This window comes from Cornus florida, unplaced genomic scaffold, assembly GCF_030987335.1.
Source record: "Cornus florida cultivar Cherokee Brave unplaced genomic scaffold, ASM3098733v1 CherokeeBrave_3.0.0_Hap2_Chr01, whole genome shotgun sequence".
NCBI classification, from domain to species: Eukaryota; Viridiplantae; Streptophyta; class Magnoliopsida; order Cornales; family Cornaceae; genus Cornus; species Cornus florida.
The window spans coordinates 109,802,196-109,874,284 of record NW_026775571.1 but is presented as its reverse complement, the minus strand read 5'-3'; the positions used below and the strand labels follow the sequence as shown (position 1 = coordinate 109,874,284).

Below are 72,089 nucleotides of genomic sequence, written 5' to 3'. Positions count from 1 at the left end.
GAGGACTGAGTCAGTTCCGCACTTTTCGTTTTTCAACACTATTCATTATTTCGTCTTTTTTCCTATTTCGTCTTTTCCTCGTTTGTCACTCTGTTTGCGTAACCACACTTCTTGTGTTCAGAGTTGGTTTTTAACTTCGTGTATCTTCATTCTCAATGATTTCTATGAGATACGTATCTTTACTTTCGTGAGAAAGTACTTTGGTTACTCCCGGTGTCCATAGGGGCATAAATGCAAAGTTCTTTGGAAGCTGTTTCTTTTCTTGGGGTGTTTTTCATAAATATCTTTTGAAGATATTTTATTTCAGGGGTATCTAAGAAAATATCTTTTGGAAGATATTTTCATTCTGGGGCAGTTTCGCAGTTTTCACTTTTTGGAGGGGTCATTGTGCAATTAATGAAAGTTATTGCTCAATGCCTTGTTTTGAGCCTAGATTCTCATACGGGACTCATTTTCACATTTCGTCAAGTCATGGACTCTTAGAATTTCCTCCTGGACGATGTTTTCCAGTTTCAGGGTTTTTGGCCCTAGTTTGCGCCAAACTTGTTTTGGGCATAACTCTCTGCTCGGGACTCGATTTTTGACGCCGTTTCTTCCGTTGTTCATATTTTATCATTTGGAATATTTTTTATTCATGAAGTTTTGCCATTTGAGTGCGTCTGCGTGAATTCCACTTTTCCGGACCCGGCAAGGCCCGTTCGGGGCACTTTTTGAGTTTTTCTATAAATAGGAGGTCTTAGAAAGAAAAATCAGATTTTTCTCTCTCTCTCCTCTCTCATTGCCGATCCAAGCTCCATCCATGGCTGCCATCTTCTCTCTCCTCTTTTGGACTTCTTCCCTTCATTAAAAAGTGGTAATGCCTTTGTGTTTATTGTTCCCCTCGGCGAGACCTTCGATTCCAACCGATTGGAATCTCGTTTTGGCCATTTCTTGAGTTCGGGTTTGAAGTCAAGTTGTGTTTTTGATGGGTCTTCCTTGGGATTCATGTTCGTGGTGTTGTCCCCGACAAAACCTAGGAGTTTCGTCGGATTCGGAGCCAATTTATTTTGGTGGGGATTTGAGATTTCATCTCAAATGGAGGTAGGGAATGTTTTAGGACTTTATATGTGTTGTATTGTGTGTTTTCCATGTTTATACAACCTATATGCATGCCTTGTATCAAATCTAGGAAATTTGAAACATTTAATTCTTTATATAAATTTAATTTTCGTGATGATGAGAAACTTGGTTTTGAATTGTGGCATGGTAGAAACTCTTGTTTTAATATGTTGGTTAACATATATTAATTTGGGATTAATTAAATAAGAATTGCTCTTTTTAATTAATATTTATCTTTTGTGAAAGATTTAAGTTCATGGCCATACCTTGCATGGAATTGAGTTGTGTTATGCTTCTAAATTAAGTTTTGGCATGTTTGTTAACATACTTTAATTTGAGAGCATTTGGTTGAGTTTGGAAATCTAGAGACTTTAATTAAGGGAATTAATTAAAATCTATTTTGGTGGTTTCATGGGCCTAATTAAGCTTGTGTGTGAATATATGTAATGACCATGATATGTCTATTAACATATATTAAATTGGGGCCAATTGGAAATGATTTGAAATATAGAGAGTTTAGTTATTTTGATGTAATTAAATTCTATCTTGTGTATCCATGGATCTAATCATGTTTTAGAAGTTGTTTCTATTTTAAGAGCATGGATTTAGACTTGTGATGTATTCACTAGATTGTGTTATATGCATTGAAGAGCATTGTTGTTAAATTTATATTCATGAGAGTATATTTCTATATGAATATATTGTTGGCTTGTAATTTCGTAGCATTATGGATATGAAATGCTTATTATGCACAATTGAGAGTTATATTGTTAATTTGTTACTATGTAGTAGTAATGTGTATAAGTTGTTAACTTATTTATTTTGGAGTTGCTTGGGACATTGTTAAGCTGTAATGGCTAGGGTTTGGCTCTAGTACGGGGACAAGAGTCCTCTAAGTCAAAAGTTCGCGCATTGGGTAGGCTGCCTGGGGGTTAGTAGCTCCAAATTAGCCTTATAAAGTTCGCACGTTGGGTAGGCTGCCTGGGGGTTAGTAGTTCCAAATTTGCCTTGTCTCGGCGGAAATCTGAGCTGTGATGTCCAAGTCTCCCATTATTTGTTTTTGCATTCAATTCCAAGTTGACAATCATATTTACCTTGTTAACTTGTGGTTTTGGCTATTGGCGATTTTGATGTTGTTAAGTACATCCATACTAAATTGCTATATTTAGTTGATTTCACACTTTTAGATTTCTAGTTGATAACTTAGAGAATCTATGTCCTGATGTGTGGTATTAGATATTCTAATTATGCTAAATTGTTATATTTAGTTTGTGTTGCATTTTAGACTTCAAGTTGATAACCTTGAGAATCTATATGTTGTTGCTTGTGTAAGCATGCTCCTATGTTTTTGTTTTGTTTAAGCATGAACCAGTGTTGCTAAAATTGCATGAATGAGGTGATTGATGCTAGAAATGATCTTAGGTAGCTAGGGTGCTCCTTGAGTCTCACCTTTGACATAGACGTTAGGTGGAATGAACCACAATGATTAAATCATGCAAACTTGTAAAATGTAGGTCGATGCATGCTCATTTCCTACGAGTAGCTTTATGTTACTCACCCCTACGATACTGGGGCATATTTCAGGTACAAGAATCAAAGTTGAGGTCTTCATTATGCTTGGATGGTTTGTGGACTTGGAGACTTCCATTTTTGTGAAGGTTGGCTTGGAATGCCAATTATAGTCTTATATGTCAACATGTGTACATTTGAATCCTTATATGTAATGTGTACATGAGTACACTCTTTACGATGTATTTGACATGTATGAGATGAGGCCGGAGGCCAATGATATGTAAATTGTATCCTATGTAAATTTTGACTTCATGGAATATTATGAAAGTATTGAAAAATATTAAGTTTTTCCTTTACCATGTTTGCATTGGGTGTGGGAATTCCATTTTTGATTCTTCCATTAGCATTCATTAATCATGTATGAAGTGTGGCCAAGGGCTAAACGGCATTTTGAAACCATCTCATGATTTTAAATTCTAAGTTTTCATTTCAAACTTCGTTTTTGGCATTTTGGCCGTTAGGGAGTTATATTTTGTATCGGCCATATTTTTGGGCCATGGATCATTGTAGCATGTCTTACTAGGTAAGTTACGTTTGCGTGCATGGTTGTTTTCGGACAAGGATTCTTCTTTGGTGAAATGAGCCTCCTACGGACTCAATTTTCACTTTTGTTGCATATTCTGACTTAAGGGTATTTTAGGAATTTTCTTTAGGAAATAAATTCCGTTCTTCACATGGTTGATTAGAAAATATGATTTTAGGAGGGGTTTATTTTTTGTGTTTTTCCAGAAAATGCCATCTTGGTATCGGAAATCGCATCCGAAGTTTAGCCCTCAGTTTTTAAATTTAGCAGCTTTTTGGACCCTCCGGACCAGTTTTCTTGGGAGGGCATTTTGGGAATTTCACATTGTGTATTTTTTAATTTTTCTATCAGATCACATAGAAAACTCGATTTTGAGGGGGGTTTCTTCTTTGAGTTTTCCCAGAAAATGTCATCTTGGCCCTCAAATTTCTATTTTTCCGGGAAAAACCCCTACTGCCAGGTTTTTGGGCTGCCCATTCTGCCTCCTTCACATGTAAATGGTTATGAGGGGTTTCGTAACCGGTTACATGTGTATGGGCAGTATTTTTGGCAAGATTTTTGGCTTCCTAACTGGTTAGATGTTCTTGGTTGCCACCTTTTTGACTGTTTTGCCCCTTCTTCTTCCGTAAGCCATATCTTCTTCATCCGGACTCCGAATCAAGTGATTCTTGAGTCTAAATTCATTAATTTTTCATTTTCATTCCAATGGTGTGCTCGGTGGCACCCACTTTTAAGCTGGAAATGACAATTTTTCCCCTAGGTTCAATCTTGTTCATTTTTGAAACGTTGCTTCCCTATTTGATTCTTTTGGGTCCCGTGACCTCGTTGAGGGTCACAATGGTGTCTTAGAGTCATGTTGTATCTCTAGAGACCATTGTTTTTCTTTTGGTTCCACATTTCGGATCCGTTATCGGATCATCTTTCGGTTCATCACTGACGCACCGGGTTGAAAAACTTGGGCCGTCACATATAACCTGTACTTCCTTACGAGTTTTGGGTTCCTGATTTGTATGAGGGCCTGAGCCTGAGCTGGGCTTACTTTTATTCCTGTCTTATTGATAATATGGCCGAGGAATTGCCCTGAAGAGACCACAAAGGAACACTTAGAAGGATTCAGCTTCATGTTATACTTTTTAAAAGTGTAAAAGACTTCCTGGAGGTGCTTTGGGATAATCCTCCTTTTTCACACTTTTAACCACCATGTCATCGATGTAGGCTTCGACCGTCCTTCCCAGTATCTCATCGAAGATCTTGTTAACGAGATGTTGGTAAGTTGCCCCCAGCATTCTTGAGTCCAAAGGGCATGACTTTGTAATAATAGGTGCATTTCTCTGTTATGAAGGCAGTTTTCTTTTCAACCTTTGGATTCATAGGGACCTGGTTATACCCAGAATACGCATCGAGGAAGGTGAGTCTCTCATAGCCAGTGGTAGCATCAACAATCTGATCTATCTTGGGTAGTGGAAAGCTATCTTTAGGGCAAGCCTTGTTGAGATTGGTAAAATCTATGCATACTCTCCATTTTCCATTCTTCTTCTGAACTACCACCACATTCGAGAGCCATTGTGGATAGTGCACTTCTTGGATGAAGCCACTTGAAGCAGTTTGCTTACTCCTTCAGCAATGATTCGATTACGCTCAGGAGCAAACCTTCTATGTCATTGCTTAACCGGTTTGAACGCCGGATCCACCTTCAGGCTATGGCATGAGATTGAAGGGCTGATTCCTATCATGTCCGAATGATCCCAGGAAAACACATATGTATTCCGTCAAATGACATCAACTAATGCTTCTTTTTCTTCGGCTGCAATGACCCGGTCATTTCCTTCCTTTCCTATTTCCTCAGAATTTTACGAATGAATTTTTTTCGTTGAAAATTCTTTTCTGAGTCTAGTTTCTTATCGCTTAGTGTCATCTCGAGTGCTCGAAAATGGTTTCTGAGACTCTTTCCTTTGGATTGACAACTTGCTTTAAGGACCGAGTCATTTCCACATTTTTTATTTTTCGACACTATTCACTTTTCGTCCTTTTCCTTGTTTTGTCCTCTTCCCTATTTTGTCTTTTTCCCGTTTGTCACTTTGTTGGCATAACCTCACTACTTGTGTTCGGAGTTGGTTTTTGACTTCACGTATCTTCATTCTAAGTGGTTTCCACGAAACAAGTATCCTTACTTTTGCTAAAAAGTACTTTGGTTGCTCCCGTTGTCCATAGAGGCTTGGATGCATAGTTTTTTAGAATCTTTTTCTTTTCTTAGGGTGTTTTTCATAAATATATTTTGAAGATATTTTATTTCAGGGGTATCTAAGAAAATATCTTTTGGAAGATATTTTCATTCTGGAGCAGTTTTGCAATTAACCCTTTTTTGTAGGGGTTATTGTGCAATTAACGAAAGTTATTGCAAAATACCTTATTTTGAGCCTGGATCCTTGTACGGGATTCATTTTCACATTTCGTTGAGTCGTGTACTCTTAGAATTCCGTTTTGGTCATTGTTCTCCAGTTTCAGGGTTTTTGGACCTAGTTGGCGCCAAACTTGTTTGGGGCATATCTCTATGCTCAGGGCTTGGTTTTTGATGCCGTTTCTTTCATTGTTCATATTTTCTAATTTTGAATCTTTTTTGTTCATGGAGTTTCACTGTTTGAGCGCGTTTGCTCAAAATCCACTTTTCCAGACCTGGCGGAACCTTTTCGGGGCACTTTTTCAGATTTTCTATAAATAGGGGACTTAAAGAGAAAATATCAGATTAAAGAGAAAATATCAGATTTTCTTCTCTCTCTCCTTTCTCTTGGCTAGCAGCCATGGCTGCCAAGGGGCTGCCACCCTTCTTCTTCTTTTTCTAGCCACTTCTCTCAAGTGAAATGTTATCGTACCTTAGTGTTTTATGTTCGCCTTGGCGAGGCCTTCGATTCCGCCGATTGGAATCACATTTTGGCCATTTCTTGAGTTCGGGTTTGAAGTCAAGCTGTGATTTTGATAGGGCTTCTTGGGGGTTCATGTAGAAAGTGTTGTCCCCGACAAAACCTAGGAGTTTCGTCGGATTCGGAGCGGTTTCATTTCGGTGGCTTTTCAGATTTTCATCTCAAATTAAGGTAGGAGATGTATTAGGACTATATATGTGTTGTATTGATTGTTTTATGAACTTATACAACTTGTATGCATGCTTTGTATAAATCCTAGAATTTTAATTTAATTATTTTCTTGTACAGGATTTAATTCTAATGGATGTATGTGGCTTAGAATTGAATTGTGACATGCTAGAAAATTAAGCCTTGATATATTGAGTAGCATATATTAAATTTGGAGTATTTGAATAAGAATTACAAAACTTATTTAATATTTATCTTTTATGAAAGTTTAATTCATATAGTTGAAATTTGGAGTATTTGAATAAGAATTGCAAAACTTAATTCATTTATGAAAGTTTAATTCATATGTGATGGCTAGGGTCTGGCCCTAGTACGGATTTGTGAGTTTCCTAAGTCATATGAAGTGTGCAGTAGGTAGTACGTTGTGGGTCATAATTACTCGGAATAACTTATACACATGCGCACTAGGTAATACCTTGCGGACCCGGAATAACTCGATTGGTCTGCAGCCAAGGATCCTAGTCTTTCCACTATTTGATTTCGCATTTAATTTCAAATTGTTAATCATGGATTACTTGTAGCATGAGAATCGATACTTCCTTTGGGTATTTGAATTCTATTTAGTACACTTGAACCTATATACTTGTTCCATGTTTCATTTTAGTATACTTGTGCCATGTATACTTGTCTTGAGCGTATTTGTTTAGCTTAGTATACTTGTACCATGTATACTTGTCTTAGGTGTATTTTGTTTAGCTTAATATACTTGTGTTTGTATACTTGATTTATGAGCATTCTATACATATATCTTATACTTGTGTATGTATGTTAGATATTGCTTATCCCGTTTAACATGATTTAGTATACTTATGAGCATGTGTACTTGAATGTTGTGTATCTTGTTTTAATACGGTTTAGTGTACTTGAGCATGTATACTTGTATGCCGAAGTTCATTTCAATTACATGAGTAGCTTAGGATGATCCCTGAGTCTCACTTTAACATAGAAGTTAGGTGGCAATAGCCCCGTTAACATGTTTCACCTTAAGGTGATAATTTTGTAAAATGCTAGGTCAATGCATGCTCATCTCCTACGAGTAGCTTTATGTTACTCATCCATGTAGTGGGGATATTTTTCAGGTACAGGGACTTTGATTTGGGATGCACACTATGCCATGAAAGTTTCATAGACTAGAAGTATCATTCTCATGAAAATGTTAGCATGAAGTCCTATTTGTAGCTTTGTATGTCAAAACTTGTATCTTTGATTCCATATATGTAATGTGTACACTTTATGTAATGTATTTGACATGTATAACATGAGGCTAAGAGCCAAACATGTTTATATTTGCACTTGTACTCATTTGGCGCTACATTTTGTTTAAAAATATAATTTTTTCCAACTTTGGAGGTTTGGCATGTAAAATCTTGTAAATGAAATGTAATGAGGCCATAGGCCATTATAACATGTTTAAAATGTCATATTACACTTGCGTGTATGTTCACATCATCATACACTTGCATAGAACAAAATTTGATCACACCATGGGGGATTCAAATGAGACTTAAAGTCTCTTTTTCAGTGTTGGTGCATAGCAGGTTCATTTTCACATTTTTAGCCTGTTTCGGTCGACCGGTGGCTTATTTCGGTCGACTGATGCTCTTTGGTTTTCAATTGAACAGTATAAGTCCAATTCCAGTAGCCTTTTTTAGTTTCGAGCCACATAGTGGTTGATTGGTTTGTCATTTCGGTCGACTAAAATGAAGTCTCTTTTCCTTTTTTTTTTCTTGGCTCATTTCGGCAGACTGAAGCTCCATTTTGGTCGACCGAAATGGAGCTGCCTTGTAGGTTTTGTTTGGTTGATTGTTTCTTCAGGCCTTTATCGCTTCGTTCCTTCCTACTAGATTTTGTTAATCTTGTGTAAGCCATTTAATGGTGTTCTTGGTTTAGTTTTAACTATATTTTGTCCCTTTGGTTATCATTGGTGCCATAGGGTACCATTTGACCCTTTTCATGTTAGTTTTTGCTTCCGGTTATTTCCTTGAGCTCCATGACTTCATGGAAGGTCACATTAGTGTCTTGGGGATGGTTTGCATCTCTATACACTTTGGATTTATCTTTTACTTCCGTATTTCGGATCCGTTATCGGGTCAACTTTCGGTTCATCACAGTACACACTGGGTTGAAAAATCCAGAGTCGTTACAAGTGGTATCAGAGCTCCTAGGTTCGAAAACCTTAGGACGACGGGTTTTGGGTACATATCATGCTTGTGTTGTCATGCTCTATGTTTTTATTTGCTTCTTGGTATCATGCTGAATGTGATCACATGTTTACATGCTTATGTGGACGTATGTTTAGAAGTTACTGTAATTGTCTCAGCATGATATTTGTGCTTGTTTACTTTAGTGCATTGTATATGCCTGTTTGCATCAACATTAGTACACTGTATATGTTTGACTGTCTTAGCATGTTGATTTACGCTTCTATGATTAACATGATGGTAATGCCTATTTGCTTTAGCATTTTACATGTGCTTGTTATTCTTAGCATAACTGTATGATGCATACATTGACATGCCTTATGTGAATCTTTACTATCTTGTGTAAGTATGTGGCCGTTACTATGTTACTTGGTAGTAATTTATTCCTATGTCTTGTTTAGGCATTGTAGGTTGTCCCAGCTTGGTTGGTTGAGATTAATGCTAGGGCATTGTCTCTTGGAGGTTGTTGTATCCTTTAGATACATTCTTGTTTTACGGAGTTTCTTCCTTGGGTAGGAGAAATTCATTCTGTAAAGACCCCATGTTGGGGAACCTTCTTGTCTGTTCTGATGGTTTGGGTGTTTTGAGACTTTAGTCTAGCGGTTGATGCGAGTAAGGCTCATGTGAGCGTAGAATCGCAGTCCTTGTCTGGTGGAATGAAACGTGGGCCAGGAAGGCACCATTTCATTTTCCTTTTCCCTTCATAGCTTCACGACATGGTCGAGGAGTGTCTGGGGTGTTGGTATCATCTCTTGGGGTTTCATGGTAACCTTGATGTGATGACGTCATTGGGGTCTTATTTCTAGCGTCATGTGACGATGAGTCGGATTGACTCAAGTCCTTCCTTGGGGATTGGAAGTTTTGTCTTCATGGGCCTTAACGGCAAGGTTCTTATGCCTTTTCTTCTGAGAATGGTGGTTTTGTCTTGTGTGGCGTTAGGACTCCACCTTGGGGTTGAGTCAGTCTTGGGAAAGACTTGTAGGCTCTTTGTTTCAGGAACCTTAGTGTTCATTCTAAGAGATGATTCACTTCCTTGCTGTGAGGGATTGGACTCATCCGGGTGTTTGGGATTCACTTTAGTGAGTTTGTCCTTCTGAGAGACATTTCATTCCTTCTTGCTTGTGTATTTTGCGGGATTGTTATTTGCATAGTCATTCCTACATGTTTATATGCCTTGTTGTTTTGCACATGCCTTAGGAACCTATTTAGGGGATGTGACTATTTAGTAGTTATTTGCTAATATAGATGATGTGTTTTCCACTTACTATATATGTTTGTCATACTAGCGTCATAGGTGATGTGTAGCTTATCTCTGATGCTTTACCCCTATGTGATAAGTAGTGTATTTGATTGCCCTTGTACACTATGTGTTTAGTTGTTTGGTACGTAGATTTTTAGTTATGTTTAGTATACTTGTACCTAGTATGCTTGCACATTGTTTATTTCATTCCGTTTTGGTTTAGTATACTTGAGCCTGTATACTTGTCTAGCATGGATTTAGTACTGCTTAGTATACTTGCGAATGTATACTTGTACACATACATATATTGCGTTTCTGTTTTGATATTTCTTAAGTATACTTATGAATGTATACTTGCATAGATATATATATGTTTCATGACTAATTGCTTTATTAGTTCATTTCTTTTATCATTCATGTACTATGCCTGGGGTTGTGTGTGTGAGCTTGATCCGATGTCTTGATTGCTAGGCGTAGCCTTGTAGTAGGTCAGTTTTAGGATGACGTGGAGGTTCTTGGGTGCATTGTCTTGTTGGAAGTCATTGTGACTAGGGTGATGATGATGTTGTTTGATTTGTAAAGTCCGATCCATTGGCTTGAGGGCATAGACTTGTCAGGCTTTGGATTCGTGACTGATGTGGTTGACAACAGTGTTTTGAGACTTGGGGTTGTCAGTTTTCTAGTATTGAGGATTTGAGGCCTTAAGCGTAGCGGTACCTATGGTATTATTGTCAGAGTTTTGGGATTGGCCATGATGGTACGGCCGGACATCTTTGGACCATATCTCAACTCTCACAAAATGCATGGTTTCCATGGTGCTTTTGGTAATGATCATTTTGACATTGATGTCATTCGTATCGATAGGTTTCACGGGTAAGCTTGTTAAGGGCAGATGACAAAATTAGGGCTTTGTACTGTCATGCTACCGTACAGGTTATGTGTGGGCGAGTGCTAGTTGCCGTCGATGCTACCTTGTATTACTTAGCTAGTAATGTGAATGTGGGTGGGTTCTAGCTGCTATTCGTGCTGCCATGTTGCTTCTGATTGTGTTCTTGTTTCGATGTGCAGTCACCTTAGTCTCTTTTGGGTGGTTGACATTGGGTTAGTATGTCAATTCGTTGGAGAGGTGCCTCACTATTCGTGGTTTCGTATCTCTTCGTTGATCTCGAGACCTTTGGAGTTGTCCTTGGGTACTTTATGATCTGTCCCTTGGTGTGACCTTGTGTACGGTCCTTGTTCGGCTCTTTTGGGAATGTTCCTGATTTCAGGGACGAAATCTCTTTAAGGAGGGTAGGTTGTAATGACCCGGTCATTTTCTTCCTTTCTTTTTTCCTCAAAATTTTACGAATGAATTTTTTTCGTTGAAAATTCTTTTCTGAGTTCAGTTTCTTATCGCTTAGTGTCGTCTCGAGTGCTCAAAAATGGTTTCTGAGACTCTTTCCTTTGGATTGACAACTTCTTTTGAGGACCGAGTCATTTCCACATTTTTCGTTTTTCGACACTATTCACTTTTCGTCATTTTCCCTTTGTCTTTTTCCCGTCTGTCACTTTGTTGGCATAACCTCACTCCTTGTGTTCGGAGTTGGTTTTTGACTTCACGTATCTTCATTCTAAGTGGTTTCCACGAAATACGTATCCTTACTTTTGCTGAAAAGTACTTTGGTTGCTCCCGGTGTCCATAGGGGCATGGATGCATAATTTTTCAGAATCTTTTTCTTTTCTTGGGGTGTTTTTCATAAATATCTTTTGAAGATATTTTATTTTAGGGGTATTTATGAAAATATCTTTTGGAAAATATTTTCATTCTGGGGCAGTTTTGCAGTTAACCCTTTTTGTAGGGGTTATTGTGCAATTAACGAAAGTTATTGCAAAATACCTTGTTTTGAGATTGAATCCTTGTACGGGATTCATTTTTTACATTTCGTCAAGTCATGTACTCTTAGAATTCCGTTCTGGTCATTTTTCTCCAGTTTCAGGGTTTCTGGACCCAGTTGCTACCAAACTTGTTTAGGGCATATTTCTCTGCTCGGGACTTAATTTTTTACGCTGCTTCTTCCATTGTTCATATTTTCTTATTTTGAATCTTTTTTGTTCATGGAGTTTCACCGTTTGAGTGCGTTTGCTCAAAATCCACATTTCCGGACCTGGCGAGACCCTTTCGGGGCACTTTTTGAGATTTTCTATAAATAGGGGACTTAAAGAGAAAATATCAGATTTTCTTCTCTCTCTCCTCTCTCTTGGCCGGTAGCTGATCGGTTGAGAATTCGATTTATAATAAATCAACCTTCGCAATAGCACAAATCATTGTAAAATAGGGCTATTGGTCGGGTAAGTCGAACCACTGGGACTGCGCTAATCTATGGCAACCTAAGTGTCTAGAGTCTTTTTAGAATGATAGGGGTGTTCATAAAGGATTTGTTGGTTGTCACTTAAGCTATGAAATTAAGATGCATAAAATAAAAGTTTGCAAGAGTTTAAAGGAGATGAAATACAAGTAAAGAGGACTAGGGAAGTGAATCCACCTCCATCCCTATACACATGCTAGATTAAAGCTAAATTGGGGGAAAACAATATACATATGGTCATGATACATAGCACACTTGGTTGCTATAATATCCTCAAGAAGTTCATTAAATCTCAAGCAAGTATGATCCATCAAAGGTGAACATGTTTAGATTACCTAACTAAGGTATAGCTTAACCACATTTACTTGAATGAAAGATTATCAAGCCCTAGATAAAATGATGAAGCACATAAAGGTAAGAATCAAGCATAGACTATCAAAGGGGAACCTTAGGCAATGATCTATCAAAGTACTTATCAACATGCCATTGAACCATTTCATAACCTTGTCTCCACTCTCACCATGAAAACTTAAGCAATATGATTAATATAAGATATCATCTAAAATAAGATAATCAACTTAAAGAAATCATCCATACAAATATCAACATTCATTACAAGAAATGAAGTGCTCTTGGTTATGAAAAAACCATAAAATATACATTGTAATCCCCAAAATATAGCCTAAATTAGAACATGCTTACAAGGGAGGGGCCTCATCACCTCCGTAAATGGAGGTTTAGTTACCCATGGGAGTCTTAGAAGAAGGAAGAAGATTGGAAGATCCCTCCATTTTCGAGCTCCTTTGTTGTAGCTTTAAGAACACTCTCTTTTCCTCCTCTTTCTCTCTCTAGAAATCTTGCAAGATGAGATATGATCTTTGATATGCGGTTCCCCTCACCTTCTTGTAGACATTATCCTACCAAACCCTCACCAAACAAGGCTTAACTCCCTCCAAAAGACATCTCCAACCAACCCATAAAGATGGAAATCAGAAATGAGGAAATCAAGGTGCAAGTAGGCTGAAGTAATGGTTCCCGGAGAGCATTCTGCCTAAAGTTCGAGTGCTCGAAATAAGCCCTTCAAGCGCTCGAAGTTAACTTGCTCAGCTTTGAGATACTTTGGTAAAATAGCCATAACTTTCTGCTCCGAACTCCAAATGACGAACCGTTTGAAGATTTAGAAAGATAATTAAAAGCTCTAAGTATTCCATGTTTTAATAGATGTCTAGTTCTCAAGTTTGGTGGGTCTAAAATGAAGAGAAAATTCAAATTTCACTGCTACCAGGCTGTTCTACGTACCTTTGGTAAAAATGACATAACTCTTTGTTCTGAACTCCAAATGAGGCAAACTTTATATCTATGGAAATCTGACCCATAGCTCTTCATATTTTATGTTTTACTAAAGACCAAATTAGTACATACAAAGGGTCAGAATTGGAGGCCAAAGTTTGATGGAAAATGAACCAGCGCCTGCGCTGTTACAGCCTTGCACCAATTTGCTACTTGCAACCTGAAATGATTTGGCTCAGCCTGAAGATGTGGCAATTCTTCCTAGAACTTTTTTCATAGAGCGTCATGAGTCCCATGGATCATTAATCTTGGCCAAAATGAAGGTCCCTGGCAACGACGTCCTTTAATTCTTTAAGAACTCGTCAAAGCATCTCTTTTAACTCTCTTGGGGAACCAACCTGAAAATAAACAAAAGCATGCAAATGAAGCTAGAATATGCAATATGGTAAAATAATGGACTTAACTAATGCAAATAAGGGCACTTGAATATGCAATATTCGGCGCTTATCAGCAGCCATGGCTGCCAAGGGGCTGTCACCCTTCTTCTTCTTTTTCTGGTCACTTCCCTCAAGTGAAATGTTGTCGTGCCTTAGTGTTTTATGTTCGCCTTGGCGAGGCATTCCATTCCACCAATTGGAATCTTGTTTTGGCCATTTCATGAGTTCGGGTTTGAAGTCAAGTTGTGATTTTGATGGGGCTTCTTGGGGGTTCATGTAGAAAGTGTTGTCCCCGACAAAACCTAGGAGTTTCATCGCATTCGGAGCGGTTTCATTTTGGTGGCTTTTGAGATTTTCATCTCAAATTAAGGTAGGAGATGTATTAGGACTATATATATGTTGTATTGATTGTTTTATGAACTTATACAACTTGTATGCATGCTTTGTATAAATCCTAGAATTTAATTTAATTATTTTCTTCTATATAATTTAATTCTAATGGATGTATGTGGCTTAGAATTGAATTGTGGCATGCTAGAAAATTAAGCCTTGATATATTGAGTAACATATATTAAATTTGGAGTATTTGAATAAGAATTGCAAAACTTATTTAATATTTATCTTTTATGAAAGTTTTATTCATATAGTTGAAACAAACATGAAATCAACTTGTAATGTGAGATTAAAAAAGACCTTGGCATGTTCTCTAACATATGTTAAATTGAGAGCATTTTGATAAGTTTAGAAATCTAGAGATTTTGAATTAAATGAATTAATTAAAAATCTAGTTAATGGTTCCACTAGTTTGATTGAGTTTTAACTTGATAATGGTAGTAACTTGAGCTTATTCACTTGTATATATCCATTTGGGACCATTTAGGATTGTTTTAGAAAATCTAGAGATTTAATTACCATGTTTCAATTAAACTCTATTTTGTTGTCTCAATGATCCAATCTAGCTTTTGAGTTGGTTTGTGTAGTGACCATATCATGTTATTTAACATATTTGAATTAGGGATCGTTCGGATGAGATTGCATTTTAATTTTGAAATGAAATTGTCATAGCGTGTAACGAATCGCACACTGAAGATTCGATATTGTGAATGTCATTGTAGACTTGAACTCTAAAACATGGTTTGTGTGGATTCAACCTTACTTGTGCATGTAAATTGATTCCTAGACATTATTTGAGATGTATAAGTTTGGTTTAACTTATTGATTTTGCATAAGTTTTGAACTTATTGTTTTTGGAGGCTTGTAAGGATCATGTTCGTGTGATGGCTAGGGTTTGGCCCTAGTTCGGATTTGTGAGTTTTCTAAGTCATATGAAGTGCGCAGTAGATAGTACCTTGTGGGTCGTAATTACCCGGAATAACTTATACACATGCGCACTAGGTAGTACCTTGCGGGTTAATAACCGAGAATAACTCGATTGGTCTGTAGCCAAAGATCCTAGTCTTTCCACTATTTGATTTTGCATTTAATTTTAAGTTGTCATGGATTACTTATAGCTTGAGAATTGATGCTTACTTTGGGTATTTGAATCCTATTTAGTATACTTGAACCTGTATACTTGCTCCATGTTTCATTTTAGTATACTTATGCCATGTATACTTGTCTTGTGCGTATTTGTTTAGCTCAGTATACTTGTACCATGTATACTTGTCTTATGCGTATTTTGTTTAGCTTAGTATACTTGTGTTTGTATACTTGATTTATGAGTGCTCTATACATACATCTTATACTTGTGTATGTATGCTAGATATTGCTTATCCCGTTTAACATGATTTAGTATACTTGTGAGCATGTGTACTTGAATGTCGTGTATCTTGTTTTAATACGGTTTAGTGTACTTGAGCATGTATACTTGTATGCCGAAGTTCATTTCAATTGCATGAGTAGCTTAGGATGATCCCTGAGTCTTACTTTGATATAGACATTAGGTGGCATGAGCCCCGTTAATATGTTTCACCTTAAGGTGATAATTTTGTAAAATGCTAGGTCGATGCATGCTCATCTCCTATGAGTAGCTTTATGTTACTCACCCACGTAGTGGGGACATTTTCAGGTACAGGGACTTTGACTTGGGATGCACACTATGCCATGGAAGTTTCGTAGACTGGAAGTATCATTCCCATGAAAATGTTAGCATGAAGTCCTATTTGTATCTTTGTATGTTAAAACTTGTATCTTTGATTTCATATATATAATGTGTACATAAGTACACTTTTTGTAATGTATTTGACATGTATAACATGAGGCCAAGGGCCAAACAAGTTTATATTTGCACTTGTACTCATTTGGCGCTATATTTTGTTTAACAATGTAATTTTTTCCAACTTTGGAGGTTTGGCATGTAAAATCTTGTAAATGAAATATAATGAGGCCGTAGGCCATTGTAACATGTTTAAAATGTCATATTACACTTGCGTATATGTTCACATCATCACACACTTGCATAGAATGAAATTTGATCATACTATGGGGGATTCAAATGAGACTTAAAGTCTCTTTTTCAATGTTGGTGCATAGCAGGTTCATTTTCACATTTTTAGCCTGTTTCGGTCGAGCGGTGGCTTGTTTCGGTCGACCGATGCTCTTTGGTTTTCAATTGAACAGTAAAAGTCCAATTCCAGTAGCCTTTTTCAGTTTCGAGCCACAAACCGGTCGACCGGTTTGTTATTTCGGTCAATTCCAGTAGCCTTTTTCAGTTTCGAGCCACAAACCGGTCGACCGGTTTGTTATTTCGGTCGACCGAAATGAAGGCTCTTTTCCTTTTTTTTTTCCTGGCTCATTTCGGCAAACCGAAGCTCCATTTCGATCGACCGAAATGGAGCTGCCTTGTAGGTTTTGTTTGTTTGATTGTTTCTTCAGGCCTTTATCGCTTCGTTCCTTCCTACTAGATTTTGTTAATCTTGCGTAAGCCATTTAGTGGTGTTCTTGGTTTAGTTTGAACTAGATTTGTCTGTTTGGTTGTCATTGGTGCCATAGGGTACCATTTGACCCTTTCATGTTAGTTTTCGCTTCCGGTTATTTCCTTGTGCTCCGTGACTTCATGGAAGGTCACATTGGTGTCTTGGGGATGGTTTGCATCTCTATAGACTTTGGATTTATCTTTTGCTTCCGTATTTCAGAATCGTTATAGGGTCAACTTTCGGTTCATCACAGTACACACTGGGTTGAAAAATCCAGGGTCATTAGATCGGCTATAGGGGAAAAGCCCATATAAGTGATTTTTTGTGGATCCCCGAGGATAACTTCGACGATTTCGAGAGATTCCTCGGTAGGCTTTGTAGCTTTGACTTCCTCTTCTGCTTTCAGATACTTGGGCAGAGGGCTCTGTAATTGCTATTTGGAAGTACCTCCGGGGATTGCATATGGCTGGGACTGTTTGATCATCTTCTTTGCTTCATTCAGTGTCATCATGTACCATTTTTTGGCAGCGACCTAATCTCCCTAAAGATTAATAACCTCCTTACCATCCGGAGACTAGCATCGCATTACCTGATGAAGGGTAAATGGGACCCCATTCATTCGGTAGATCCAACCTCTTCCCATAATGAGATTATAAGAAGGATGAATTTCTATTAAAATAAAGTTTTCCTTCAATACCCTTTTTACCGCAGTGACGGATAAATCAATCACCCAAGGGGGTCCACCTTTATGCCATCAAACCCCATCAATGGACTAGAGGTAGGTCGAATTGATGATGACAGGATCTTCAGTTGCTCAAAGACCACCTTTGTGATAATATTGGCGCTGCTGCCTGGGTCTACTAAAACTCTTTTGATCATGTAATTTGCCACTAGAAGATTGATGACTAGCGGATCCTCGTAGGGAAGCTAAACTCTGCATAAATTTCCATCGCCGAACCCAATACTGATACTACCTGAAGCGATAGTGTTTACCGAGGACAGCTTCCTTAGCTTGTAGGTTGTCCTCAGTCTGGATCGGTATACCTCTTCTAACTTTTGGTTGTCTTCTGATCTCCCATGTATCGCATGGATAACCTTCACTTGATTTCCTTCTACTTTCCGAGGATTGATCTCCCGAGGCTTTACTTGCTCTTTTGGTGTGAGGTAGTCTACTAACTCCCCTCTGGTAATCATGTTTTCCACTTGCCGCCTAAAGGATCTACAGTCATTGGTTGTATGTCCGCAATCCCTATTGTAAGCACAGTGTTTGCTTTTGTCCATTTGCTCCAAGGGTTGCCTTATTGGCTGGGAGGCCATGAACCTTATCTTGTTTTCTTGGAATAGCCAAGCCAGGGTTGTACGGAGGGGAGTGAACCTCTCCTCTGTCCTTTGCCTTTTTTCGGGTACCTGAGCGACTGGTGTTGAGGTATGCTGGGTTTTTTGACTTTTTGAACTCGAAGCTTTCTCCAGAGGCTTATTTTCTACCGTGACAAAGGTGGCATGTTGCACTCGGTAGGCTACATTTTCCTCAAGTCGAATGTAGATTTGTGCCCTAGCATTGAGAATTTGCATGTCCGCAGGGGAATATTTGACTAGGGAGGTATGGAACTTGGTTTCCTGAATCATGCTGATCTTGAATGTTTCTATAGCAGTTTCAGGATGACAATCTACTATCTCTGAGGCTTCCATGTTAAATCTGGCAGGTAATCTTGTAGCGTTTCTCCTCTCTTTTGCCTTACGGTAAAGAGACTAGAGATGGTCTTCTTCTGCTTATTGTTTCACAGTATTGTGCTAGGAACATAACGCACAAAGTTCGTAGTTTGGGATGGATTGGTGTGGCTTATTCTTGAACCACTCCAATGCGGCTCCCGGTAAACTAGTCAGGAAAACCTTACACGTGAATGCATCATTATGATTGTCCAGAGTCATCTTCTGTGAATAATGGTCGAGGTGACGAGAATGATCCCCTGTACTATCAAACTGAGTAAAAAAAGGCTTGGTGAATTTCTTAGGTCTGTCAACAAGGTATATATCGTCGTTGAATGGAGTCCTTATTAGAGAGTTTTTATGCTCTCTGGCATCTTGGTGGGTGTCTGTATCCTCAGGAGCCTCTTCTCATCAAAGGCCTCATATACGCCAGCACCATCCAGAATACCATTAGACCATACCATAAGCTTATGGCTGGACTCGGCCTGTTCATCCTGCATGCGATAAGGATGATAGTCCGAAGTGACCACCTCAGTTCCTATCCTCTGCTCTTGCTAAACTTCGTTAGGCCGGACCTGATTAGGCCGTACCGCGTTGGCCCGAGGTTCGTTAATCGGAGGAATGTTTTAGTTGGGGGGAGGTCCTGCCGCATCACTAGGTGGTGGTTGCAGTGCTATCTGAGCCATCACCATTTAAAGGGAATCGTTTCTTTGCTAAAGCAACGCAATCTGAGCCGTGCTAGCCTTGTTCACTTGACGAAGCATTTCAAAGTGGTGCAAGAACTCTTCTCGCATCTTTTACATCAACCCCATTTGCTGATCAGCTGTTGCTGCGGATCCTCCGATTGACATTCCAGATCATAGTAGCATAAAAGATTTGAATCAATTGTGGGAGTATATTTCTATACTATTCCCACAGATGGTGCCAAAATGTAGGTGTAAGATTTCTTTTAGTCAACAAAGATTAAAGAAATAATACAACTCACTCAAGAAAAATAAACATTAACAAGAACTACTGAGAGAAAAGCGTATATTGCTCGATCATCTTTATTGGAGGACTAAGCCTCTATTTATATACAAAAAAGTGGTAGAATTATGGTAGGACTCGCCCTGCTTATCCTCCAATTAATTTCATATACAATTCCTTACTAATTAAATTATTGCCTTTACAGTTATCTCCATGTCAGATTCTTCCTTTTGTAGAACTTTCCTTTCGTGCAGGATCATTCGCTTAGTAGAAGTTATTCATTCTCAAATAGTTTGCACCGGATACATCTTGGGCCAACTGAGCTTGATTAATGGGCTGGAAGGCTAGTGCTAGCGATCTTGGTCTAAAGGAAGACTCAATTTGGGCTCGACCATGATTGAGCTCTCACAATATAGTAAGGGATTGAAAGTATAAATTTGTATTGTGATGACGTGGATGGCTATTATTGGAGGGGGATTTTTCCCTCCACACAAACGTAATTGGTGCACCTAAGTAAGAAAAAATATTTCTTGACAGCCGAGTAGATTCAGAAATTTGTTTATGCATGTGTTATGAGTTATGATATATGTAGAACCATTTCAACTGCACTATTGTATTGTATGTGTCAATTTATATTTAGCTAAGAAAGCTCTAAAAAGTAAAACTTCCTGATAGTGTGTTTATTGTATTTGTTTAAGGGATTTTTACTAATACATGGGCTTAAGGCCTAAATACTACCATAAGATAAGGTCAACTTCTTAATTTATCAAGAAAATGAGGGGACCACACAACTTTTTTCTTACAAATGAAAAGACTATTCAATTATTTCTCTAAAATGGATTGTTTTCTACTTTAGACCACACAACAATTTATAATGTTACTTTGACCCAACAAAATATGTTATTATATCATAAAAGCTTTAAAACATAAAATAAGCTGACGGAAAGATCCTTGAACAAACTATTTAATATTTTTAACAAACTATTTAATATTTTTTGTTACTTTTTAATTAAGATGGATTAATATGGACTTATAGATTTCTTTAGACAAAAGATCTTATATATAAATTAAATTTAATCTGATACCAAAATTAAGTTGGATCTAACCGGATAGAAGCATACAATTAATCATATAGAGAAAATTAACAATTAAATCACAGAAATGACTGCCGAACCTAATAGCGCTTTGATAACGCCCTGTAAAAACACCTGAACACCGGCAAGAACGGGCCAACAAGCCAACAGTTCGAGTCAACTCACAAAAGAAATTGTTAATCTTAAAACTAAGGTTGCTTGTACTGGTTGGATGCAAGAAAATTCTAGGATCTACACTGTCTGGCTAAATAAAATCTATATTTTAGATCATTTTGTCGACGGAAGTCTTTTGCCCGAAGGTACTGAAAATACTAAATAAAGAAACGAAATTTTTTGGAATAAGGCAAACTGGATTATTTTATTTCATGTACAAAATATACATGGATATACTCTATTTGTACATAAAAACACTCTTACACAATATTTTACAAAAGAAACACACTGAAAGAAGTCACAAAAGATAACACACTGGAAACTGAAGGCTGAAATGCTTAATGGTTCTAGACTTGATTGTTCTAAAACCCGATACCCCCTGCTTGATCAGAGAGGCTCTTCTTATAGGAAATGAGGGAAATAAATCTTCGGCTGAGATTGAAGATGCTGCATAGACGGTAGAGATTCAAGATGCTTTAGAGATAAGATGACTTGAATTATTGCTGAACTATTGATGTCTGCTTCTGGAGAGTCTTATCAACTTTTACTGTAGAAAATCTGCTTTCGGATTTGTTTTATCTATACACTATTGAGAATCTGCTTTTCTTAGATGCTGAGGCTGCCTTTATCTATATACTATGGAGAATCTGTTTTTCTTTATATACGTTTAGAACTCTTGCATATTGGACAAATTTCTGTCGGTTGTGCTATCTTGTGAGATGTCATCTCTGTGCATGCGGGCCACATATGCATCAGTGTTGTCTGGTGAGTTGGTTTCTTCATTTTTATAGGCAAGTTCGAACTATTCCAACAACATTTTTTCCTCATTTATAATTTCTTCAACTTCTGGAGATATTTCAATTTCTAGAGGAGATTTGATAACATGGGGAATTCTGTCTTTGATGAAAATTTTCATATTTATGTTATGATTATAGAGTTTGAAACCAAGATTATAGCTTGGGTTAACCTGACAATAACCTTTATAATACACCAAATGGTTTAAAGTAGCTGTATCTATATCATTACGAAAGTTATTTACGAAGTCGACATGTCGTGTCAGAACCTTGACTTCAGTTGGATCAGAATAAATGTAAATTCGGTGCTGTCCCAGAATTATAGCTCCATATTTTACCCATTTTAGGGGAATACTGTGGATTTGAAGGAGAATTGGACTTTCTGGAATGAAATTTTGGGTTAGTTTTTGTTCGAAGGCAATGGCTTGGTTTAAATGGTTGGGAAAATTACCTAAAGAATTTAGATATTCTAATGGCATATCTTTTGGTATGGTGATGCTATAGATCATTCCTAATTCTAATAACTTGCTTAGGTAACATGTGGTAGTTCTTGAAGCAAAAAGAGTTTTTCTAGTTATTTTAAAAGGGATAGAAGAAAACGATATCTATGTCTAACAGGATAATGGCCATAGGTATGAGGGTGCCGGATTGTATAAATCTTAGGAAAAAATAATTGTATCGAGTTCCTTTAGGTGAACTGTTGTTTCTGAGGTAATTCTGGATATCAATCCATTCTTTGAGACCATTGGACTTAACTTCTTCAAGGATAAATTCTTTGATGTCTTCAGGAAAGATGAGCTCAATTTGTTGTCTTAAGATTTCTCGGTAAGTTGGAGAAAAAAGGGTTAATAACCTGGCATACTTAGTTTGTACCTGTAGAAATTGAACTTTCTGAAGATTTTCGTCTTCATTATTCCTTTGTTCAGTAATGGTCAGTTCTGTGGGATTTGCTGTCATTTTTTGATAAGCTAAATTTAATATTTTTAAATGAGATATAAGCGTCTCATATTCTTGCTATAGAGTTTGATAAGCCTTATTAGATGCTACAAAATATTCACTTAAGATATTTAGATTTCTAACGAGGGTTCTATTGGGGTTATTTCTAGAAAACCAAATATTATCTAAAATAAGTTTTTGGTCACGAAAAAGATTATGTCTAGCGCGGAACTGTTGAGCTGGGTTTTGGATAATCAAAAGATGATTAGAAGTGCCTAGTATAAAGCTATAGCTATTGTTGCTCTTGGTTTCCATTCCTGCAAAATTTAACAATTAATTAGTAAACGGGATAAAATATCTGCTAAATAATTTTCTTTTCCTTTGACATGCTCAAATATAGGTTTAAAACCTCTTCCAGTAATACAATCAATAAAGGAAATCCATCTTTTTGCAGACATCCGCTATTGCTTTGCTTTGTTTGCAAATTTAACTATGTTATCACAATCTGTTCTTTTAAGAAATTCTTTATCAAGAAGTATTTGAAATTTTTCTATAGAGTTGATTACTCCTAGAATTTCTAGATCTGTTAAGGGTAAAGCAGATTGTGCTTTATCAAAAGTTCTGCTAGCATGACGACAAATTTGTTCTTCGTCTCAAGAAGATTCTTTTGTAGGTCTTTAAAGAAGTAAACCTGCCCAGCCTTGAGCTGACGCATCTATCTGAATTATTTTATAACTATTTTCAAGTAGGAGTTGTAAGAGTTCTAACTGAGTAACTAAAGATTTAATTTTCTTAACTAACTCTATGTCTTAAGTATTAAAATATTTTTGACCATGTTTTCCTAATTTTGAATATAATGGTCCTACTAATTGTTCTAATTTGGGAATAAAATATCGACCATAATTTAATAATCCTAAAAATGCTTGTAGCAATATGAGATTGTAATTCTACTTTTCCGTCTTTAATGTACAAGTCTAAAAATTATATATCTTATTTTTCTAATATCATCTTTTACTACTTATAATGAGTCCTTGTGTTATAAATTCATTGAATATAAGTTCAAGATGTTTTTTACGCTCATCTTTAGTTTGATTGAAAACTAAAATATCGTCTATGTAAACACAACAGAATTTTGAATGTTTATTGAATATGGTATCCATTTTTCATTGGAATTCTTGTGGTGCATTTTTTAATCCAAAAGGCATAACAAACCATTCATAATGTACTTTATGACATGTAAAGGCAGTCCATTCGATGGATTCGTCAACCATACGGATTTGCCAAAATCCTAATTTACAATCAAATTTAGAAAATCATTTTCTATCTTGTATTCGATTTATTAAAACATCTTTATTAGGAATTTTGTAACTGTCATCGTATATGTTATCATTTAATCTTTTATAATTTATAACTATACGAGCTTTTCCTCTTTTTATTTCGGCATGATTTCTAACCATAAAAGCTGGACTCTTATGTCTACTATTACTTTTTCTTATTACTTTTAATAATAAAAGTTCTTTAATTTACTTTTGGAATTCTTCTTGATCATCTAGAGTATGAGGATTATCTTGTATTTTTATAGTTATAAAAGGATTTATTATGTTTAATTTTGCTTCAATTTTTATTTTTATATATACCAATGTTTCTGGGGATCTTCTCCTAGAATTTCAGTAGTTTCAACTAATCTTATAAGATTATCAATGTTTAATTTGGGGTTTTTTAATATAGTTTTATTATTAAGTAAAATCTTTGGTTCATCAAAATGACTAAGAAACATTAATGCTTCAGAAACATCTTTTATAAATCTAGTTACATTAAATAAATTTTATGTCGTTTCTTCTGTCATAGGTAATTCAGTGATAGGTAAAGTATTAACATGAGTAATGATTCCTTTTTCCTTTTGAGGGATAGTAGGATCTTTGGATGGAATAAAGGTTCCTTTCTTAAAAAATTGTAAATTGTTAGGGGTATACATGAATCCTCCAGTAAGCGAGTTTATAAAATTTAGTCCTAGAATAAAATCATAAGTACTGGGAGTATTATTTACTACATAGGTTTGAGGTAAAACAAAATTTTCATTATTAATTACTATAGGAATATTCTGAATACAATGTGTTATTGGTAGTTTTTCATTATTATATTGACCCATGTTAACATTATAATTTAATTTTACTAGTGCTTCTTTTGGTACTAAATGCTTTTGAATTATGCTTTTAGATGCTCCAGTAACTAACATAGCTGAAGTTTGGAATAATTTTTCTTTAAATTCTAAAGTTACTGGAAATTGGATTAAACTAGATGGTTTATATATTGAATTTCTAGATTCAACTAACGTATATTCTAGCTCATTTTCGTATTTATTATAACAGTCATGTCATAATAGAGTTTTACAATGGTCTTTGCAATAATGTCCTTCCGTAATAGAAGAGTTACATTGTTTACAGTTATAAGCTATAAAAAAAAATTTTCAAAATAATATTGACATAAAGGATTACGTATAGTACAAATGAAATCTTCCATAAAATGAAGTCCTTGTTCAAGATCTTCATTAAATTCACTGTCAAGGCTTTCTATACTATATATGCTTTCATTATCCTCGTCGGAACTATAAACACTTTCTAATTCATATAATTCTTCTATTTTGTTCCTCAATATCTTCAAGTATGTTGATTTTCTCTTGTATTTGCTTGATAGGGTTTTGCTTATATCTATAAGGGCAATTTGGTATTATATGATCTGGATCTCCACAAATGAAACATTTGCAATTTCGTTCTCTTGTGGGTAGTGTATTAACTTTACTATCTTTATTATCTTTTTTATCTTTAATTATTTTTCGTTTTTTATACCAAGGACATTTTCTAAATGGTTTGGGGTTGCTTTTAAAATTTTTAACATATGGTTTTTTGTTATTATAATTTTTATATGTTCTACTCTTTCTTAATTTATATTTTCTTGGTTTATTTCTTTTGAAGGTTTTCTGAGGTATACAACCATATTGTAGCGAAAAATCTAATTATTTACAAACATCAGAAATTGTTTCTTAATTTGCTTAGATTCTTTACGTTGATGACACTCTCTTTTTAACATGTCATAGACATGGTTAACTCTATCTCCTATAGTTAATCATTCCCTTCTAGGATTTTCTAACAATTTTTCCCAAATCTTAGTTCCTACACTGCCTGGTAATTTCTGAAGATATCTATCAAATAAAGTTATGTCTATGATTTTACTTGTAGCTGCGAAATATTCAAAAAACTTATTAATATAATCTCTTATGTATCGAAAATCGCAAATTTGTAATAACTTTAGATTATGTAAAGCTTCATTTTGCTTTATTTGTGTTTCTTCTAATAATCTATCTTCACCGAGTAATACCCTTTTGATTAAGCTGGTAAACTGTTAAATTGTAAAATTATCTTTTAAGAGGTTCTAATCATTTGCATAAGTAACTTTATAAGATTGCCACCAATTTTGAATTGTGCCTCTTAATAGCGTTTCACAATAGGTTAATGCTTGTGTTCTGTTATCAAACCAAGTTAAAATAGCTGTTATAATACAGTCTTGTTCCCAATCGTCGATTACACGTGACCAGTCTTGGGGATCGTGTCATGATATATCTAATATGGTTCCTGCATCATGTGCCAGGATATTATCGTAGCGTCTACGATGTGGTGTCCAAGTGTACATCTCTGGTATGTTTTTATTTTCTACATATGTTTCCTATGTAGGTTAAAGTCTTTGTCCCGTGAGATACTCATCATTTGTTTTATTGGTACTATTAGATGCATTATGCATTTCTTGGTTTACAGATCTATCAGTAGGGATGTAGATCCTTCTGGTTCTTTTCCTTCTTTATGCTCTATTTGTTCTATGACTACGACATTTAATTCTTCTTTTAGCCTATTTAGTTCATGTTTTGCTTAGAAGGATTCAAACCCGACTTTTAATATATTTCGCTTAATATCATTATTATTTCATTCGCCTAGATAAATGCTTTCTATAAGTTGGTAATTTAGCTCAGGATATTTCACTTTCAAATCCTCAAATTCAAGATTGTCAAAGTCGTGCATTATTTTATCTAAAATTTCATCTTCTAATCTATTATAGAGGACATTTATTTCTTCAGGAGATTCTATTTCTATTAGTGTAGTTAACAAGTCTTCTTGAGTATCATCGACTAAATTATCCTGCCTTTTATAATTACTAAACCTTATACTAGCTTCTCCACTATTTTTTGTATATATCATATTACTTTCGGGGATTTTTTATTTATAGTAGTGAGATTAGGTAATTTCTATTATGTTCCTTCATAGGTAATACTGCTTACTTTTCTGGCTTCTATCATCTGAACATACTTACTGCTAAATGGTTTAACTATTTCACTGAATTATGTTTTAAATTGTAAGTTACATTTATTAACTGTTTTTCCCATAAATAAAGTATTAACTAGTAGGTTTTCAAATTATCCAGTCATATTATATCCTTTTGTGGATATAACTATCTTAATATGTTTACTAAATTCTCTAGTAGTCATCGTATAATTGGGGATACATCCTACTATCGCTGTATTGTCGGCTAAATCTATTTCAGCGCTAGCTATTTGTGCTTGTTGATGGTTATTCCATCAATCATCATAAATATAAGCAAGTGCTCTAGTTCCTATTTCTGCTCTGGTTAATCCTACTAATCATATCATTATGACACTTAAATGCATAAGTTCTAAATTATTATCATGTAATTCTTGACATGCTTCTGGTGTTATAAGGTCTAAAATAACTTAATTTTTGCTGCACTCATTCTTCTTTGGCTAAAATGATTATATATCTTGCTTTGGAAGTCTAGTAAATTATTGGAATAAAGATTGACTTTATTTTTTATCTTCTTCATTCTTTTTTCTATATATTTTTTAGCATCATGCTCATTGTCATATAAATCTTCTACTCTCATTATTTCTTTGGCTTTTCTAAGGATAATGGCCATTGTGATATTTGTTTAGGAGGTTATAATAAGTTTACACGCTTGGTGGTTATAGGCGAGAACGAATTAGTAGTTGATAATTTTATATCCTTTATTTTATCCGATAATTCAACTAATTCTTTAAAAGATTCTCTAGGAATATTTTCTTGTATTACTTCTAATTTTTTCTCAAGTTTATTAACTTTTTCAGACAACTGGAGTAATAACTGAATTAAAAAGTTATTTTGTCTAATATGTATATTAATTGATTGTACGTCTATTTTAAAACTTGTAAATCCTATTGGGTCTTTATCAATTTTATAAAGTTCGGCTAAAGCTGTTAGATAATCAGAATTACTAGTACTCATAAAACTACTGTAATAACCTTTGAATATCAGTTTAAGATATTTTAAATAGTCGATAATAATTTTTTGATTTTCAGAAATATTTTTAATATCACTATTTATTTCTTTAATGGCGACTAAAACTATTTTATTATCTAAATTATTTAGACTAGAATTCTGTACTACTTGTTCTTTAATATAATCAAGATTTTCTCCTAACCATTTTATGGAATTATCAAGGTTATTAAAGTCTATTCTATTCATAAACTTAAAATAGTTGCCTTCTAGCCTCTAAAATATTTTGTAGTAAAATAATTTTCGATCTAAGTTTGTTTATCGTCTTTGTAGACTACGCGTTGTGTCTCCTAATTCTTGGGCAAAGTAACAGTTCCTAAGTGCTGTTTAACAAAATTCTAAAACTTCTACAAGTGTTTTTTTTGGGTAAGTTGTGCATAAACTAAACTTTAAGGGTGAAAAATATAATTTTAACTTTCTAAAGGGGTTAAATAAAATGCATTGGCTTTTAGTTCATGTTCTCGTAAATATGCAAACTACATTCATGGATTGGTAATATTTCTTTGTTGCTACCACTTTTCTGTAAAATTCCCTTTGTTTAAATCTCCATTGGAATATCCAACAAATTAAATCTTTTCAAGTATTCTATATTGGTTTTAACTTGTTACTATATTGTTTTGCTGTCTTAAATATGCAATTTTTAGTTACACCAGGGTTCTCCATGTCTTTGAATAATAATTTGTTGTATTATCTTTGATATTCAGGCATCGATATGATATTGAATTCAGCCTAGATGGGATCGAAATGAAACTGCTACTGCTTATTTTATGGTTGTGTGACAACTATATAAACTCATTCGCATGTTGATGTGTGTTATTCTATTTAAGAGATCTGGTACATTTTTTCTAGAATTCAGGTATTGTTCTGGAAGCGGTGTTACACAACCCGATTACTATTCACCCAATACTCACTGACTGTCGTACGTGGCTTCCAATGTGTCAATTTTTTTTTTTTTGAACCGATGCCCCTTCTTTCTCCCTACTCTTTTTCTCTCTCTCTCTCTAATTATCGGCAACGAACCCATCTTTCCGACGAACATCCGCGACCACCATCTTCTCCGTCAAACATGCTGCCGCCACCTCCCCTACCACCATGAACACTACTCATCCACCACTCAGTTCTATCACCCACCACCCACCGCCCAGCTCCACCCTAGTTCGTAAACCCCACACTACCAAAGTCAGCATCACTTAAATCTAACCAAACCACCACAAAACCTACTCCGAAACCACTCATAGAACCAAAATCATAGCCACAGACCACCATCCAAATTACTCCTAACTGCTGCCACTCATCACCACTGCCTATACAAATTACAACCAAGTTCACCATATTTATTGAACAACCCCACAATCAATTTTTAATTAAAAGCACAAAAGACCAGCCCCAATTTCAATTCTAAAACACCAACCTAAACCATCAATTTAATGTTTCATCGCAAATAATTCAAGCAAATAAAGGATGTTTTTCTCAAGTCAGAAATTCATGGATGAAAGTTGATGAGCTGAATGGGAATCTTGGTTAGCCAGACTTACCAACAAATCTTTAAAAGTGCATGAAGATAATGTTGGGTTTTATTTTAATATTTTATGTAGAAATCAGTATACTGTAATTAATTAAAGAGTAATTTAGACTCGTACCTTATTGATGATTAACGCACATATATCTTTAGAATATCCATGTAATCTTCTGTGAGTTCTTGCAAAATATTAGAGCGTTTTACCCCCTTCTGAGAGTTGTTGATACGATATGTCTAAATAAGGGTTTTAAAACCCATATATATAACAACAACAGGGGGGGGGGGGGACGGCTTCTCTACAAACGAGCATACCTAAGTCTCTCTTCCTATCATGGAAACTTAGATATTAATGGTTAGAATTAAATCATACCAAATAAGTTAGAAAACCACAATCCAATCGTATAAAACCATACTCCCAATTAGACCACTAAATTGGAAAGTACAACCCAATCCATCAAGTATCAATAATTACATTGCAATCCTACTTTAAAAAACGTAGTGCATAGGACCATAAAATAATTTTTATTATATATATATATAAATTTCCAACAATCTCCCACTTGGTCCATGCACTTTAAGTTTTATAAAATGACATAATGAATTGCAACAACACTTTATAAAAGTCGAGTGGCCACTCATTTTTATTTAGAAAACACAATTATCGAAATTGATGGATTGAAACTTTAGAACACTGTCCTCCATAAATTTCCTCAATAGTGAATCATGAATGCGTAGACAAGTAATATATTAGTCTAAACAATTCTATGATTTCAAAACCGATTCCATCTAGGATTCAAGCAAATATAGTGGTTTTACTGTATTTCATGAGATGTGCAAACTGCATATGGTCTAAACGCATACCTCACTACCCATCCTGCTTCATACCATTGCGTAATGTCACCTGAACATATTACAGCAAACCATAAACCTTCTGTTTAGTGTGAGGGTTGACCGATATGGAGCCAATCCCATAGAGTGTGAAATACTCCCACAGACAAACTTTAATATTTATGTTTAGATTTACCAATGTGGTGTCAATCTCACATATAGTCCAAACAACCTCATGAGTGAAATATTACTCCCAGACAAATCTTATATTTGGATTTACCGATATGGTGTCAATCTCATATCTAGCCCAAACAACTGTATGAGTGAAATATCACTCCTGGATAACCTTTAATAATTATTTTGGATTTACTGATGTGGTGCTAATATCACATCTAGCCCAAATAACCTCATGAGTAAAATATTACTCTCAGGCAAACACAATAGCATGTGCATAAACCATATATATCAAGATAATAATAATGATACATCATAACTTTATTTTAAATGCAAATAACTATCACTATAAGGTGTAAACTGGAGGAAAAATAACTGTTACAATAAGACATAAAGAAACTAACTGCAATGTAGCATATATAAAAGAAATACTAGACATCATAACATAATGACTCTCGAACACCTATCCGAATCACGTGCTTTATAAATATTTTATTATCTTTGGCTGAAGACCTTTAGTGAGAGAATATGTAACAATCTTTCTGTAACCATATGGGGAAATCTTAATGGCACTTAAACCTTAACTTTCTCATGCTCGAAATGAACTTTATGTCAATGGGCTTACTATGCTTGGTCACCGTTAAATTTTTTCCATATACTTAATTAATATAAGCATTTTGAGAAAGTCCAAGTATTCCAGTAGCGTGATCTCTATGGATCTTAATGCCAAGGACATACTTTGCATACCCATGTCCTTCATGTCAAAAACTTTACATAAAATTCTCAATATTATGTATCACAGGAATGTCATTGCTACCTTACAAAATATCATCAACATATAGGACAAGAAAAACAAAAATGACTCCCACTGAACTTAAGGTATATGCATTTATCCATAACATTTTCTTTGAATTGACAATTAGTAACCACTATATCAGAATTTTGGATACTACTACTATAAAACTTACTTAAGCCATAAATGAGTGATCATAAAAGAATGACTCTTAAATAGTCCTTTAATGAAGCAAGAGAAAAATCTCAAAGAAATCAACACTTAACGTTTGCTTAAGCACTTGGCCATCAATGTTGTCTTTATATCCATCAGACACCTCAAAAACACCAACTACAGCATACTTCCAAGCTTTAGAAGATCTCTTAATAGGCTTAGGAACTAAATTAGAAACTAAAAGAAAGGTCTGCAAAGGAGAAATAACTAAAAAAGTTGGAATATTAGTTTTAACTGAAACCACTAAAGAAAGTGGAATGAAGCCTGGAATAAATAGAATATATGCTGAAAATAGTTTTCTGCAAAAAGAAACTACAATATCTTAAACTCCCACTGGATTTACCACTCTCATTAAATATGCATGACATATTCCAATAATCTCCATAGGTTTACAGGATAGTAAAATCTCGAATCCTTTAATCTTTCAAGATGCCCAATAAAATAATCATTGATAGTGTGAGTATCAAACTTCTTGATATCTGCATTATATAACTCTGTCTCTATAAGACCTCCCCACACTTTTTCTCTCCTGTAACTTTATTTTGCCCAAGAGAACTAGGAATGGTGTACTATGGCACAATGCCTTACTTTTTAAGTATGTACTGAAAATATTACGATTTACACCCTCCTTACCATTCTCCCAATAAAACTCATGCATCACCTTAGTCCGATCTTAAAACCATAATTACTATACCCAACTACTTTCAATTTTAGTCTGGTATATTTTACACACATCAAGTGCTTCGGACTTCTGGTGGATTAAGTACACAATTATACCTTGAGAACCCATCAATGAAGACAATTAAATACATTTACCGCAAACGAGCTACAATAAGAAATGGACCACAAATTTCGATATAAATATAGTCTAAAAAACCAAATGACCGACTAGCCTCAAAATTGTATTTCTCTGCATCTGTCCTTTGATACAACCAATGCATAAAATTTGTGGCCCAATAATCTCATCCTTAACCAAGCGTTCAAGTCCCTTTGAAAGACATTCCCCAATAACCTATGTAAAACATAAACGAATCCTCTCTAACCAAAACACGATTTTATTCGGAAAGTATCGAGTCAATAGAAAAACAAGAAACATGTAGGATCATACCCGAATCCATCTACTATGTCTATACCTATACTTTTACCAAGGTAGGTTCAAATGTTAACATAGCAATTTTTCTTTCATGCTTTGTTTTTCTTTTCACCACAATAGCCTTTTCTTTTATATTCTTTTATTTCTAAAGAACCAATATTTATTATTCCATGATCAATATCTTTTATTGTATTGTTCTTTCTTTATTCTGTTTAGCCTTATATACTTTCTTGCCACCTAGTTTATTCTTAAAACAATTCTTGCTGTCACGGCAAGATGAGCTGACTAAGTTTTGACACCCTTGAGTTGCTCCCCTTCAATCACACAAAGTGCTAACAGCTGGTTATGCCACATTTAACTTCTTGTGAATTATAATTCACCTTAAAAAGCTGAAAAAACCTAAGTAGAGAATAGATTACCAAGTGGACAAATAACTTATCATCAAATATGATTCCCTACTACCTCAGTTCATTAACCAACTTGCACATCTTATAGATGTACTCCCTCACTGAACTATTGCCATCATATCTGACTAACATAAACCATGTCAAATAATAGTATTGCAGTTGCTTCTTAATACTCGTTAACTCTTTCTTGATCAAATTAAGAAGCTTATTGGCAGTATCAAAACCAGAATACCACCCTGAATAGTATCACCAATAGAAGCATAAATTAACCTAATGGCATGATAGTACCTTTAGTCCACTTAAAAAAATAACAATTTTTTTTACCTAAGAAGACTCTGCACTGGGCATATGGGTTTCTTCTTCAAAAAACAACACAGACTCGTAGTCCAAGAAACCCAATATAATATCAAAACTTGTCTTCTAAGTAAAATAATTTTAACCATTCAATGGTTCAATTCCTATGAACTATCTTTAAATTGCAGAAGCGTCTGTAACCTGAATAAATGTTATATTAAATAATACCATATAAACAACATATAAAATAATATGTCATAACTTTAGGGATTATTACTTCAATTCGTGTTTGGGGTTTTAAGCTGAATTTATCAGGATATTTTACTATGTACAAAAACCGTCCACCCTGCGAAAACAGATAAAATGCCATCAAAAAATCACGTTTTGGTATAAATTTAGATTTTACTTTACCCCCCAAACCTGTGATAAAAATCACACATAGACCTATTTGATTATACTTGAATTATTATTAAACACTTCCACTACCTTTTGGCAAGAGGGTTATTTAGATATAATTCAAGCACTCTCAAATATTCTACTCACTTATCTCACACTAAGACATTGATCACCTTTTGGCAGAACTAATACCCTCATGTAGGTAAGTGCACTGTAAGACCTCAATAAGACCAATGTTTTAAAATTTCAAAAAAAAAAATAATAATAATCTTCGTGAGAGTGTCACCTTTTGGCAGGCATCATTCACTTTGTCTACCACCTTTGAAACGATCACTTTACCGGTCTTCCTAAACTCCAAGGAAAGACTTAAACTATAGATGTTCCATTTTATTTATGTTCATATTTATTTATTTATTTAGTGTACATAAACCAAACCCAAAATTATGGAACATTTAAATTCACTGTAACACTAATGGCTCTAACACAAATAAAGCCTCCTCATAAATATTAAGAAATTACAGTGAACAATATAATAATAACATGTACATCAATCAAGATTTAAAAAAAAAAAAAAAAAATCTCAATTCTTTATATACTTTAATTAAAAGAAACCTTAAAATCATGATACATGCATATTCTATTTTCAATAAATAATTTAAATTACTTGAATCTTTAAATCAATTAGGTTAATATTGCTTGCTTATGAAACACAAGCCCTATAAGTAATTCAATTCAAAATTGAACAAGTATGGCTAAACCACCACGCAACTTCAAATTAAACTAAAATCATTTGAGCATGTAATTCAAGATAAATACCTCATAGTAGAGATTTCAAATATTCATTGTTTCTTTCTTTACCAATAAATTCTTGGTATAATATAACATTCAAGAAATCACTTTTAAGTTATTTCTTGAACAATCTGGAGATAAATTGAATATGCATGTAGTATTTGAATTTTGTATAGAAAATAGACAAAACATCGTAAGCTTAATATTTTCAACAAAACATATATTTAGTGTCTATAATGCAATATTTCAATCTACTTCATAATAAACAATTCAAAAGGAATCTCATTCTTTTGAATCAAATCAACTAAATAAATATTATAGTCTCAAATTTCTAAATTTTCATATATATGCAACACGCATATCTATTCAGTAAGTTAGTAACCTTAATCATTACACATATCTGGATTAATCCAAAGATGAATCTAACACAAGATCAATACAATTATGCAGAGGAATTACGCACAAAATATATTTTTTGATTGACAGAAAAAACAATTTGAATATTCTTCCTAACCAGAAAAAAACTTTATATTAAGTTAAAGATATTTGAGAGTCAAAGTGCAAGTTTTGCACTAGCAATAGTTGCTTTTTCAGGTGCAATTCTGGTAAGTTCTTCCTTAAGTGATTATTCGGGCTTCTGGATAACATAATGAATTTCCTTTTTACAAAACTAATATTAGGAAAAATTACTTTAACATGGTTGTACATGCCACTGGGGTCAAATAAAACTACATGGAAAAGAAAAAACAGCCTAATTTAATGTTGTGATGATATTACAGCACATGGAAGACTGATTGCCTTTCATCACACACATTCGTACATGTAGTTATCGTACCAATTCTTTATCAAATTGTCTACCCCATCAGTTTTGTCAACTCGGCCTGTAGGTCTTTGAAAGAGAGTTCTTTTCACCGTACTGTCACGAAGTGATTCCTAAGACGCTCGGAGGATGGAAGACACGCATGCTGGTTGGCAAAGAGTAGAGTTTGACTGGGAATGGTTCCAGGGAAGGGGCGTGCAGGAGCACAAGATGGTACTTCTTTAGAGTTCAGGCAGGTCGACTCGGTTCAGTTCGAGGTGCTTGTCGCTGGTCGTGGACTTAACTATGAAGAAGGGAGTTGGCCATCCCTGCACAAACTGGTTGGGAGCTGGAGCCGTTCCCCTGACGAGGCCATGGCAGGCCAAAACCAGTCAGCATGTATCCTTGGGAGGGCAGGCCGTGGTGGCTGACCAGGGCGCTTGCGCGAGCTAAAGCAACGCTTTGGTGCCGCACGGGCCGTGCCGCTGCGCCAAATCTCTAGGCCCGTGACAAATGGTATCAGAGCAGGACTTGGTATCAGTGCCCCCTTGTCGATCTGGGAGAGGTCAGAGAATGAAGACGGTGCATTGAAGTTGCATCGATGAGGAGGAATCAATGCAGTTGGGGGGGAGAGCCTCCATCTCCCCAGGAAGAGGCATCCGTTGAAGTTGCGCATTGAAGGGCCGGAGGGCCGCGCGCACCAAAGTTCGTGCTTAGTCCTTGGGTGATGCAAACCATAGTGAAGGGCGAGCATCAAGTCGGTAGGAGGCCATTGCTTGTTCGGGATGTCGCGGAGGCAGCATGACGGAGAAGAGTCACGTCCTTGAGGACTGGACATCCCCTTGGTCCGAGGCCTATCATTGGGTGAGTGCAGTGCAGGGAGCTGCACAAGGAAGCGATGGTGGGAAGGCGAGCATACCGCATGGAGGCGGACTTTGGAAGGGAGTGGACGCAGTAGTGAAGTGCCGCACTGCGACGAGGACGTCGCAGGATTTGGGTGGGGGAAAATGTCACGAAGTGATTCCTAAGACGCTCGGAGGATGGAAGACACGCATGCTGGTTGGCAAAGAGCAGAGTTTGACTGGGAATGGTTCCAGGGAAGGGGCGTGCAGGAGCACAAGATGGTACCTCTTCAGAGTTCAGGCAGGTCGACTCGGTTCAGTTCGAGGTGCTTGTCGCTGGTCGTGGACTTGACTATGAAGAAGGGAGTTGGCCATCCTTGCACAAACTGGTCGGGAGCTGGAGCTGTTCCCCTGACGAGGCCATGGCAGGCCGAAACCAGTCAGCATGTATCCTTGGGAGGGCAGGTCGTGGTGGCTGACCAGGGCACTTGCGCGAGCTAAAGCAACGCCTTGGTGCCGCACGGGCCGTGCCGCTGCGCCAAATCTCTAGGCCCGTGACAGTACGCTACTAATGCTATTTGTTCCAGTTTCATCATAGATTTGATCAAACATCTATAATACATATACACACAGGTAGACACAGTAATACAGCGTAAACCTGATTAATTATCACCACGGACATCAATATAATTTGTGTAATATTTGTTTATGATTTCTACACTAAAAACTTTAAACCCTAATATAGCTCTGATATCAATTGTTGGGTTTTATTTCAATAATTCATGTAGAAATCAGTATACTGTAATTAATTAAAGAGTAATTTAGACTCGTACCTGATTGATGATTAACACACATATATCTTTAGAATATCCATGTAATCCTCTGTGAGTTCCTGCAAAATATTAGAGCGCTTTACCCCCTTTTGAGAGTTGTCGATATGATAGGTCTGAATAAGGGTTCTAAAACCCTTATATATAACAACAACAGTGGGGACGGTTTCTCTACAAATGAGCATACCTGAGTCTCCCTTCCTATCATGGAAACTTAGATATTAATGGTTAAAATTAAATCATACCAAATAAGTTGGAAAACCACAATCTAATCGTATAAAACCATATTCCCAATTAGACCATCAAATCATCAAGTATCAATAATTACATTACAATCATACTTTAAAAAACGTAGTGTATAGGACCATAAAATAATTTTTATTATATATATATAAAAATTTCCAACAGATAAAGCTTATTGTTCTGTTGATGATAAAGCTGGGTGGTGTTGTCCCATAATTTTTTCTCACTGTTAATCTGGATTTACTTATGTAATTACTTAACCATGTGCATTAGGCAAGCCAACTGGGCTTACTTAGATCACCGGTCGCAGATCATCCACACTGGCACAACGAGGAGGGACTCTCGGCTTTGATCATGTTCACTGTGATGATGAGGACGGTGTCGTGGCCTACTCCTCTCCAGCGCATGGTTCTTCGGCCAGATAAGGATGGCGATGACCAAAGCTTGACAGCCACCTACCATCGGCCATCAACGGACTGGGGTGGAGCTGGGCGGTGGGAGATGAGAGGATTGAAAGAGATAGATAGATGAGAGAGTGGAGCTGGGCGGTGGGAGATGAGAGGATTGAAAGAGATAGATAGATGAGAGAGTAAAGCTGAGACGAAGAAAGGGGAACAACCTGTGCGGCGGTTGGACCAATCCAGTATTGACACGTACGGTTGATTTTTATCGGGTGAATAATAATCGGGTCATTTAGCATTTCTCATTGTTCTGGTTTCCATGCAGTGAAAACTTAAAATACTAGCCTTTTTTTAGTTGAAAAGAGGGTACAAATAGTCACAAATTACATGATTCTTTGACTTTTCGGCGCCACTTGTTCTCGTGGTTATCATTAACGAACTATTTAATGAAAGTAAAGTACCCACTTTACCATAAAACGCAACAAATTTATTGATTCCAAAGTGGTTGGGTCCATGAGGCTATGACCGTGAAATGTAATGTTTCCTAATGCATTGGGTTTCCCCTTCCGATATAAAGCATTCAAAGAATTAATACACTTATCTGAAAACAAATTTTTTATAATTGAATTTTTAGAAAATTAAATCATGTAGAATATTTTTTTGTACGGTTTTTCAAAAAATAGACAAATATTTCATAATTATAAACCAAGCAGGTAAAATTTTGATAGAATTGATGATGTATGCCTCTTCATTCGCATTTCTTTTCATGTAGAACTTTTATTTGTTAAATCATATGGTCATTGAAAACTTCAACCGAAATGGAGAGCTGAACTCATCAATTGGGTGGGGAGCATTCACCTCCTCATTTCGATTATTTTTTTGTTTAAAAATTTATTATTCATCACAATTAGTCCTTGAGGATTTTAAGGGTCTCAATTTGCAATTAATTCTTGAGATTTCTAAGACTCAATTAATGCAAAATTTGATATAAACTTGTAACACAAATGAGTGTGTTTAGATTGATCTGGAGTTCATATTTACCAATTAATATGTCAATTTCAAGTTTAAGATTCAACCCAATAGGGTGGTAATGGGGTTAGCATGGAAGGGCTTACCTAATTGAGAGATGAGTGAATTGGTGCTCACCTCATTTATGCATATATATATTTTTCCAATTGTGAACTAAGCCTATTAGTTGGATAAAATAAATAAATAATAAAAAAATTAAAAGCTCCAATGAAGAACAAATTGAGCAACAAAATAAAAAGAAAAAATAGTTTAAAAAATAGTAAAAACTCCCTCTTAGGTTATGCTATGTTACTTTAGTAGCAACTTATCAATCAAACTCTCCCTACTAATAAAAATGGAATAGACATGGAAAATGTCGATGACAAAATACAACTCTTTCTTAGATAAGAGTAGTGATTTTTAATTGGCTATTGGCTATTGGCTATTTATACAAAATACAATTAAGTGGAGGTCTTTACTTTCCTATTTGTTGTATAACTGACTAATTAAAAGAGTGGGTTTAGCAATTTACTGCAACTATTCGGTACAAGAATCATTTCCGGCTAGAAATAAAGTTTGGAATCTTGAATATAGAAAGTATAGATTTTCAATACCATTTATCTACAAAATAGATCTAATGTCATATTATGAATTATCAAATCATATAGTTAAAACATTCCAAAAATAAAAACAAAAATAAAGAATCATATATTTACACTGGATAGAGAGCGTAAATATTTGCATATATGCATAGCCAACAAGTCTTTTCTTTTGCAAGTACAACCCCCAATTTATTATAAGAAACACCAGAGATGACATACAATATCATTTTATCACTAAATTGACATAGTTTCACAAAAATAAATAACTAACTCAAACTTTCAGGTTTAGCACACAGACAAACATGAAAATTGCTTGAAATCATGGAGAGATCCTTATCCTAAAATCACATATATTAATATATATATAGACAGACACAAACTTGTATTTCCATAACCACTTTAACTAATCTTTAAGGACAACACCTAGTATCCATTATTATAACTGCATTGATATATACGCAGTTATTTGTTAATTATTAAAAGACTACTACAAAAAAGTGGCATCTTCACTTGAATAGGAAGGTTCCAACTGCTGTCACCAGGACCTTAAAGTGGACCAGCAGGTATTGTAGCCTCAATAGGTATTGCAGCCTCAGTAGCCTCAGATATTGTAACTTCAGTAGCCTCGAGTATTGTAGCTGGAGATAACTCAAAAGTGTTTTGTAGCTTGAGATGCCTCAGCAAATTAAAGTAAGATACTGGTCAGACCTTCCTTGGAATTCGATGATCTTGCCGTCAGTGGATGGGAATTCAAATTTCTCTCCTTCCTCTATGCCAAATGGTCCATGTTTGCTTTTGTTGGTTTGAAATCTAAGCGACCTGATAATAACCCTGTCACCTACTGTGCTATAGTACCCCCAAACTGAAATAAAAAATTCATCGAGGTACTCTAATTTGACCTACATAAGTTATATTAGTTTAAAAAGGGTAAGTATGAAACATTCGTACTTGCATAAATGAAAGCTTGATTACTAAAATCTTCAACATACATATATATATATATATATATATATATATATATATATATATATATATATAATATTACCATGTTTGGTTGTCCACCGTCATTATCATGCTTTTTTCCCCACACTGGCTTTCCTTCTTTATCATTATAAACAACTTGGATTGAATCAATTACCCATCCGGAGTGTATAATTAATTCCCTTACCGTGGTGTAGGTTCCGTCATCCCACTGCTCTCCACCTGTAATTCCAAATGGACCAACAATACGTGTGTTAGATGGATTGGCTTAACGTTTACTCCAATCGCAAACATTTGAAAACCTGACCTTCCAACGAATCCAACAATCTTCCCAATAGTTGACGGAGTTATAAAATAAGATCCTTCGTCCTTACCATATGATCCATATTGCTTTATATTACTGTGTAATGTAAGAGAGTTCAGAATAACATATTTTCCCTTAAGCCCATAGCGCCCTGATATTGACAGGTGGGTCTTGCAGTCAAGCTCCCTTCTGCCTTTGCACTCGAGAGCCAATCTCCGTCTAGCCAGAGGAAACCTTTGCATGCCTCTGTTACCTTTTGGGAGGCCTACGCCCCATAGAAACTGTCTACCTAAGACTGTCCCTTGGCCCGTAGGTCCTGACACAAGGTTAGAATTCTAGCTCTTCCAAAGTGGTATCTCACTGATGGCTCGGGCCCCCTGGAAGGAGGCCTTCTTCGCCCTCCAGCTAAGCTGCGCAGGAAAGGCCCAAAGCCAATCCCAAGGAACAGTAAAGCTTCATAATGTCTTTCTATTCAGATGCAGGTAGTCCGCATCTTCACAGATATGTCTATTTCACTGAGCCTCTCTCCAAGACATTGCCCAGATCGTTACACCTTTCGTGCTTTTTTCCCCACGCTAGCTTTCCTTCTTTATCATTAGAAACAACTTGGATTGAATCAATTACCCATCCGGAGTGTATAATTAATTCCCTTACTGTGGTGTAGGTTCTGTCATCCCACTGCTCTCCACCCGTAGTTCCAAATGGACCAACAATATGTGTGTTAGATTGGATTGGCTTAACGTCTACTCCAATCGCAAACATTTGAAAACCTGACCTTCTAACGAATCCAACAATCTTGCCAACAATTGACGGAGTCATAAAATAAGATCCTCCGTCCTTACCATATGATCCATATTGCTTTATATTGCTGTGTAATGTAAGAAAGTTCAGAATAACATATATTCCCTTGAGCCCATAACGCCCTGATATTAAAACGAGGTACTCGGTAGGATAGTCTAATTTCACCTATAAGATTTCAATTAACAAGGACAAACTTAGGTATTATTACAAACACAGCTAAACCACAATCACAATAAAAAAGACAGAAAAATGTAACGATCACGGTCAAGATCAGCATAAAGATTTCACTATGCAAGAAAAAAAAAAAATCCCCGAATATTACAAGTTTTTAATCCCACAATATTTTCTCTCTGTCTTTTAGTGTTTTCTCGTACCATACTACAAAACTTGGTTAAAACTTAATACCTAGAATAGAGATTAAAATCCAGGTCCCCGTTTTCCCAAAAAAAAAGAAGGATCAAAATTCTTTTTTCCGAAGGCAAAGCCCAATAATTAGTTCAAAATCAAGTTACGGGCCGAAGCATATTTTGGATCACAAATTTACTTGTTTCTATATTAAGATATGTATATATGGTGTATGCTTCATCATGTGCATTGTGAAGTTCTAAGATATGATATATCATTCATATACATTGAGGACCCGGGATTTTGGATTTTGGATTTTATTTCAGATGCTGCAGTACAATTGATAAAATAAAAATAAAAATAAAAATAAAATAAAAGAACTTGACATGTATCCAATTGTTCAAATCAAAAGACAAACAAATATAAATAAAATAAAATAAAAATTATTACAAAATAATATGTTAATCAATGATTAGTTGAAGAAAAATAATATAACAACCAACTGTAGTACTAATAAGTGGGAAAAAAAAAAAAAACATGTAATAGCAATAGTTAATAAATTGAAATAATTATGATGTTTAAGTATATTATTTTAGTGTGAAGGGGTCCTGGAACATTTGATTAGGTTTCGAATTCCCTAAGTTTTATGCCACAAAAAATGATTGAAAGAGGATATGATTAGTTCATATAACTTTCGTCACTTTCATCACTACTGTGTGATGTGATTGTAGTTTAAATCGTTTTTTTCACCAACTTTTTTATTTTTATTTTTGGACAAATTACACAAACCACTCACGAAGTTTTGATATTGTGCATGCATATAAAAATTATAACAATATTACACAAAGGTTCATATTGACTGTTTGATAATAAAAAAAAAAAAAAAAAAACATTACAAATTTACACTTTTAACCTTAAAATTAAAGTATTTATTTTTAATAAAAAAATAAAAAATATTGTATTTTGATAAGTTCCATTTTTGCCCAGGTACACCCCATCTTTCCTACCACATCTTTCCTCTTTTCTCTCTCTAACCATCAATCGAATCATGCGTCTCCAAGGAGAGGAAGAAGTTGGGACGACGCCGAGCCAAGTCACCGGAAAATCATCCATCAGCACCGAGCCCCCTCTTGCTCAAGAAGGAGAGAACTAAAAAAATATCGGGATTCCCAGGACAATAAGATTCAAGAAGGAGACAAAAATTACGAGCATAAAAAAGGTTCGCTGCCATTACATAATTACTAAGCATAACCCAATAAGATTTGAACTAAGTTGGGTTGGGAATCAATCAAAGATTGGGTAAAGATTGAAAAAAAAAAAAAAGCATCTGAGTGCGCAGTACATATTTTAGATCCTATATTAGATGAAATTTCTATATAATTTTCTAAATTGGAGTATTAGTTCAAGAAATCTATAACCAAGATAGGTCTAAACTATGAAGTCAGGATATTTATAATCCAGAGAAACATTACAAAACATTGTAAGGACGTGAAAGAATGTGTGACAATTACAATCATATTGGTACATTACCCAAAAGTGGTTTCACTTTATTGCTCTGCAAATGCCCAACAAAGTGCCACTCAATGTCCTCAGAAGCTGCCACATATTCAACAATTTCAAAATCAAGTCTTCTTCTGCACACCATATTGCAATAACCAGGGGTTTCAATCAAAGCAATATAAAATCAAAAAATTCAAGGAAGAGAGAACCTGAGGTGCTTTATCTATGATTTCTTGGACGTAGTATTCGCCGAAACAGCGATGACCAGCGTCGTAGACTTGACGGATGAGAGAGTTAGGCTTGGTCTTGCTCACTGCCACCACCCTCACCTCGTCGGGCCGGCGACCGGGCCTCTCCGCCGCCTGCCGAACACGGTGGAGCACCTCCCGAAAAGCCGAGACGGCGACACTCTTCACCGCAGGAGCAGACATCACCAATCTCTGTGGCTCTGAGGTTGGATTTGGGTTTGTCACTCTATGGTTGGATTTGGGTACGTGATTGGTTCTGTTGCAGATAATTTTGTGGTTTTTGTCATTTGGTGATAAAGTTTTAGGGGCAAAATTATTACTTTAACAATATACAAATTTTTTTAGATTTTTTTTATTAAACAAATAATTTAACTTTAAGGAAAAAAATGTAAAGTCATATCAATCCACTAACCACGAACAGTTAATTTGGACCTTTATATTGTGACCATCTTCTATTTACATGTGCAAATTGTAAACATGAGGAGTCATTTGTGTAATTTGCTCTTTATTTTTTTCAAAATACATGTACGCATATATTGTGGTATAGCCCGTAACAAGTTTTTCTTTTTAAATAAAAAGTTATGTTGTCTAGCTAGCTAGGTTTTACAAAATATGAGTTTTCCTAAAATATTTAGGAAGAAAAAAATATTAAAATTTAACAAAAATAATTTCTTCATTAATTTTCAACATGTTATTTTACATGTCCCGCTCGATAGACTCAACCTCAAACTTAATGATAGATGTGATATTCTTGAATTTTAAAAAAAAAATAAAATAGTGGGGTATTATTTGTTTAAAAAAAAAAAAAAAATGTACAATGTTATAAGTGACACTTGTGGAAGTGTATAAGTGGCAACAGTAACACTTGTCCTTATTCATAGGATGAAATTGCCAGTGTATTCCCACTTACATATTTCTGGAAAAAGCTTAGTTGACTCAAAGTCTTCAAGGCTTAGTGGAAAGTATATATATATATATATATATTTATATAAGAGTGAACAAAACCCCACACACACACACACACACATCACTTGGTCTCGGCTAAAGAGAGAGAGGGAGAGAGAGACTAGAGGAAGGAGAAAGGAGGAAGGAGGAACCAGTAGCCATAAAAGCAGGTAGGTTTTCAAATCTTAAATTAATTTTTTTTTTTGCGCCAGCGGCTGTCCTTTTGTGATTGTAAATTTAACTTTTAGTTGTACATAAAGATTATGGACTAAATGATCACAGGTATGTTAGTTGTTTTTTTAAGGGTTAGTCTATGAATGGACTTTTTGGCTATGAGTTTGGATTTGGCTAGTTTTGTTCTTTATCAAGTAGGTTGTGCTTTTATTTTAGTATTGGTGTTTGAGTCAAGTTTCAAAGCGTGATAGTAGATTTTTGTTAAACACTAAAAAAATTAAAAATAAAAGAATATTTTATCTAAAGAAAAAAATATTTTTCAAAAAAAATATTTTACGTGGAAACAAACCGAGCCTAACATAGAATTACTTACTCATCTATGCCTATTAAATTGCTGCTGGTATTTAAGTAACTTTTTGAGGATCAATGGAGAAAAATAAAACAAAAATAGAAAAACGTGGCTGATGTAATAGCCCAAAAATGGAAAATACTTGCATACCAAAACAGAAGATATGCTGATATGTATATTATAACTTTTTGAGGATCAAAAGACAAAAAATAAAAGAAAAAGGTTGCTGATGTAATAGCCGGAAAATACTTGCGTACCAAAACAGAAGAGATGCTGGTTAAAAAAAAATGCCGATATGTAACTTTCTGTAAAAAAAAAAAAAAAAAAAAAAAAAAAAAAAAAGAAAAAGAAAAAGAAAGAAAAAAGAAAGAAGAAAGAAGAAGAAGAAGTTTGCTGATGTAACAGCCAAAAAAATGGAAAATATTTGCACACACCAAAACAGAAGAGATGGGAAAGGCTGTCAGCTAGATGGCACGGGGTAATATATAGCCAATGGAATCATAAGTAATCTTCACCCCTTCTCCTAGTTTTACCATATGTCTTCTTTTTGCCCCCAAAGATTGTTATTTTGTAAATTAAGGTAACTTGTGACCCCTAAAACTTATACTATGAAATTTTAATTGGTCCACTCAAACTTATAAAAAAACTTCTTAACTGCTCAAATTTTGTGAAATTTTTTTTTTTTTTTTTCAATTGTTAATGTAAGCCTATTATTTGGATAAAATAAATAAATAATAAAAAAATTAAAAGCTCAATGAAGAAAAAATTAAGCAAATATATATATATATATAAACTCCCTCTTAGGTTATGCTACTTATCAAACTCTCCCTACCAATAAAGACGGAATAGACACGGTAGACAAGGAAAATGTCCATCACAAAATACAACTCTTACTTAGATAATTATCACCCAATAAATTTGTGATCTTTTTCATTTTTGGATATATTTTGGTTTTGGTAACGTATTTACTGTGATCTGAGGGGTATTTATGATTTAGGGTTTGGAATAGGCAGTGCAGAATAATTTAACTCGCTGTGTAGGAGAAGAGATAGAAATGGCTAATTGGAGGAGTTTTGGCGATCGGATGCTGCATTGCCGCCGGTCTATTCTAAAAGCATGGTGCAATTGTTCCAATCCGGCCAGATTTCACCACTCCACATGTGGTGGTGGTTTGCTCTCTCCCGTCCGATCGTCGGACTATTTTCTTCGTCGATCAGTTGGAGTCTCCAAAAAAGGTGCGAACTTTTCGTCGATTCAATGTTATTCTTCTTCTGCTGAAGCAACAGCAGCAGATGCAGTAGTAGTTGATGAAGAGGATTCACTAGGAGGACCCCTCCGTCTTCAATCAGCACCGTTCCTGATGCTCCCTGCTGGATCTAGGTTGGTTGCTGGAAGCGACGGCGAAAGGTTTAAGCTTGTGGCGAAGAAGGACGAAGACGACGCCGACTGCTACCATTTCTTTAGTGTTAGAGAGAAGAAAGTGATGAAGATGAGAATGAATGTTATGCTTCCATGGCAAAGGGAATTACTTCCCCCAAACGAAGCCATCTGCTTCGGTTCGTCTCTTGGCTGGCTCGCCTTTATCCACCCTCGCAATTGTTCTCTCTACCTTTTCAACCCTTTCATCCACTCTTATCTCCCTTACCTCCCCCTCCCTCCCATTCAAACCCTACCTTGTATCATCTCCAGCGTTCGCTACAATTCCAATATTCACACCTCATCTTCTTCTTCACCACCCATTGTCACTGAGTTCAGCATTTGGGATCAATTCTCGCCCATATCATCCCAACGCTTAAGTCAGAAGTCTTTCTTTAAGAAGATTGCGTTGTCCTCAACCCCGTCCTCGTTCCCTTCCAATCATCATCATCACAAAAACATCAATAATAATGAAATGAAAAAGTGTTCTTCTGACTCTACTGTGATGGTCATCCAAGGCTACGAGAACTATAAACTCGCATTCTGCAGAATTGGGGGCACCGCATGGACTGTGTTAGATGGTGCGGGGGTATCATACTTTGATGTCATCTATTTCAGCAAGGACCAAAAATTTTATGCCTTGTCCACCTCTTATAAACTTATAGAAGCTTGGGATCTCCGCGATGCTGCCTCTCCAAAGAATAATACCATCATTTCTCGTTTGCCTCCTTTGGTACACCCCACAATGGACCAACACCAACACCGGCTCAGACATCTTTGCCATCACGATTATTATCTAGTGGAGTCTTCCGGGGAGTTGTTGATGGTTGTTAGGTACTATTCTCACCATTTTAAGGATAATGGCAAGCAGGACTATTCCACTCCGAGGAAGACCATTCTGTTTGATGTGTATAAGCTGGACTTTGTTAACAAGGAGTGGCTACTCTTGCCAAGCTTAGGCGATAGGGCATTGTTTATTGGTATTAATGAGTCTCTCTCTGTCTCTGCCCCTGATTTCCCCGGGTTGGAGAAGAATTGTATTTACTTCACTAGTCCCGATGCCGAAAACTTGGAAGATTCTCATGATTTGGGTGTCTTCAACTTGGAAGATAACAGTATAACTCCAATTTATCATTACGACTTGAAGATTCAACTGCCTTCTACCTGGATCATCCCACCTCAGCATTGAATGAAGCAATCCCTCGTTTTGGTTATACTAGCAAATATATGCTAAGGTAGTCTGTTTTATTTATTTTTGTGTTTTTATTTTTAATACTTAGATTGTATATCTTGTTTTGTTTATCTATCTTTTCTGTTATAGCCATACAAAATTGTTTCTTTATAATGCAATAATTACATTCTTTTCTTTTAAGTATACCAAGTTCCTTGTATATACCACTGCTTGGTGCAATGATTAAAAAATTTAGACGGGGAGAAGAGAGAAGTTTGGCACAGATTTGAAAATTAACACCACCACATTATAAAGAATTAAAATAATGTACATCAATATCAAACCATAAATCTGTATGCATACCCTTGCAGCTAGTAAACTCCACATAGACATGATTCAGTAATGTTTTATTCCTATTTGTTGCTTGAGAATCCCATTGTATAATCACCTCACACAAGATTTATCTTGTAGAATGTTGGTTTGATAAACTAGTCCATGGCATGAGCCAACATATATGTTTATTCTTTTTAATATATAGATATATGTGTGCAATAGTGCTTTATTTTTTATTTTATGTATTTTTCTCTAATTCTTGACATCATAATTCATTATCTTCAATTTTAATTTTTCAGCATAGTTCATTTTTGCCATTGCTGACCTCTGTGTCTAGATTGTTATCCCATAGTTATATACTAATTGCTCTTTGCATCCTATATATAATCTTATATTAGTTCTTTCGTGTCTCGTATGAGCCAATCGATGACTGAAGGTGATTAACTTATATCTCTCTCTCTAGTATTCTTGTTATCAACAGTAATTGGAGCACCTAAGTAAGAAAAAACATTTCTTGACAGCCGAATAGATTCAGAAATTTGTTTATGCATCGGTTATGAGTTATGACATATGTAGAACCATTTCAAATGCACTATTGTTTTGTATGTGTCAATTTACATTTAGCTAAGAAAGCTCCAAAAAGTAAAACTTCCTGATAGTGTGTTGAAGGTATTTGCTTAAATCTCAATTGGAAAATGCAACAAATTCAATCCTTTCAAGTATTTTATGTTGGTTTTAACTTGTTACTCAGCTGTTTTGCTGTATTAAATATGCAATTTTTAGTTACACCAGGGTTCTCCATGCCTCTGAACATTGATTTGTGGTATTATTTTTGATATTCAGGCATCGATTTGGTATTGAATTCGGCTTAGATGGGATCGAAATGAAAATGCTTCTGCTCATTTTATGGTTGCGTGACAACTATATAAACTCATTATTTTGGATTCACGTTGTGATGTATGGTCATTCGCATGTTGATGTGTGTTATTCTATTTAGGAGATCTAGTGCATTTTTTCTAGAATTCTGGTGGTGTTCTGGTTTCCTTGTAGTTAATATACTAGCCTTGTTCAGTTGAAAAGAGGGTACAAATAGTCACACATCACATGATTCTTTGACTTTTCTGCGCCACTTGTTCTTGTGGTTGTTAATGAAAGTACCCACTTTACCATAAAACCCAACAAATTTATTGATTCCAAAGTGGTTGGGTCCATGAGGCTTTGACCAGGAAATGTAATGTTTACCGACGCATATTAATACAATTATTTAAAAATAAATTTTTTTATAATTGAATTTTTATAACATTAAATTATGCCGAGTGTTTTTTTTTTTTTTTTTCAAGTTATTTTTTGAATATAGACAAATATTTAAGAGTTACAAACTAAGATTTTGGACCTATGGGACGCATAATGTTGATACCCACTTTAAACTAGCGAGGGATTTAACTGTAAACTAACATCTAAGTTGAATATATAATTATGGATCAGTTTTTTCTATTATTAATATTATTTTTTTCAGGACTACTCTTTTCTCAAGTTTGATACTTCATGATTCATCTCTATTATATATATATATATATATATATATATATATATAGAGAGAGAGAGAGAGAGAATTGAAGCAGTGTGCCTCTTCGTTCGCATTTCTTTTCATGTAAAACTTTTATTTGTTAAATCATACAGTAGTTGAAAACTTCAGTTGAAATGGAGAGATGAACTCATCAATTGGGTGGGGAGCTTCATCACAAAAGAAAAGACACAAATTTTTTAAAATTTGTCAGGAGTTTGGTTAATGTGAAAGAGAAAATTTTTAAGAAGTAAATTTCTCATAACTGTTTAATTTTTCTCAAAATGTTTTTCGCAAAAAATACAGAGAAATTTTACTTTCCCGTCAAAGTGGTGCCTTTATATCTTAATTTTCTATTATTCCCATGCCACTTTCTCCACAAACTTCTTTAATATGTCAGTTCCCTTCTATTATAAATTGCTTATATAATAATGTAATACTATTTTAATTGTATATAGTTTTATATGTGTATACAAAATTAAAATTTTATTATATTTTTTTCTTTCTATAATTAATAATGAGGATAAAGTGCATAAAACCCCCTTGAACTTTCTTTTCTTTCTCAAAAAATCCCCTTGAACTATTATTTGAACAATTAACCCCCTAAACTATTTCAATTGTTGCAAAATACACACTCCATCAAACTTTCCGTTGATTCAGCACAGAGATTTCACCTCCGCCACCTCTGCAGGTCACGTGACCAACTCAATTTTTTTTAAAGACACTATTACCCTTATAACCCATATTTACTGGGTTAACTCGTTTTAAATCCCAATCCATGTTCTCACCTTCCTTTGTCAAACAATTCAAACCCTAATAAATCTCTCACACTTCTGCCTCTCTCTCCCTTGGAAGTTGAAGATCCATGTCAAAGGAAATTAGAACACAACAACAACAATACTAGTCCCATAGAAAGATATATGTGTATATATATATATGTATGTATATGAGCTAGAGATAACCATATATATACAGAGAGCACTACATATGGAAATCCATAGTGAATAAACTCAAATTTTGTTCACACTTAATTCTCAACCATTCTCTATCGTTCGATCCACATTTAGTTGATTAATTCTTTAACTCACTATTTCTACGGTTTAAATTGGAAAAACCCAATTCAGATTCTGTATTGTAGAGAGAAAAAAAAAAAGCCCAATTTTGATTATCTCTTGAATGGTTCACCCCCGCATTCTTTTGTGGAATTGAAGATGATGATTGATAACTATTTTTTAATGTGATGAAACTGTTGCCTATCTTTTAGAGTTGTTTTGCTGACTAATTCAAGAAAGGAAGGAAGAAAGCGAACAGAGCTTCAATGGAGGAAAAAAATATAAAGTGTATATGTTGAGCTAAAAAAGTTATTTCTCTCTCTACAATACAGAATCAGAGAGAGTTTTTCTGGAACCCAATCAAAGAACTCCGGATGGAACGTGACCGGAAAGGGTCTGGCAAGCCATGGAATAAGAATCCAACATTCAGCTACAAAAGCAGCAAAGATATTGAGATCCAGGAGCTCGACGATGATGAGAATGAAGAAAAATGAGATAGAGACCCATAACCCAACTTTCTGTATATTACTAATTACTCATTCAGTCTATTATATCAATCAAACCCATCACCATCCACGACTCTTTGACACCATTTTCTTTTTTAAGTTTACTATTTTTGTCCCTCCCTATCCATCCAAACCCAATAGATAAATTGTTGGAGAACTCTTGCAGTAAATCATGTGCAAATGAAGGGATTGTATGGCGCTAGAAATCAATATAACCAAACAATTGTGATAAGGTTGAAGATGTCAAGATGAAATTAACCGTGGAGTTTGGAATTAAGAATGAAGATGATTTCAAGGGCTGACTTTGGATAAACAACGATGAAGCGCAAGTTAGCAAGGAATGACTCAGTCTATATATATATATATACATATATAATTCTGTGAGAGTTTCATGCATATAGCATAACTACAGGGAAGGAGTGTTTGCCGTGAGAAATAGATATAACAAGCAGTATAGTATATGAACTTATGATGTGATGTCTCTTTTTAATTGGTCAATAAGATTGCCTTGTCACGTCAGCATATTAAGTTGTAAAAATGAAAGAACAGCTGCCATTCACCTTCCGTTAACAATTTTGACGGATTGTCCTAGAATGCAACAATTCTATAGTTTAAGGGATTACTTTTAGTTTAGGGGGTTTTATTGCAATTGGGTCATAGTTAATTTAGTGGGGTTTAATGCACCCCTTAATAATGATTTAGAGTGATATATATATATATATATATATAAATCTGAATATTTAAGAGCAGAGTGTTAGGTGAAAAATTAAGATTAGTGCCTCTACGTATATAATTTACAATTTAATTCGTACATGTACTTTTTTATATATAGACTTCTCTCGACTTTAGGACTCTAGGTAATTAGATGTACCAAACTAATTTAATTTTAAACTAATTTAATTTTAATTCTACATATATTAGATTTATCAGAGTAATTTAGTTGAAGCATTGTATTTAGTTTAGACTCAACTTCTTCTTCCTTCCCTTTTTTTTCTCCCTTATATATTAACTTCAATTTTTTTTCTTAAATATTTTTCGGAACAAATTTTTTTATTAATTAAACTTGTACCTATAATCACATATATAAAATTATTAAATATCAGTTTCATTGTTTCATTTTGAACTTAAATTTTAATTTTGTTCATAATTCAAAAGATAGAGTAATGTCTTAAAAGAGTATAAAGTAATCTTATAACTAAAAGGGTAGTTTTGGTAACTTCAATCACTTTCTTTTTATTTTCATACTCTCCAAACTCACAAAATAATATTTTATTAAAAAAAATTCTTGCTAACCAAATGTATGATGAAAATTCCGTCTACGAACCCAAATAAATTTGTGATCTTTTTCATTTTTGGATATATCCCTTATATTTTGGTTTTGTTAACGTATATTTGTTACTATTAATAGTCAATACTTTCCAAATATGTTCCCCTGGACTAACCACTGCCAAATGCCAACCTGTTCCAGTGCATATTTCACCCTCTCAATATATACAACATATACCTACATACAAATATATATATTTATATATGTAAATGTATTATATGTTACATCATTCTCTTGTGTACTTAACTATGCATGCATAGACCTCGACGACTTGAGGTGAGCACTTGTGGACGGGCCGTTCAATGTAAGAAACAATATTAATTGTAGTGTTTGATGGTGCAGTGTTAAGTCGGCAAATCAAAAACAAAACAAAACGGAAAAAACAATTAATAAGTAAATAAATGGAGCAATATACAAGAAGAGAATAAAATTACTTTGGTTTCTCGTACTTGATATATATATATATATATATATATATATATATATATATAATTATTATTTTGCTTTAAAATGATAAATTTTACAAGTATAAAAAAATGCCTCTAGCAACATTTTTGGTGTAGACTTGAAATACAACAAAATAAAGTTTTGCACGTACATAGTCAAGTATGAGACAAACGTGAATAGAGAGACAGAGGAGTTGTTCATCGATGTTTTCCATAGAATAAGCATAAATGATTCGGAGTTCGAACTAAGATCCAACAAGCATTTTATACCGGAAATGAAAATAATAATCTAGTAAAAAAGGTACTAATTGTGCTCTTTAGAAGCTATTCTTTATACTTTTATTCTTTAACCCCTTATTAAGTGGACCAACACTTTCTTGTTCACGTTTAGGACCAAATGCTCCATGTATGAGTAATCATATGATATTTGTTATATAAAACACCAAAAAAGAAAAGATGAAACAAGTGAGAGCTGGTAGGAATCCATGAAACAAGTAAAAGGACCTTTCAAATACATCTCATGTGCACATGTGCTTGGCTTTCTCCCTTTGAGCATTTTCCCTTATGCATCTCCTTTTTATTGGAGAGATAAAGCTTCAAATATCAAAAGATGTGTCCCAGAACAAAACTATAATAAGGGAAGGCATTTTGTTCTCCTCTTAGAGAGCAAGACGTTGATGTTTTATTCGTATTTGTTGCTTGAGAATCCCATTGTATAATCACCTCACACAAGATTTATCTTGCAGAATGTTGGTTTGATAAACCAGTCCAATGGCGTGAGCCAACATATATGTTTATTCTTTTTAATATATAGATATATGTGTGCAATAGTGTTTTTTATTTTATTTTTATTTTTATTTTTTTTTCATTTTCTTATAATTTTGTTTCTGTTTATTTTCTCTAGTTCTTGACATCATAATTCATTATCTTCAATTTTAAGTTTTCAGCATAGTTCATTTTTGCCGTTACTGACCTCTGTGTCTAGATTGTTATCCCATAGTTATATAGTAATTGCTCTTTGCATCCTATATATAATCTTATATTAGTTCTTTCATGTATGAGCTAATCGATGACTGAAGGTAATTAACTCAGATCTCTCCCTCTAGTATTCTTCTTATCAACAGTAATTGGAGCACCTAAGTAAGAAAAAACATTTCTTGATAGCCGAATAGATTCAGAAATTTGTTTATGCATCGGTTATGAGTTATGACATATGTAGAACCATTTCAAGTGCACTATTGTTTTGTATGTGTCAATTTACATTTAGCTAAGAAAGCTCCAAAAAGTAAAACTTCCTGACAGTGTGTTTAAGGTATTTGTTTAAATCTCAATTGGAAAATGCAACAAATTCAATCCTTTCAAGTATTTTATATTGGTTTTAACTTGTTACTTAGCAGTTTTTTTTTTTTTTTTTTTTTTTTTTTTTTTGAAAGGTAAATAAATTTTATCAAACCAAGAGAAGTACAAGCTGGATAGTTAGCCCAAGCTAACTATAATACCCCTAATTTTAAAAGGATATTTTTGGTATTTAATTGAGTATTTAAATTGCATTTAATTGGTTTGTTATTTGATTTAATTACTTACTTGAATTAATTTGGATTTAATTAATTATTTGAATTAATTGGCTTATTTGATTTAATTGCATTCTTTGTTTTTGATTTAATTGCATTCTTTTTTAGTTAATTAACTTATTGGATTTAATTACTTGGAATTAATTGTGATATTTGTATTATAAATTGTTAATGATATTTATGTTTTGTTTAGTTCACTGTTTTATTTTGTTTCTTGTAATAATAATATTAGGTTATTAACTTAAGTACGTTCATATAGCCGACACTGTTTTACAAGTAGGTTTTGTTGTATGGTCCGACTAGGATTAAGATTAGGGTTCTGCGTTGTATTCACGTCTCTATATAAATAGAACAAAACATGGTTTACGGTTTAGTAAAATAAACGTAAGTTCTGCAAAAAAAACAAAGACTGTGAGATACAGAGGGAAAATAGAGAGAGATCCGGAAAGTGAACTTGGGTGATTCACAAAACAGAATCAAGGAGGGAAGTTTGGTGTGTGCTACTAGACTGTAATAGGAGCAGCAAGGGCTGTTTAACACAACGAACGTGGCCGGAGAAGATAGAGGCAACAGTTAGAGATTTTGTATCCAAAGTCTCAAAGACAAGTGATGTTCTACTTTATCCCTTGAGTCTGTGTTCTGTGCATGCTTAGATAGACTCTAGGCTTTAAACTAAGGCTTAATTACATCTCTTATGCATGTTTAATCTGTGTTTAAATTCATTAAAGTAATCTGCTCTTAGTTGCTTTAAAATTTTAACCTGTAAGCTTGCTGCCGTTGTGTAACAACTTGTGTTTCAATTCAAGTTTTGGTTGTATGTTCTTGTTCTGTGACCAATTTGGAATTTGGATGGACCTTAAAACATGTAATAAAAACTACTACAAAGAACTGGTAATCATCGGAAATGGAGAAGACGAAGATGAAACGAACAGAGGCTGCTAAGAGGAGGGAGAGAAGGCTCCCAACCTCTTAGAGCTGGCTCCCAAAGAGGGGGAGCCGGCTCTAAGAGCCTAGAGCCGGCTTTAGATGAAACATAGAGCAGGCTCCCAATTCTGAGAGCTTGCTCTCTCTTAAAACACACAAAAATGGGTTTTTTTAGGGACTGTTTGGCGGAATTGTGTTTTCTAAAACTGTTTAAAGGCTACTGGATCGTGTAGTTCATTGCTCAGGACTTAAGAATATGTTAAGAAACATGTTTACAATTAGTTATTGGGGACGGAATTAACATAAGGTGAAACACAGAACTGTATGTGAAAAATTGAATAATTAACTTAGGTTGGTTACTGATTTGCAATTTGATTTCTTTGCATGTTCTTAAGTTTTGAATCATGTTTTGCAGCTATGTTATAAGCATATTGTTATTCAATAATGTGTATGCTTAGTTGGAATAAACTGATGCTTAAATCTGTACATAAATGCACCAGTTATGGTACTGTTTGGAGAAGCAAATTGCATAAACTTGTTTTATCAATTTAAGGGACTGAAACTTGGATTCTGAATCTTTTAGTGGAGGCATGGTTTAGTTACACACTTGTTAAACTATACTTACGCTTATTTTGGAATGTGGTTGATAGACAATTATACTATTTTTGTCAACTATGTTAACTGGAGAATAATATGCACCGGTATGGGACGGTGGCGTACTAGGTATGGATTGGTTTAGACACTAAGCCTACCTAATCTAGATTGAGGTTTGGATTAACAATAAAAGTTAAGTCCGACTTTTGTTAGTGTTAGTTCAGTAAGTAACTGAATGACATAATTGGATTTCTGGGATGAATTGTTATACAGATTTCGAGCCACTATATCAGATGGATGATATTCTGTATTAAGAGGACATGAATTTTATATATTTATGTTATGATGCCATAGTATGAGCTTGAGTCTCATGACCATGGTTAGGATGCGTATATCGCATAGGATGTATAGCTGGACAGAGGTGTTGTTCCCTGGTAGGTCTAGGTACACATGACTACGTAATGTGTGATTTACATGTATCTCTACTCAGGCTGAGATAGACCTATTGGACTAGTGAGCGTCCTATAGTGTGTAATATATACATATATAGACTACTCTAGATATTGTTGAGTCTATCTAGGATGTATCTGCGTATCGGATTCCTATTTGGGTCGTAGTAGATCAGGACTTGTATGTGGGCCTGACCCACTTTTTTATTTTTTAGGTGCTCGTCAGTTCCAGGGTTAAAGCTTGGTCATGCAGAGCAGATACAGACTTCTATTCCACCAATTACGTAGGACTGCTTACTTATTAGCTTTGGATCTTATTTCAGTTATTTCATTTACTGTTGGGATTCTTATTAGGGGTCCACTAAATGGATTCCCGAGTTGTTAATTAATTGGAGGTTTTGGAGTTTGGATTTTTATAACATTATTTTGAGGATTTTCAATTAGAGTTCTTTTCAGCCATTTTTATTTACTTCTTATTATTTCATCTTGTATTCTGTGTTCATTAAAGTATTAATTATCTGGTATTTCCCTCGGGTTTGGGCCTGGGCCTGATCAACCCGTGTCTCTGATCCGAGGGGTATCACACTAACCAAACATTGCAAGCCCCAAAGTATAAGGCACACCATATAGGTAACCAATACAAGAGCAACAGAAGACAGAGGATGTCCAAAACTGGACACAACATAATGTAGTGAGCATGGGGACAATTCTCGCCCTTCAAGATTTAATTGTTGTCGTCTAGAGGCTTCGCCGGTGGCCGTATAACAGAGGCTAGAAGTTCCCACTCTTCAATGAAACGTTTGGTACTTGGGGAATCTGAGAGTGTAGATGACAAGAGTTTCTATCTAATTGTGTCTAAGACTTGCTGTAGCAGTGCATTTTGGGATGTGAACTTCTTCTTGAAAATTCTCCTATTACGCTCCATCCATATGTAGTAAACAAGTGAACTTAGGGCAAGCTTTGTAATACCCCTAATCTTCAAAAGGATAGTCTCGGCATTTTAATTTTTCCTTTATTGGATTTTTATTTGTTTATTTGTTAAATTGATTTAATTTAATTGATTATTTGTTTTATTTTTATTTTATATCTGAATTAAAATTGATTTAAGTGTTTTATGTGCATTATTTGAATTATTTAAATTGTTTAATTATGGTGTGCTATTTAAATTGTTAATTGTGTTATTTTATTTAAACTTCACTGTGGTAGATTAGGGTATTAAATTAGGTTAGGGTTTTAGTTTTATATTAACATTCACTTATGTAGCCGACGTTCATATAACATGGGTTGGTCTATGGGCCGAGTAGGTCAGGTTAGGGTTTAATTGAACCTAGGATTATTTGGCCTATAAATATATGAGTAATGTTCTGCGTAGGGTTTTAGAACCCTGTTCACGATTGTGGAGGCAGAGAGAAACCAGAGGAGGCAAACAGAGAGTTCGCCGGGGGAATTTAGGAAGACGTCAGTATAAGGCAATGTGATGTTTCCAATATTCAGCATTTTTCATTTTTCAGGAAATTTGTCGCCGCAAGGGCATTTTTGTCTTTTCACGTTTAGCGTACGGGATTTTAGTTGGGTTCATTTGCATCATGTTCATTTAAATTAATGTATTTTATGTGAGTGCAAATTGATAAATGTATATGTGTATATATGTTGTGGGTGGTGTAAATTAAAGGCAAAAAGAAAAAGGAAAAATAAAAAGAAAAGGTGGGACCCACCATTGGCATACAAAAAGGCTAGGAGACCACATTTTGGTCTCCATTTCTTCCTCTCTCCCGCTAGTTCTCTCTCTCTCCCTTTATCTTGCTTTTTCTTTTTCTTTTTCAATTACAACTTCAATCCTAGATCTCTCTCTCTATATTTAGTATTTTTAAGTGCCGTTTGTGGCATATTGAAGAGTGCCTCGAGGGCTTCGAATTGATCAGAGCCAATCTCTTTTTGGCCATCATTTGGAGAATCTCTAATTCAAGGGTTTGGGAAGAAATTGGGGATTTTCATTGCTTTTGAGGTAGGGGTCTCTAATTCACACTTTTCTTGCACTTTAGTGAGTTATTCTCTTGTATTTATGGCTAAGCATGCTTAATTTAAGTTGATTGCTTGCTTAAATGATTTAATTGTGCATATGAATAATGTATATAAGTGTACTTGTTGATTTACATGGAGATCATGCTCAATTGTTGATTAATTATGCTTATTGTGTTTGTTAAAATTGCTAGATGATGTTGTGAGTAAGCATGATAATTTTGTGACGTTAAATTCCCCATTTTATAATATTGTCAAAGCATGTATATGCACTCAAAGCATCGGGCATGAAAAATGGGTGAAGTAGTTTTTGAAAGGAACTAAAAGGGGGATTTTGGGAGTACATTTTGAGAAAATGTTTTTGAGAAAAACTCGGTTGCCACAGGGGTACCAAAGGGCCGGAGGGTTAATATAGCCTAGAGGGAATTAGGGAGATTGCCCTAGCGTGGTTGAGCTAACTGGACCCAAAATGACGCCGCGGGGGCACCAAGGGTCAGGGACACTAGCCAATTCTTTTCTCGTGTCGCTGTGGGGTCACCAAAGGGCGGGTTATACTAACCGTTTGAAAGTGATGGTTTTGAATGATGAAAATGGGGAGTGACATTGGCACACATTGCATTCCATTGCATCATATTGTGTATACTTGAGATTGATTGTTATGTGATATTATCCCGACATTGTATGATCTCCATCTCCCATTGTTCCGTTCTTTGTTTGGATTCATGGGGCTACAAGGGGTGTGCCTTAGGCGCTACCTACTGAGCTTTACGCTCACCCCATTATTTAATATTTTTCAGGAATCGGAAAAGTCGTAGTAGATGCAGACCTTCCACAAGCATGAGGATGACTAGGAGTTTATCTTATACCTTTTGTAAATTTTCCACTCTTTTGTAGATTCATGGCCATGTAATTTAATTAAGACATTTGACTATATTTTGATGTGAAATGGAAATCATGTAATTGCCGTGTTGAATGGAAGAACAATGTAATTTTGTTGGCAATTTTAGTGATAGTTATTTTTGTATAATGATGGGTATTTTGCCGTGAACCTGGAATTTCAGTACTTGACGGGTTCATTGTGGGATTTTTATGCAATGCACACAGTCAGTATGTATTCCAGTGAGCGTCCTCCCAGGATTGCATGTTTCGGCCGGCTGATCCTCTCCATCAGCTAACCGAAAGTCCATGTTTGGCCGACCGAACTCCCACCATCAGCCGATCGAAATGCCAACAGTGAAAGACCTGAGAGCACTCATTTCTTCTCATCGTTTCGGCCGACCGTGCCTTGTCAGTCGGCTGATGAAGGCTCATCAGCCGGCTGACTGTTTCATTTGACCTGTAATGTTTGATCATTATTGTAAGCCTGTGTTCTTGAGTATTATGAGCCCCAGAGTGAGTCGTATGACAGGTTTGAACATAGAAAAGGGAGTGTATGACCTAGTGGACCTCGGGTTCGGGTAAGAACCAGGGTAACGGTCCGGATCCACGGATTCGGGTCGTTACAGGCAAGTTCTAACCTCATTCTTTCCCTTTTACTCGTGTTCTTTGCATGCCTAAGCAGTTCCAAGAAATCATTAAACGGAATTAATTAACTATGCATGTTGAAAATTTATTTCATCAGTATGTTCTAAAACGAGTTGTAAATTGCTTATCTTGTGTTCGACTGTGTATCTATTGGGTTTAATTGCTGTTAATCAATGCCTAAAGGAGTTAGATGGATTCTCTCTGGTTAAGTCTGAGCATAATTAAAAGCGTTAGAGGCGGTAACAGAGAGGGTCAGAAGCAATGGAGTTCACCGGAGACGAAACAAGCAGATAGGGAGAGAGGGGGAAAAGAGACGGCTCCATGGGATCATGGAGCCAGCTCTAAAGGGTTTGGAGCTGGCTCCATCTTGTTTGGAGACGGCTCCATCTTGTTTGGAGCCTGCTCTCTTCATGGTTTTTTAGTTTTGGTTGGTTTTTACGAGTTCTAGACTGCTATAGATGGATTTTTAAAATTCTAGATTGAATTAGGGGTTGTTCTGTAATGTTTAAACCCACATTAAAGCTTCAGTAGGCACGGTAATACGTAAGATACCATAGGAGGCTAATATGGAAACAGTAGGAAGTTTTACAGAAAGTTTGAATGTTGGCTTGGATGTGAATGTTTCAAGTTGCTCATGTTCAAATTAGCAAGTGACTTAGGGAATTTGTGGTTTAAATCATGTCACAGTATTATGAAAAAAAAAAAGCATGTCAAGTATGATAACTCTCTGTTATGCTTAATAGGACTTTAGTTGCTAATTTTACAGTATTATATCTTATCAACTTTCTGGATATTATGGAATGGTGTTAAGTGAGCATGTTAATTATGATATTGTTATTCTTATGCTTATACTGGATCATGGGATGGATTATACCTGTTCTCTATACTTTAAACTTATGGGAGAATCATGCATCGGTAGTACGGAACAAACATGTCATATACATAATTCTTTTTATACTTGACATGCTGGATGGTATGGGATGTATGCACCAGTATGGGACGGTAGCATGCTGGGTTTGGATTAGCTTGAAACGTTAAGTTCTACCTCTATTGGAATAATGGAATGGATTATATCAATGAAATCCTACTTATATTTAAGTCAAAGAAGCTGCACATGCTGAATAACTAATTGGATTACTCGTTAGTTATGTTAAGTCAAAGAAGCTGCACAAGCTGAATGACTAACTGGACTTACTATGGATAGGACGGATTTTAGATATATATGTTATGATACTGCAATCTGAGCTTGGGTCTCAGAGTCATTGGTTAGGGTGTATATATGCAATAGGATGCATAGCTGGATATGAGAGGTTGAGGTATATCCTGTTAGGCCTAGGTACTCATGCCTACCTAAGGGTGCATTTTTGCATGTTGCCTTCTATTCAGGTTGAGACCCCCTCCTTAGTCCAGTGAGAGTCCTATAGTGTGGATATACTTATGTACAGACTATTATCTATTGTTGAATTGCTTAGGATGTATATGCGTATTGGGTTTCTGCTTGGATTGTAGTAGGTTAGAGCTTGCGCGTGGGCTTGACCCACTTCTATTTTTCAAGTACTCGTCAGTTCCAGACTTAGACTTGATCGTGTTGAGCAGAGATTACTACTCACTCTTCCGACGACGTAGGACTTCTCTCCATAGCTTATTTCTGGATGTTCTTTCAGTTATTTTCATTTCAGTTTGGATTGTTATTAGGGGTCCACTAGAGATGGATTCCCGAGTTGTTTACACTATTGGAGGTTTTGGAAGGATTTGGATTTTATTAATTTTTGGTGTTTGAGGATTTTATATTTATAGATCTTTCAGCTTTTAATATTTATTCTTAATTCATTTTTATAATCTGTGTTTGTTTTAAATATTAATTGTTTGATATTCCCTCGGGTTTGGGCTTGGGCCTAATTAATCCATGTCTCGGATTCGAGGAGTATTACAAGCTTTGCCACTGAGTTGCTATAGAACTCTCTGTTATTTCTCCAGTGGTGAGTAGCCCAAGTAATGAGGGACTACCATGAGTTAGGATTGATATGGAAGCCACACCTTGATTGGATGAATGACCACAAGGGCTTTGTGTAGTCGCACTAGAAAAAAATATGGTCATGAGATTCCAAGTGAGCATTGCACAGCGGACAAATGGTGGCATTGATGTGGGATGTGCATCTTCGATTCAATGTAGGTAATTTTTGTTGTATGGCCACCCATAGGGTAAATGATTGTTTAGGGATTGAGTTCTTGAACCAAACAAGGTGAGTCCAAGGTAGAGTTGGCAGGTGAAGATTCAAATGCTTGAGGGTATGCGCTATTGAGAATGCTCCATTGAGAGAAGGGATCCACAACACTTTGTCTTGTTTCTCTGGACATGGTAGTGTCAAGTTGTTGGCTTGCAAAAGTTGAGGGATTAATGTGGTAATGGAAGGAGGGAAGTACCAATTGGAGTTTGATATAAATGAGCTTAGCTTTGTTTTTTTGTCAAAGCCAGTATCTCTGAGTTGCTGTGGATGGATTAGCTGGTGAAGAGGTCCAAGGATGCACCAGTTGTCAAACCAAAAATTGGTGATTGAACCATTACCAATTTCATGTTTGACAAGAGGTTTGATTGAACATCTTAAGCTGAGGAGTCTTCGCCAGCTCCAAGAGCACTAACCTGGGATTTTAACCTCCCAAATACTCCTCTCTTTGAGTAAATACTGATTGATCCATTTAACCCATAATATCTATTTCGAGTTGATGTACCAGAAATGCTTCATTACAGCAACTTCATTCCACATTTCTAGGTTTAGGATACCAAGACCTCCAGCCCTCTTAGGCAAAAAGTATAGATCCCAAGCCACCTTTGAACCTGTTTTCTTGAGAGAGGAACCTGACCACAAGAAAGATCTAAATAGGCTATCCATTTCATGGATGATACTCATTCGCAAAATAAACTTTGAGCTCAGTAAAGTTGAGTAGAAAATAGCACTGTTTGAATGAGTTATAACCTACCAGTAAAGGAGAGGTCTCTACTAGTCTAGTGAGCAATCCTCTTGGTGACCTTGTCAATCAGAGATCTGCAATCATTTGCTTTCAGCATTGTAGTGATCAGGGGCACACCTAAGTATCTTATAGGGAGTATCCCTTTTTCAAAGCCAAGAAGAGAAAGGATGCTGGACTCTAAATCTTCATTAACATCTGATAGAAAACATTGGCTCTTGTTGTAGTTAATTTGAAGTCCAGAGAGTACACTGAATGACTCAATAGTATGCTTAAGAGTTACAATGGATGGCATGCTTGCATGTGTGAAGAGCATAAGGTCATCTGCAAAAATGAGGTGTGTGAGCTTCAAGTGCTTGCATCTCCAATGGAATTTAAATGGCATGGTAGATGTGGCTTTGTTCATTATTAATGAGAAGACCTGCATAACAATCACAAAAAGAAATGGTGACAAGGGGTCACCTTGCCTTAGCCCCTTGACACTGTTAAAAAATCCATTAAATTCACCATTGATTGAAATGGTGAAGGAAGGTGTGGTAACACAAGTTTTGACCTAGCCAATGAACACCAGAGTCCCATTAGCATCATGGCTTGGAAGAGGAAATCCCAAGATACTGAGTCGAAAGCTCTTCTTAGGTCAATTTTTAGAGCAAATCTTGGAGAAGCTGTGTGCCTGTGATACCCATTCAAAAGCTCCTGAGCCAAGAGAATACCATCATCAGTCTGTCTTCTAAGAATAAAAGCTAATTGTGCCTGGTCTATGATTAGGGGAAGGGTAGGCTTGAGTTTGTTTGCTATAAGCTTGGATATACACTTGTAAATAGTTGAACAGCAGGAGATTGGCTTGAAGTCACTAATAGTTGAAGGGTTTGGAACCTTGGGGACAAGTGAAATGTATGTGCTGTTAACCTCTTTGAGCAGCTTTCCAGTAGAAAAGAATTGACTGATTGCCATTGTAACATCATGACCTATAACTGCCCAAGACTTCTTGAAGAAATGAGAATTGAAACCATCAGGACCTGGAGTCTTGTCGCAGCTGAGGGAGAACATACACTCTTTAATCTCAGCATTAGTAGGGATGGAGCAGAGTGATTCACTGAATGTTGTAGGGACACAAGGTTGAATGAAGGATTGAAGAGACTCCATACCAATGCATTGGTGGGGATTCTTCCCAAGTAACTCATGGAAGTGGAAAAAAATATCATTTTTTATGACTGTTTCATTTGATTTGTGGTATTACCTTTGATATTTAGGCATCGATTTGGTATTGAATTCGGCCTAGATGGGATGGAAATGAAAATGCTTCTGCTCATTTTATGGTTGTGTGTTATTCTATTTATAAACTCATTATTTTGGATTCACGTTGTGATGTATGGTCATTCGCATGTTGATGTGTGTTATTCTATTTAGGAGATCTGGTGCATTTTCCCTAAAATTCTAGTATTGTTCTGGTTTCCTTGCAGGTAAAATACTAGCCATTTTTAGCTGAAAAGAGGGTACAAATAGTCACAAATTACATGATTCTTTGACTTTTCGGCGCCACTTGTTCTCATGGTTATTTGAGTTCGCTACACGAATCTTATGTTTTTATTAACGAACTATTTAATGAAAGTAACGTGGGTTGACCCACTCTACCATAAAACCCAACAAATTTATTAATTACAATTTTTTTTTTTTTTTTTCCCGTTTAAAAATATTCTAGAGTTACAAACCAAGATTTTGGACCTATGAGATGAATAATGTTGATACCCACTTTAAATTAGTGAAGGATTTAACTGTAAACCAACATCTAAGTTGAATATATAATTATGGATCAATGTTTTTTCTATTAAAATTATTATTATTATTATTAGGACAGTACTCTTCAATGTGTCCTTTTCTCAAGTTTGATACCTCTTGATTCATCTCTATTATATATATGTATGTATGTATATATTTGATAGAATTGAAGTCGTATGGCTCTTCGTTCACATTTTTTTTTCATGTAGAACTTTTATTTGTTAAATCATATAGTCGTTGAAAACTTCAACCGAAATGGAGAGCTGAACTCATCAATTGGGTGGGGAGCATTCGCCTCCTCATTTCGGTTAATTTTTTGTTTAAAAATCTATTATTCATCACAATTAGTCCTTGAGGATTTTAAGTGTCTCAATTTGTAATTAATACTTGAGGTTTCTAAGACTCAATTAATGTTTCGTTTAAGTATGCAAAATTTGACACAAAAATTTGACATAACTCGTAATCAAATAAGCATGTTTAGATTGATCTCGAATTCATATTTACCATTTAATATGTCGATTTCAAATTTGAGATTCAACCCATTAAGCTCATTTGGCAGCTTAATTAATTGGATCATAACATGAGATATGGAATAGGGTGGCAATGGGGCCAGCAGGGAAGGGCTTACCTAAATTCGTCCTCTCCTATCATTTTTAACTAAATTCGATCCGATCAATTAAAGGACCGGTTGAGAGATGTGTGAATTGGTGCTCACCACATTTATGCAATTTTATTTTCTTTTATTTTTTTCAATTGTGAATCTAAGCCTATTATTTGGATAAAATAAATAAATAATAATAATAATATAAATTTAAAAGCTCAATGAGGAACAAATTAAGCAACAAAAGAAAAAAAATAGTAAAAACTCACTCTTAGGTTATGCTGGGTAACTTTAGTAGCAACTTATCAATCAAACTCTCCCAACCAATGCAGCATCCGATCACCAATCACTACAAGAATTTTGGATACTAGGGACAGATAATTAGGGACATTTTGAAGACTGTCTCAAAAGCTAGGGTTTTTTGGGACGGTTGAGGCCTACGGTCCCAATTAACCCAAAAATAAGCCCGCCAACCTTGTGGTGGGAAAATTTAAGAGGAAATTTCGCAAAATGGGTTTTTGGGAGGATCAAAGCATTACGTGTCACCCCATAATTAAAATCCTTACCCGATCTCTCTAGCTCCCTCATAATCTCTCTCTTCCCTGTCTCAAACCCTAGACGGCCTTTCTCTTCTCTCTCTGTAACCTGAACAACAAACGGCGCCACAGAAGATCCTTCCCTCAGTGATTCTGCAACGACATCTGGTGTCGATTCAGTAATTCTGAACTCGTAACGACAGGCAAAACAGGTTTCTATTTTCTGAACTCTAGCTCCTTTTTTTTTTTTTTTTTTCCTGATGCTTTGATACACACCCAAATTACAGTGAAAAAGAAGAGAAAGGTTTTGTTTAGATAGAAAATACAGAAGGCGGCATAGATCGGTTTTCCAACCTTCTGAAGGTAATCTTTCCAAGCATTGAAAGGATTTGTGTATATATGTATTTGTATGTCTCTGTGTGTTTTTGTCTTCAATTTTGTGTGTTTAATTTGAACGCCCATTTAAAGCTTAAATGTTTGATTTCCTACCATCGCAACCTTCAATTTCTCCTAACTTAACTGATTGATAATTGATTAATCTAGTAACAATGAATAAAACAGAAAACAGATCATTTTTTTAATTCTGATATCATGAATTAGAAATACGGAAAAAGAGAGTTGATAGAAATTAATTGGGATGTTTTGGTTTTACAAGCTTTTTTTTGTCATTTATTTTATTTTTATTATTTTTAAATTAGTTTTATTGAAGCAAGGATACAAAAATATAAAAAAGAGGGATAATAATCAATTTTCAGTTTTTGCTCTTCCTTTAAATGTGCCAAACGTCATTGTAAATTAGTAAAATTAGGATGTGGAAGGTTATTGTTTTATTGGCTAAGGGCTTAGTGGCTAAATAAAGCCACCCAAATTACAGGGAATGTTTCTCTAGCTCAAGATTTCATATTAATTAGTACTAAATGTTACCTCTAGAAACAGATTTCACTTCTCTTATTGAGGTCAAACTGTGAACTACATGCTTGTGTTAATTCAATTGTAAATATTGAAGTTTGTGTTCTATTAGTCACTTTAGTAGGTTTGATTATTTTCATTCGAGTAAATGATCTTATGAGTTTATTTTAGTAAATCATGATTGTAGAAAATTCTATATGAGATAATGGTACTTCTATATGTTTAAGTAATTTCTGTTGTCATTATACCCATCTTCATCTTTTTCAGGTCTAAAGGCAAAGTTTTAGTCATCAAGTATGCATAAGAAAAATAGCCCGAGTCATAAGAAAAGTTGCTTCCAACTTCAAGGCTGGATTAGAGAATTTATAATTTTTGAAAAATCCTTTTATTTTTTTAGTTTTGGTTTCTATTTTATTCTGGCAAAGATAAAAGCTTTTTTATTCATAAAATAGAGTTAAGATATACAATCACATTCAATTGATTTACAAAATATTGAGGAAAATAGTCAATCAAATTTGCATGTAGTTTATTATGTAGAACAGTTCTTTTAACTAACTCGTACATTGTTTGATCTTGGACTTGGAACATGGTTTAACATATAAGCCTCTTGCTGATGCAATATGGAGGAAAATCTATAAAGCACATGTATCAACTAATTCTTCTTGAATTGCATTAAGAATTGCCAAAGTATCACTTTCAAATACTGCTTACATTGTTATTCTAAATTTTAATGACTTTGGCATTCAAGCATATGTGTATCACTTTCAAATACTGATTACATTGTTATTCTGTTGGTATTGCTTGTTATTTGGATTTTAGCTTTGCACTCACTTATTCTGTTTGATGGTTATACATTTATTTGTTTGATAATGCAGGACAATATGGTGACCCAATCATCATTAGAGGCATTCGATAACTTGGATGTGAAGGAGTCTTATCATTGAACTGAAGGCAATTGTGAATAGTATGTTGGAGTATCAAAGGTTGTCTTCTCAATACAGTTTGGTGCATATCGACCCTTGTTTTGCAGCAGCAACAACTTTATAGACCCTTTGGCAGCCATTTAAATAATTTGCAGCCACTGATGCTTGGCCTGTTTGCTCCAAACTCACCATTTCAAACTCATCCACCAACATTTTAATGATTAATCTTTTGTTATTACAAGAATGTATTTCAAATATTGATGTCTAGATACTATGTTATTTGGTACTTATTTGAGTACAATTGATGTAAATGCGATTTGTACATTGTTTTTTTAAGTAATGGTCATTAAAATTTAGCTTCTTTATTTGTGTTGATATGAAATTCAGTTTCTTAATATTTTTGATGGTTGAAACACAGAAATGGAAATAGCAAAAATAACAGGCGCACATATTACCAATAAAATAAAATAATAATAAAATAACAGGCGCACGTTAGGGACAACAATTTTCTGTCCCAAATACTTATTTGGCACAGAACAACTTTCCGTCCCGAATACGTATTTGGGACAGAAAATTGTTCCATCCCAAATGAGAATTTGGGACGGTGGCTTTGTCTCTGTCCCAAATACTCATTTGGGACAGAAGGTTATTCCGTCCCAATTTGTCCGTCCCTAAATGGCTTTTAGGACGCTACATATTGGGACGGATGCATCAGTTGTCCCCAAAAGGTATTAGGGACAGTTTGGCTACCTTTAGGGACAAATTTTTTTGTCCCTAATACCATAAATTCTTGTAGTGAGTTGACTAGATGGGTAGCGAATGACAGAAATGGGATGACTTAAATCCTCTCCAGTAGGAAGACCTTTCGAATAGTTTTTCAAGTCAATTGACTAGATGGGGAGCTATCCTTTCAAACCAAAGAGGAAGGACAGTCCTTCAATTTGCACATGGAAAGCTTTCGAGGTCACCATGGTGGAAAATTTTCGAATTAGGGCTACACCTCACGGTTTGCACAAATTTTACCATGCAAAATATAAAATTCAGAATGAATAAATACTATTGTACGTTCTCCACTAGAGCAACATAACTGGAATATACAAAAAATAATAATAAAATAAAACCACATCCTCACAAACCATCACCACTCACTTGTTTTCTGAGTGCCAATTCACATCCCAATGTGGATTCTTCATTTACCCTGCAAACTGACCATCCTAAACAAATGGAGTTCGCATCACTGTAAGGAAAAAAACATCAGCAATATTGTCTCCAAACTAATCTTATCTTCATTTGTGCATCACCTATGGATGGAAAGGAATTCAAGGGTATGAATGTAAAATTGATGTGTTCTTGCTTGTATTTGATGTTTTTTTTTTTTTTTTGGAACAAGTGGCTTTCAGATTCTGATAGGCATAATGGCCATGCATTTGGCTGATGGTGACAGGAGACGGTCTCTCAATCTAATGTGGAGAGAGTCGTTAGATTTGTGTTTGGGTGTCTGAATCTAATGTGCAGAGAGTCGTCAGATTTGTTTTTGGGAATGTTGAAAGAGTCTCAAACCAAATGGGTCCAAGTTGTGTTTGGGTCTCTCAATCTAATGTGGAGAGAGTCGTTAGATTTGTGTTTGGGAATGTTGAAAGAGTCTCAAACCAAATGGGCCCAAGGAACAATACGATGGTTTTATTTTTTACTAATTTGAGGAACTGCTCTATATCAAGTACGTGTGCGCTGTAAGAAATGGTTGTGAAAATTCATCAAAATAATAATTTAGAAGGGGTGAATGGGGTGGTTTGCTCATGTTCACCTAAAATAAAATTGAATTAAACACATAAAGTAAGTAAATAGAGTAAAGTCACACAAAACAATCAAGGTGATTTCCTGTGAAAAATAAAAAAATTCTCTTACTTGCAAAAATAATGTTATTTATTATGTGTGTATTCATAAAATACAAAAATTATTAGGTCAAAAACATTCGAGGGCATCTCCTACAAGTCGTCAAAAAGGAAGTTGAGAATTACCATTTTTTTTTTTTTTTTTTTTCCAGCCATATATAGTTTACCCATTTACACTGTATTGGTAAATGGGTAAACTAAAAATGATATACTTGCGCAAAACCGCTTTCTCATGCAAGTCAATATGCTACGTCTATAACAAAAAAAATTTATGAAAAAAAAAAATTCACCGAGTTTTTATGTGAAGAATAATATGGTAAATTCACCATAAATGTTTACCAGGGTGTGGGGGGTAATTTACCCATAAATTAGGGTTGAGAGGTGGGGTGATGAATCAATTTTACTTTTTTTATTTTTTGAGAATCAATTTTACGGAGTACTTCATTACTCTAGAGAGAAATGGCTAATTGAAGGAGTTTTGGTGATCGGGTGTTAAAAACATGTTTCAATCCACTGAGCCTTCACAACTCCAGTAGCCGGCGTGGTGGTGGTGGTTGTTTGCTCCTTGGAGGCATAAAAAAAGCCTCAACCTTTTCACGGATCAACGGTTGCTCTTCTTGTTCTTCTCCACCTCCTCTACCACCCCCTGCAAGTCATCGATCACTATCTTCATCACCATTGCTCATAGTACCTCTCGGTGTTGCTTTTGTCGATCACAAAAATACAGGAAAGCACGACGACAGCAGCAGCAGCAACAGCAGCAATGAGGACTATTTTCATTTCTTTAGCGGAGTAGAGTCAAATTAGGGTTCCGAAGAATCTTCCTATGCCATGGCAGAGAGACCTCCTAACCCCTGACGCCGCGTGATGTGTGGGCTCTTCTCATGGCGGCTGGCTAGCCTTTTGCACACCCTCGCAATTCCCACCCTTATCTCTACAACCCTTTGATGGACTCCCCTCATTTCCCCTACATTCCCCTCCCTTCCATTGAAACCCTACCTTTCACCTCCTCAAGTCCGATCATCTCTCCCCTTCCCCTTCTCTCATCACCAGCTTCCAAATGTTGTACAATTCATTAGAGATCAACATTTCCTCTCAACATGGCTGCCATTTTTACCTACACATGCTTGCTATGTCATCAGCCTCATCGTTCCCCTCTTATTCTTTTTCGTCATCAAAATCAAAATCAAAATCAAAACCAAAACTTGACGAGGACTGCACTATAATGGCCATCCACAGCAGCGGACCTTATGATATTGCCTTCTGCAAACCCGGGGACGCTAGGTGGACTGTCTTGGACGGTTCGCTCCCACATTATTTTGACATCATGTATTTCAGCAAAGACCAGCAGTTTTATGCCTTGAAATCAAATGATAGCATTGAAGCTTGGGACCTCAGAGATCCTTGTCCCAAAAATCAAGTGTTTGATAGTCCTTCCATTTGTCATGGGAAGCTTATAAGGGCAAATTTCAGGAATCTTATCATTGTCGTGAGAATAATTATTTAGTTGAATCCTCGGGGGATCTTTTGCTGCTTTACAGGTTCATAGCTAATGTCACTAATAGTGATGATCAAAATGAGGAACAAGTGAATGAAATCGATGAGGCTTATTTTACATTGGGATTTGAGGTTCGCAAGTTCGATTTTGATCACAATAAGTGGAACTATATCTCATCTAATTGGATAATAATATATATAAGAACTATACTTCCACAAAAATACCAACACTATAATCAAATACCCATTAAATATTTCAAGGGGTAAATCCAATCATAATTAACTAAATAATTATGACAATTAAAAATATAATAAAATAAATTAAATCTTAAAATTCGGGTTGTTACAGGATTCTTCATTTGCCTTGCAAACTAATCATCCTAAGCGAATAAAGTTCCCATCATAGGAAGGAAAAAATCTTAAAATTCGGGTTGTCAGAGGCTTTTCTTCTCCTCCCACCGAACAGATTGTCTGTTCAAAATCTTTAGCAGTCTTAATCAAATCAAGGCTTGATGCAGTGCTTGGCACAAACGCAACCATGAAACCCTCGAACCTCTACCGCCGGCCACCAAACCACATTAAACCCCCCTTCCTCCCAGCTCACAGTACCAAATTCACCATTTCGCATTTCCTTCTAAACCTGTTCACAACACATCTAACCTTAATTCCAAACCTGAAACTGCTCTATCACACTTTAACTAAGGAAAACATCCCACACCTCGCAAACCCACCGCGCCACCTAAACCACCGCTACCACCTAAGAAAATCGCTTGTACTGAACCTGATCATCTTCTTCCTCGCCCACCTTCAATCACAGGAGTTACAAAGGAAAAAGTTAGACTCGCATTGCAGAAGGATAAGTTCTTGAATCCCACTGGGCTCGAGACCAATGAAGTCGTTCTCCTCCCTCATGGCATTAACGTGGCAGTTATGGAAGCTTCGAAGTTTGAGCTCATCGAGGAAGTTGCGAAGCTCAGGTCACTCTTACATGAGAAAGAATTAGAAATTACAAGGTTAAAAGGCATGTCAAAGCAGGCTTGCTCTGAAGTTCCATTGAATGCATCACCACCGGAGACTCTGAAGTCCCAAGCCAACCAACCTGATCCTATACCAACTAAATTGCAACCAGCAGCCCCGAAATCTAGTCCACCATCAAATCAAGGCAACAAGCAGTGTGAGAGGAGTTGGTCCTCTATCGCCCAGTCTCAACCATTTGATTAGAAATTTCACTACTATGAACCTTCCTCAAAGGATAATACTATTCTGGTTAATCCACCTGCAAAAGTACGGACTGTTGGGTTAAAATATTGGTAGTGCTGTGTGGTAGGTTCTTTCAGGAGCAGAATGCCATATAGGGTTATCTCTAAGTAAGCTCACAAGCTTTGGGGCGGCAGGGGCCTGAAACAAGTTGTCGCTAAT

The 72,089-nt window shown here is 35.5% G+C and overlaps 4 protein-coding genes across 4 annotated transcripts; 1 reads left to right on the top strand and 3 right to left on the bottom strand.

Annotated features, from left to right (window-relative positions):
• Positions 1 to 17,694: 17,694 nt before the first annotated feature.
• On the bottom strand, positions 17,695 to 18,456 carry LOC132280578 (uncharacterized). Its single transcript, XM_059782445.1, has one exon. The coding sequence runs from the start codon at positions 18,454 to 18,456 to the stop codon at positions 17,695 to 17,697; it is 762 nt and encodes a 253-aa protein (XP_059638428.1).
• A 21,244-nt stretch (positions 18,457 to 39,700) lies between these two features.
• On the bottom strand, positions 39,701 to 40,550 carry LOC132280562 (jacalin-related lectin 3-like). The gene is made up of 3 exons (XM_059782444.1): positions 40,307 to 40,550; positions 40,069 to 40,226; positions 39,701 to 39,922 (listed from the first exon to the last, which is right to left on the bottom strand). The coding sequence occupies exons 1-3, from the start codon at positions 40,548 to 40,550 to the stop codon at positions 39,701 to 39,703; spliced, it is 624 nt and encodes a 207-aa protein (XP_059638427.1).
• A 2,333-nt stretch (positions 40,551 to 42,883) lies between these two features.
• LOC132315933 (uncharacterized) lies at positions 42,884 to 43,479 on the bottom strand. Its single transcript, XM_059814422.1, has 2 exons — positions 43,164 to 43,479; positions 42,884 to 43,050 (listed from the first exon to the last, which is right to left on the bottom strand). The coding sequence occupies exons 1-2, from the start codon at positions 43,383 to 43,385 to the stop codon at positions 42,997 to 42,999; spliced, it is 276 nt and encodes a 91-aa protein (XP_059670405.1). The 5' UTR covers positions 43,386 to 43,479; the 3' UTR covers positions 42,884 to 42,996.
• Positions 43,480 to 43,910: 431 nt separating this feature from the next.
• Positions 43,911 to 49,113, top strand: LOC132313453 (uncharacterized). Its single transcript, XM_059812225.1, has 2 exons — positions 43,911 to 47,321; positions 48,434 to 49,113. Exon 1 carries the CDS (start codon positions 45,725 to 45,727, stop codon positions 47,273 to 47,275), a length of 1,551 nt encoding a protein of 516 aa, XP_059668208.1. The 5' UTR covers positions 43,911 to 45,724; the 3' UTR covers positions 47,276 to 47,321; positions 48,434 to 49,113.
• The last annotated feature ends 22,976 nt before the right edge of the window (positions 49,114 to 72,089 follow it).

Excerpts from the sequence above, each read along its gene's own strand:
- LOC132280578 (XM_059782445.1), bottom strand. The coding sequence starts at position 18,456 with ATGGAAGCCTCAGAGATAGTAGATTGTCATCCTGAAACTGCTATAGAA.
- LOC132280562 (XM_059782444.1), bottom strand. The coding sequence starts at position 40,550 with ATGCAAAGGTTTCCTCTGGCTAGACGGAGATTGGCTCTCGAGTGCAAA. Across the intron at positions 40,227-40,306 it reads TGGATTCGTTGGAAGGTCAG|GTGGAGAGCAGTGGGATGAC; the intron begins GTTTTCAAATGT and ends TTGGAATTACAG. Across the intron at positions 39,923-40,068 it reads ACGGTGGACAACCAAACATG|GTCAAATTAGAGTACCTCGA; the intron begins GTAATATTATAT and ends TAACTTATGTAG.
- LOC132315933 (XM_059814422.1), bottom strand. The coding sequence starts at position 43,385 with ATGTCTGCTCCTGCGGTGAAGAGTGTCGCCGTCTCGGCTTTTCGGGAG. Across the intron at positions 43,051-43,163 it reads TCATAGATAAAGCACCTCAG|CTTCTGAGGACATTGAGTGG; the intron begins GTTCTCTCTTCC and ends AATATGTGGCAG.
- LOC132313453 (XM_059812225.1), top strand. The coding sequence starts at position 45,725 with ATGGCTAATTGGAGGAGTTTTGGCGATCGGATGCTGCATTGCCGCCGG.